The 72,089-nt window shown below is 33.4% G+C and overlaps 4 protein-coding genes across 6 annotated transcripts; 2 read left to right on the top strand and 2 right to left on the bottom strand.

The window, feature by feature from the left end:
- The first annotated feature begins 37,267 nt into the window (after positions 1 to 37,267).
- On the top strand, positions 37,268 to 41,577 carry LOC139866152 (amino acid transporter AVT6A-like). 3 transcript variants are annotated; one of them, XR_011765275.1, is made up of 7 exons: positions 37,268 to 37,393; positions 38,138 to 38,625; positions 38,730 to 38,882; positions 39,254 to 39,457; positions 39,565 to 40,030; positions 41,056 to 41,270; positions 41,438 to 41,577. XR_011765275.1 is itself a non-coding variant. In XM_071854293.1 (6 exons), exons 2-6 carry the CDS (start codon positions 38,187 to 38,189, stop codon positions 41,192 to 41,194), a joined length of 1,401 nt encoding a protein of 466 aa, XP_071710394.1. In that variant the 5' UTR covers positions 37,268 to 37,393; positions 38,138 to 38,186; the 3' UTR covers positions 41,195 to 41,399. The 3 variants fall into 3 exon arrangements, 2 of the variants coding, with proteins under 2 accessions (XP_071710394.1, XP_071710395.1); XM_071854293.1 differs by lacking the exon at positions 41,438 to 41,577 and having other exon boundaries at positions 41,056 to 41,399; XM_071854294.1 differs by lacking the exons at positions 37,268 to 37,393; positions 41,438 to 41,577 and adding an exon at positions 37,466 to 37,575 and having other exon boundaries at positions 41,056 to 41,399.
- Positions 41,578 to 42,162: 585 nt separating this feature from the next.
- Positions 42,163 to 54,053, bottom strand: LOC139865710 (uncharacterized). Its single transcript, XM_071853790.1, has 18 exons — positions 53,974 to 54,053; positions 53,464 to 53,624; positions 52,633 to 52,751; positions 52,252 to 52,297; positions 52,100 to 52,172; positions 51,955 to 52,012; positions 51,246 to 51,459; positions 50,892 to 51,158; positions 50,700 to 50,801; positions 49,931 to 50,288; positions 49,736 to 49,849; positions 48,815 to 49,428; positions 48,516 to 48,712; positions 48,208 to 48,427; positions 48,000 to 48,119; positions 46,781 to 47,554; positions 45,612 to 45,995; positions 42,163 to 45,043 (listed from the first exon to the last, which is right to left on the bottom strand). Exons 2-18 carry the CDS (start codon positions 53,557 to 53,559, stop codon positions 42,371 to 42,373), a joined length of 6,429 nt encoding a protein of 2,142 aa, XP_071709891.1. The 5' UTR covers positions 53,560 to 53,624; positions 53,974 to 54,053; the 3' UTR covers positions 42,163 to 42,370.
- Positions 54,054 to 55,382: 1,329 nt separating this feature from the next.
- LOC139866625 (biogenesis of lysosome-related organelles complex 1 subunit 2) lies at positions 55,383 to 56,762 on the top strand. Its single transcript, XM_071854916.1, has 3 exons — positions 55,383 to 55,491; positions 55,765 to 55,881; positions 56,231 to 56,762. Exons 2-3 carry the CDS (start codon positions 55,777 to 55,779, stop codon positions 56,501 to 56,503), a joined length of 378 nt encoding a protein of 125 aa, XP_071711017.1. The 5' UTR covers positions 55,383 to 55,491; positions 55,765 to 55,776; the 3' UTR covers positions 56,504 to 56,762.
- LOC139866624 (DNA-directed RNA polymerase 2, chloroplastic/mitochondrial-like) lies at positions 56,730 to 64,188 on the bottom strand. Its single transcript, XM_071854915.1, has 19 exons — positions 63,288 to 64,188; positions 62,990 to 63,205; positions 62,736 to 62,872; positions 61,960 to 62,026; positions 61,723 to 61,781; positions 61,269 to 61,386; positions 60,887 to 61,000; positions 60,654 to 60,785; positions 60,151 to 60,567; positions 59,531 to 59,581; positions 59,369 to 59,439; positions 59,181 to 59,265; positions 58,189 to 58,341; positions 57,955 to 58,029; positions 57,646 to 57,735; positions 57,497 to 57,544; positions 57,307 to 57,421; positions 57,135 to 57,238; positions 56,730 to 57,040 (listed from the first exon to the last, which is right to left on the bottom strand). Exons 1-19 carry the CDS (start codon positions 64,086 to 64,088, stop codon positions 56,930 to 56,932), a joined length of 2,964 nt encoding a protein of 987 aa, XP_071711016.1. The 5' UTR covers positions 64,089 to 64,188; the 3' UTR covers positions 56,730 to 56,929.
- Positions 64,189 to 72,089: the final 7,901 nt, after the last annotated feature.

The raw sequence follows: 72,089 nt of genomic DNA, 5'->3' as shown, positions 1-72,089 counted from the left end.
TTCCAATTATTGATAAGAAACGTCTCGAAATTACAAGAGTACAAGATTCAAAACGCAAAGTACAAGATATTAAATTGTACGCAAGGACGTTCGAAAATTCGGAACCGGGACCAGAGTCAACTCTCAACGCTCGACGAAACGGACTAAAAATTACAAGTCAACTATGCACATAAATATAATATAATATTTAAATAATTCTTATAATTATTTATATATTATATTTATTTAATTAAAACGTCGACAAACAAGAAAACAAGAATTTTGAGCTGTCACCTACCACCATGCGATCGCATGGCCTGGAGGCACAAAAGCCATGCGATCGCATGGCCAACTTTTTTAGTTCACAAGGCCTATAAAACACGAGCTCTGGTGTATCATATATCCATATCTTTCTCTCTATCTCGTAAACATATATATATATATATATATATATATATATATATATATATATTATAATTTTAATTTTAATTTTAATTCTAATAATAAGGGTATGTTAACGAATGTTGTAAGGGTGTAAGTCGAAATTCTGTCCGTGTAACGCTACGCTATTTTTAATCATTGTAAGTTATGTTCAACCTTTTTAATTTAATGTCTCGTAGCTAAGTTATTATTATGCTTATTTAATCCGAAGTAATCATGATGTTGGGCTAAAAATATTAAAATTGGGTAATTGGGCTTTGTACCATAATTGGGGTTTGGACAAAAGAACGACACTTGTGGAAATTAGACTATGGGTTATTAATGGGCTTTATATTTGTTTAACTAAATGATAATTTGTTAATTTTAATATAAAGATTTACAATTGGACGTCCCTATAAATAACCATATACACTCGATCGGACACGATGGGCGGGGTATTTATATGTACGAATAATCGTTCATTTAACCGGACACGGGAATGGATTAATAGTCACTAGAATTATTAAAACAGGGGTGAAATTATGTACAAGGACACTTGGCATAATTGATAACAAAGTATTAAAACCTTGGGTTACACGCAGTCGATAACCTGGTGTAATTATTAAACAAAGTATTAAAATCTTGTTACAGTTAAATTCCCCAATTAGTTGGAATATTTAACTTCGGGTATAAGGATAATTTGATGAGGACACTCGCACTTTATATTTTTGACTGATGGACTGTTATGGACAAAAACCAGACGGACATATTAAATAATCCAGGACAAAGGACAATTAACCCATGGGCATAAAACTAAAATCAACACGTCAAACATCATGATTACGGAAGTTTAAATAAGCATAATTCTTTTATTTCATATTTAATTTCCTTTGTTTTATATTTAATTGCACTTCTAATTATCGTACTTTTATTTATTGTTATTGTATTTAATTGCACTTTTAATTATCGTACTTTTTAATTATCGCAATTTTATTTATTGCAATTTCATTATCGTTATTTATTTTACGCTTTAAATTAAGTCTTGTATTTATTTTTAATATTTTACATTTGGTTTTAACTGCGACTTAAGTTTTTAAAATCGACAAACCGGTCATTAAACGGTAAAAACCCTCCTTTATAATAATAATATTACTTATATATATATTTGTATTTTTATAAAATAAAACTAATATAGCGTTAAGCTTTGTTTAAAGATTTTTCCCTGTGGAACGAACCGGACTTACTAAAAACTACACTACTGTACGATTAGGTACACTGCCTATAAGTGTTGTAGCAAGGTTTAAGTATATCCATTCTATAAATAAATAAATATCTTGTGTAAAATTGTATCGTATTTAATAGTTTTTCATAGTAAAATATAAGCTATTTTATATACACCTCGCATAACATCAAGGCGGCTATGCGATCGCAGGGCAAAAGCACTTAAAACTCATGCGATCGCATGGGGACCAAATTCAGGAAATGTGCCTATAAAAGCCAGCCTTGTTCTGACGAATGAAACACACTAGAGATTCAATCTCTTTCGATCTATTTATAGTTATATTTATATTATAATTTTAATTTAAGTTTAATAATAAAGTATATACGAGGGTGTTTTAATTCGGGTTTCAAACCGTTTTAAGCTAAGGAAATATTGGGTATTATTCGGGGTATTGTTCTTGAATCCAAGGCCAACCATACAGTCGTCTACTATCATTACGTCTACGCAATTTGCCTACAATATTGAATCTCAATATTGAACCGTGAGTTTATAGATCCTTTTTTAAATACTTTAAATATTTTTGGGCTGAGAATACATGCAATTTATTTTATACGCAATAAGACACAAGTACATACTAAATTCTACACTGAGTTAAACCAAAAATCCCTTAGCTTTGGTAACTAGTAGCTGCCAGTACATAGGATACGAACTGGTGGGCGCGAATAATTGTATATGGATCCATAGGGCTTGACATCCCCGTCCGAGCTAGAGCGCTAGCCTTTTAACGGACGTATGTTATTTGAGTTTATGACACGTTGGTTTGCGTGTATTAAAATAAATGGGGTAATTATCATTATAACGTTAAAGTTTAGTTACCAGGGTGCTCTGTTACGTAGAATCTATTGATAAACTTTTGATGAAATCTTGTGGTCTATCTCTATATACTTATGACTCGAGCAATTAAACCTATAACTCACTGATGTCAAAGCAGAGGGGTATAAAATACTATTAATTTTTACAAGGAAATACTATTAAATACGATACAATTTTACACAAGATATTTATTTATTTATAGAATGGATATACTTAAACCTTGCTACAACACTTATAGGCAGTGTACCTAATCGTACAGTAGTGTAGTTTTTAGTAAGTCCGGTTCGTTCCACAGGGAAATCTTTAAACAAAGCTCAACGCTATATTAGTTTACTTTTATAAAAATACAAACATATATATAAGTAATATTATTATTATAAAGGGGGGTTTTTACCGTTTAATGACCGGTTTGTCGATTTTAAGACTTTAGTCGCAGTTAAAACCTAATGTAAAATATAAAATAAATACAAGACTTTAAATTAAAGCGTAAAGTAAATAACGATAATGAAATTGCGAATAATAAAAGTGCGATAAAATAAAATTGCGATAATTAAAAAGTACGATAATTAAAAGTGCGATTAAATATAAAATAAAGGAAATTAAATATGAAATAAAAGAATTATGCTTATTTAAACTTCCGTAATCATGATGTTTGACGTGTTGATTTTAGTTTTATGCCCATGGGTTAATTGTCCTTTGTCCTGGATTATTTAATATGTCCGTCTGGTTTTTGTCCATAACAGTCCATCAGTCATAAATATAAATTGCAAGTGTCCTTGTCAAATTATTATTATACCCGAAGATAAATATTCCAACTAATTGGGGATTCGAATTGTAACAAGGTTTTAATACTTTGTTTAATGAATACACCAGGTTATCGACTGCGTGTAAACCAAGGTTTTACTACTTTGTTAACAATTACACCAATTACCCTTGAATGTAATTTCACCCCTGTTTTAATTATTCTAGTGGCTATTAATCCATTCCCGTTTCCGGTTAAATGAACGATTATTCGTACATATAAATACCCCGCCCATCGTGTCCGATCGAGTGTATATGGTAATTTATAGGGACGCCCAATTGTAAATCTTTATATTAACATTAACAAACTTTCATTTAGTTAAACAAATATAAAGCCCATTAATAGCCCATAGTCTAATTTCCACAAGTGTCGTTCTTTTGTCCAAACCCCAATTATGGTACAAAGCCCAATTACCCAATTTTAGTAATTAGCCCAACATCATGATTACTTCGTTTTAAATAAGCATAATAATAACTTAGCTACGAGACATTAATATAAAAAGGTTGAACATAACTTACAATGATTAAAAATAGCGTAGCGTTACACGGACAGAATTTCGACTTACACCCTTACAACATTCGCTAACATACCCTTATTATTAGGATTTAAAATTAAAATTAAAATTAAAATATAAATTATATATATATATTACGTATATATTGAGAGAGAGATAGATATAGAATGTTTAAAACTCGGCAGAAAACTGGCTTTATATAGGACCTGACCAGCATTTTCACTCCATGCGACTCGCATGGATTTTGTGCCTCTGGCCATGCGAGTCGCATGGCCACCCTGGATCCAGCCAAATTGGTTTGTTTTCTTCTTGCCGACGTAATATAATAATAATATATAATATAATATATAATTATATATAATTATATATATATTATATTATATTCTTGTGCATAGTAGACTAGATATTTTTGGTCCGTTGCGTCGGGCGTTTCTTCTTAGCTCAGGTCCCGGTTCCGGATTTTCGGACGTCTTCGCGTATTATTTTATATCGTGTACTTTGCGTCTTGTAACTTGTACTCTTGTCATTTTGAGACGTTCCTCATCAATATTTTGAACCTTTTTGATTGTCTTTTGTACTTTTGAGCTTTTTGGTCGTTTGCGTCTTCAATTCGTCGAATCTGTCTTTTGTCTTCACCTTTTATTATTTAAACCAATATCTCTTGTAGATAGAACAATTGCAACTAAAAGCTTGTCTTTCTTGAGGAATAATGCTATGAAATATATGTTCGTTTTTAGCATTATCAAATATTCCCACACTTGAGCGTTGCTTGTCCTCAAGCAATATCGTCTTGAAATACTAGAATCACTTCTTTATTCTTCATACTTTGTACATCAGTGATTTCTATACGGCGGTATAAACAATGGTAGTAACGATATGGTTTACAGTCCCACATGACTATAAAAATTTAGATCCATTAAGGAAATTGGATCTTTATGAAAACATTTGATCTTTCGAAATCTAGTTTTTACCCTAGATAAGTTTTCCGGAATAACCCTTTACCGGTGTTTGCACAATATTTTTGTGGGTTTGGTGGGTTTCAGATTTGAAAATTTTAGCTCAAAACTTGCGGTTTTGTGTCACCCACTTGCTAACTTTGTATTTGGAAAGCAACACGTCCAGTTTACTTGTTCCGTATATTACCTTTCGGCAAACTACCGTCCGGTTGTAAAGGAAAGCGTTTGAACAAGCAACTGTTAAGGCAATGTCCCGTGACATGCTTTTGATTATGGTCTATAACGTGTCGGACGCAATTACTATCCTTGGTAGGAGCAATAGTAAAGCTCACCCTTATAATTTTTCGGTCTGGCACAAGTCTTCGACCACTATGCAACCACCGTTCTTACGGTTGACACCCGATTTGGTTTAGGTGACCTAATGAATTCCAGGTGAATTCCTAGGATTTTACGTTCAATGGTAATGAACGCATTGAAAATAGGGTTTTCAGAAAACAAATCGGTTTATAATTTTGATCAAAATATTTTCTCGTTTAAGCTCGAGCTTAGATATCATCGAATTCCATGAGTTTGTAATTCTCAATCTTTAAGGTCAATCTCTAGGATTGAGTAATATCAGTCTTAAAAGCTGATTTTTAATCTTTAAGGAGATTATCCTTTCTGGGGATCTGATTCATTAGTCTTATCCAGCTAATTTGCATGGTGCCCCCCCCATTGTACGAGATAAATCCTTCTCATGGTTAGGATAAATCTGACCACTTGGCGACCCTGTTTAATGATGAGGTCCGTGGATTTCCTGCTGATTTTAGTGATGACTTTTCTAGATTTTTCGTCAACCTACAGCTGGTCTGGACGACAACTTCATGACCTAAATCAAGAAGCGCGTTTCTTTTTCGGAAGACTTTACTTCCTTTTAATGATGGAATTGATTCATCGTGTAGATCCATCTCTTCTTTTCTTTCATCGGGTAAAACAGTTTAGTTTAGTCCAAAGCAAAAGTATTTTCAGTTATTTGTTACAGATATATGTGACATATGTTTAAAATAACTTGGTAAATTTTCCCACACTTGGCTTTTATTTTCTTTTTTATCGTCCTCTATTCTATTTTAAATGAATTTTAACATTTTAGTTTGTTTCTCAATTTATGTCCTTTCCGAGGTAACAATAATTTCGGTGTTAAAACCTAGTTTTATCGTTCATAAATATGTATAAACATGATTTTGAATTCATTTAATTGAAAATCATTAAAAATTTTACTAGAATTGGGTAGTCAGTATATAAGACTAGGGCTGTTCTTTTTTATCAGAGAGCACTAGATTCTAATACAACTACTGCTTTACTAGTATTTTTAATGGTAACCAAGTGTTTAATATAAAAATTTTAAAATCCGAAAGAATTTAATCCCTTCCCACACTTAAGATCTTGCAATGCCCTCATTTGCAAGAAATCAGTAACAATTTAAATTATTGAGGGTGATTTGTGTGAAAATGATTAAATTTTTACCAAAGTTTCCAAATATATTGGCGTTTGTTTGCTGAATGATAAATGGTGCACATCATTTGTTCATTCCGTCTTGTTGTTATTTCACATATATTTTGCATCTTGTCGTCAAAATTAGTTGCTTTTGCTGAACTTAATGCCAGTCTTTGAAAATGCGTTGTTTTACCCTGTTGTGTACATAAGATAAACTGCAAACATATATACATATTTTTGAAGTTTGGTATATTACCCCACATTCAAAAATTATTAAAATCTAAGAATAAAAGTTAGATAATTATAAAAATGATTACAATATTAACTAAAATATTAAATGTATCAATAATTACAAATTACAAAATAAAAAAAATAATAATAAGTAAACTAAGGATGATATTGGTACCAATAGGGGTTCCAGGCATAACCATAAGTGCTATAGAATGCTTCGGCAGGGTCATACGTAGGATATGGTGGCTGCATCTCTATAGACCAAGGAGGGAAGACGGGTTTCGGTGTAGGAATATAGTTTCTACCTATGTGTTGGCAATGAGCTATGATCTGGTTCTGATGAACTTGCCAATCTTCAAATGCTCTCTGTCTAGCATTTTCGTATTCCTGAGAAGCTATAAACCTATGCATCTCTTGCATCTCATTCCCCCCTCCTACATTACCTTGTTGCTGGTTTCTCTCCACCTGTGGATGTCTACCATGGTATCGTACTGCGGCGTTATTTCGCCTCTTCAAAACTTTCTCACCATGGTATACATTTAAACCTATAGTATCGCGGGGTTCCGGCTCTTCTACTAATAATCCCCCCCGACTTATATCCACACCGAGATATTCACCAATCAAAGTAATAAAAATACCACCTCCTATTATGCTATGTGGTCGCATCCCCCGAACCATAGCTGATAAATAATAACCCACACAATATGGTATACTTACAGCGCTTTGTGGGTCTCGAATACACATATGGTAAAACAAATCTTGTTCATTTACTTTTTCTTTGTTCTTACCCCTTTGTGTAATCGAATTAGCTAAAAACCTATGTATCACTCTTAATTCGGCTCTATCTATATCCAAATAAGAGTAGTTTCCCCCTTTGAAACGGTGATGGCTTGTCATTTGACTCCACACACCGTGTGTATCAAAATTCTCATCTATCTTTCTACCGTTTAGTATCAATCCTCTACAATCGGCAGACGCTAACTCCTCAGGCGTATATATACGTAAAGCCTGAGCCATGTCCAGTAAAGACATGTGGCGCATCGAACCGCCTAACAAAAATCTAATAAAAGAACGATCGGTTAAACTAGCTACCCGATCATTCAACTCTATACTACATAACAACTCTTCACACCATACTTTATATACAGGTCTACGTATGGTGAATAAACATATCCAGTCATTAAAAGAAGAACTACCATACCTCTGTACAAGTAATTCCCTAATTGGCCCGGCCAATTCTACAGCTTCTAAGGGTCCCCATTCTATGACCCTCGGTACCTCAACAACCTTGGAATGAAGAGTATGCAAACCCCGTTGATATTTTGGATAATCTATCCAAAGTCTGTCAAATCTCAGGTTCGGGTGCAACTCTTCCAAATGCATATCGGAAAAGGTCATGACTGGATGAGGTACATCCTGCTTGTAGTAGTTATCCACCTCCTGTTGTTCCAAATTCTCAGCAGGAGCATTGCGGGCTTGGGATGAAGATTCACCCCTTTCATTCTGCAAAACACATCAAACACAAATTTTGTGCATCCAAATATGCATTAGTGTCAGCAAAATCATCAATCAAAATAATTACAATGACATTATCAATTTATATCAAACTTAAGCTTATTTTCACATTTTTATCAAATCTACACTTTTTCAAATAAGCATATACGAAAATTTTCACCAAGTTCATAAGCATTCAACTCAAATAACATGTCAAAATAATCATTACTAGCAATCAAACAAGTCTCAAATGGCATTATCTTTCAAAAATCAAGTTCATGAATTTTAGACTTGAAAAAGTCCACTTTAATTCTCAAAATCATGTTTAGGCTCAAAGTTTGGATCATTTAACTACCTAGACATGTTACACTACTCAATTTAGCAACAATTCATGACAAAAATCGGCCATAACCTGTTTATATCAAAAAGCCCCAAATTTGCTCAAGAACACAAACCCTAGATTATTCAAAATTTGAAGTTTAAGGCTTCTAATCATGTTAAACAGCATCAATCTAGGTTATACAAGCATAATACATAAACAATTTAAGTCTAATTACACTAAAAAGCATCAAAATCAAATTGGGGAAAAAATAGCTCAAGAACACCTAATTTCGAATTAAATGGTGTTTAGGTGTAGAAATTTACCGTTTTTCTTGAGTAATTCTTAGATAGCATCCTTCTCAACATGATTTTAGCAAAAAATTTGGTGATTAACGGTTAAAAATTGGGATTTTTGGGGGTTATTTTCGGGTTTTTTCGGGTGCAGTTTCGCTGTTATTTTGGGGTGTTTTTGTGTTTTTGACTGATCAGTTCGGGTGTTTGTTATTTTTTTTTCTGGGTTTTGATCCCTCCGCGAGTCGCGGAGAATTCCCTTTCAAACTCCGCGAGTCGCGGAGTTTGCTCTCTTTTTTTTTTTTTTTTTAATCTTTAACTTATAAAAACAATTAAGAAATTAATTTTAAAATTTTGTTTCCCTTGTTATTTAGGACGAGGTCGTTTCGGATCGATGTCCTAGTCCGTCCTTCGACAAAATTTTAAAATTTGTCTTTTTGTAGCGATTGTTTTAAAAGCTAAGATTTTTGGGTTTTTTTTTAATGTTTTTGGCATACTTTAAATTAATAAGATTAAAAATAATGATAATAAAAGTTCTCGTCCCTCCCTTGGGTAAAGCAATTTCGGTTCAAAGACCTAGTCTTCAACTTACGACGAATTTTAAAAATCATATTCTTAACTTAATGAGATAAAGTAAATTTTTGTTTTTAAATTCACACAACTTAAATATGAAATTCAAAATTAATATTAAAAATTCACACCAAACTTAAAATTTGAAATGCATAAAATTAAAAATTAATATTTTAAAAATTAAAAATTCATACCAAACTTAATTTAAAAATTTATAAATTCATATCAAACTTATATTATTTTTTTCAAATATTTACAATTTTAAATATATTGTTTTTATAAAGTTTACAATATTAATTTAAGATTTAAATATTAAGATTAAAAATATGGTAAAAATAAAATTAAAAAAATTTTTTTTTTGTCTTTTTATCTCACTTTAATCAATCAAATATTATCAAAAATATGCGTCCCTCTTTTCGGTAAAGTAATTTCGGTTCCAAGACCTAATTTAACTCATGACGAATTTTTGAAATATTTTGGGTTGATTGATTAAAGATATTTATACCTTAAGAATAAACGTTAAATTTCGCAGTGATGTAATAAATTTTTGAATGATATCAATAATTTCGGTCGCCAAACCTAATTTTATTCAATACCAATTTAATACTTTTTAGCGAACAAATTAGCGTTTATTATCAAAAGGTTAAAAATAAAAATAAAAATAAAAACTGTACAGACATACCTGTGAAATAGATCTTAGTTATATGATCTATTCCATTCATAAGATAGTCGGTTTAATTGGTTTTCCATGGCTCCAAAGGCGTAACCTCGAGCATTCAGTGTCTTTTCTTCTAAACATATGAACGGTCCGTCTCTGCATAAAGTAACAAATTCGGTATTTGAATAGGTTTGATTATTTGAACATTTACCTCCATGTGACCATTTTCCGCATTTGTGACATCGTTCTAGGTGTCGTGCTCTTCTTTTCGCTGCGAATTTTGATTTTCCTTTACCAAATTGTAACTTATTATCTTCGCATCTGGATTCTTTTCTAACTCCGTCCATTCTTTCTCTGATTACTGATACTATTTCACTCGGTAGTATGTCATTATTACGTTTAGTGATCAAAGCGTGTAGCATTAGACCATGGTTTAGTTCACAGGCAGTCTTCATTTTGTAAAAACCTAAAAAAAATAAAAATAAGAATGGGGGGAGAAGACTAGTTCTTTAGGGTCTGCTAGGGAAAGACCATACGTGTTCCATTTTCGAAAACTACACGAAAACAGACAATCTAACTCTAACAGAAATATATATTATCCTTTAAAGACTTGATTCTCCCCACACTTAGTTAGCTGTGGTGTCGAAATTGTGATTAACTTCGTTGTCGACTTCCATCGGACCATGTATGTAATGTTTAACTCTGTGACTATTGACTTTAAATTCAATCCCATTTGAATTTATTAATTCTATCGTTCCGTATGGGAAAACTCTTTTGACTATGAATGGTCAAGACCATCTTGATTTCAATTTTTCAGGAAATAGCTTGAATCGTGAATTGAAAAGAAGAACTCTGTCTCCTTCTTTAAATTCTTTTGAACTTCTGATTCTTTTATCATGCCATTTCTTCGTTCTTTCTTTATAGATTAACGAATTTTCGTATGCTTCATGTCTTAATTCTTCTAATTCGTTTAGTTGACTTAATCGTAGACGTCCAGCTTCATGTAAATCAAGATTACATGTCTTCAAAGCCCAAAATGCTTTGTGTTCAATTTCTACTGGAAGATGACATGCTTTTCCATAAATAAGTCTAAAAGGTGTGGTTCCAATTGGAGTTTTGTAGGCTGTTCTAAAAGCCCAGAGTGCATCCTCCAATTTAATGGACCATTCCTTCGAATTTGATCCTACGGTTTTCTCTAGAATACGTTTTAATGCTCGATTGGTATTTTCAACTTGTCCACTTGTTTGTGGATGATATGCGGTGGAGATTTTATGAGTTACTCCATATCTTTTAAGAACTTTCTCAAGTTGATTATTACAGAAATGAGTACCCCGATCACTTATTAAAGCTTTCGGTGTTCCAAACCTTGCAAAAAGACGTTTTAAAAAGTTGACTACAACTCGTGCATCGTTAGTTGGGAGAGCTTGTGCTTCCGCCCATTTAGATACATAATCAATGGCTACGAGTATATATAGATTATTATGAGATTTTGGAAATGGACCCATAAAGTCAATGCCCCAAATGTCAAATACTTCACATACTTGGATGACATTTTGTGGCATTTCATCACGTTGACTTATTTTTCCGGCCCTTTGACATGCATCACAGGATTTGCAAAGAAGGTGTGCGTCTTTGTAAATTGTAGGCCAATAGAATCCAGCTTCATAAACTTTTCTTGCTGTTAGTTGAGGCCCATAATGCCCTCCTGTTGGTCCTGTGTGACAATGGTTTAATATTTTACTAGCTTCATCTCCAAATACACATCGACGTATTATTCCATCGGGACAACTTTTAAACAGATGTGGATCTTCCCAGAAATAGTGTTTTATATCATTGAAGAATTTCTTTCGTCTTTGGTACGATAATCCTTTTTCAAGGAATCCACAAACTAAGTAGTTTGCATAGTCTGCAAACCATGGGATTTCTTTATAATCTATCTTCAATAGATATTCATCAGGAAAGTTGTCTTGTATGGCTGATTCATTCAGAACTTCTAATTCGGGATTTTCAAGACAAGAAAGATGATCAGCGGCGAGATTTTCTGCTCCTCTTTTATCTCGGATTTCAATATCAAACTCTTGTAAGAGTAAGATCCAACGGATTAATCTTGGTTTAGCATCTTGTTTTGAAAATAGGTATCTAAGAGCAGAATGGTCGGTATAGACCACCGTTTTTGCTAGAACGAGATATGATCGAAATTTGTCAAAAGCAAAGACAATAGCAAGGAGTTCTTTTTCAGTAGTTGTATAGTTCGTTTGTGCTCCTTGTAACGTCTTACTAGCATAATATATAGGTTGAAATCGTTTTTCAATCCTTTGTCCTAAAACGGCTCCCATTGCAAAATCACTTGCATCGCACATTAGCTCAAATGGTAGATTCCAATTTGGTGTTATCATGATCGGCGCATTAGTGAGTTTTTCTTTAAGAATATTAAAAGATTTGATACACTCATCTGAAAAGATGAATGGCGCATCCTTTTCTAGGAGTTTATTCATAGGAGTGGCAATTTTAGAAAAATCTTTTATGAAACGTCGGTAAAAACCGGCATGCCCTAGAAAACTCCTAACTCCTCTAACATTTGTGGGATGTGGAAGTTTAGCAATTACATCTACTTTAGCTCTATCCACTTCAATCCCTTCTTTTGAAATTTTATGTCCAAGAACGATGCCTTCTTTAACCATGAAATGGCATTTCTCCCAATTAAGTACTAGATTTGATTTTTCGCATCTAATTAGCATTCGTTCCAGATTAACTAGACATGATTTAAATGTATCACCGAAGACTGAAAAGTCATCCATGAAAACTTCCATGCATTCTTCTATCATGTCATGAAAAATCGCCATCATACACCTTTGAAAGGTTGCAGGGGCGTTGCAAAGTCCAAATGGCATTCTTTTGTAAGCAAAAGTACCATAAGGGCACGTGAATGTGGTTTTCTCTTGATCTTCGGGTGCTATTGGAATTTGAAAATATCCGGAAAATCCATCTAGAAAACAATAGTAACTATTTCCGGCTAATCTTTCCAACATTTGATCTATAAAAGGTAAGGGAAAGTGATCTTTTCTGGTGGCGTCATTTAATTTTCTATAATCAATACATACACGCCATCCTGTTACAGTCCTAGTAGGAATAAGCTCGTTTTTCTCATTTGTAATGACAGTCATGCCACCCTTCTTAGGTACGCATTGAACTGGGCTTACCCATGGACTATCAGAGATTGGATATATTAAACCTGCATCTAGCAGTTTAATAATCTCTTTCTTAACTACATCTTGCATATTAGGATTTAGTCTTCGTTGGCGTTGCACATACGTTTTATGACCCTCTTCCATAAGGATTTTATGTGTGCAATACGAAGGAATTATTCCTTTAATATCATGAATCTTCCATGCAATGGCTGGTTTATGAGCTTTCAACACAGAAATGAGTTGTGATTTCTCATTTTCAGTAAGAGAAGACGATATTATTACAGGTAATTCAGATTCACCATGTAAATAAGCGTATTCCAAATGGTTTGGAAGTGGCTTTAACTCTAATTTCGGAGGTTCTTCTATCGATGATTTATATCGATATCTGTCTTCTTCTTTTAGCATTTGAATTTCTTCTGTTGTTGGTTCATATCCATTAGCTATAAGTGTAGCTAACATTTCAGCTTCATCAATTGGTTCATTACCTTCTCCTAAAGAACATTCTCTTGTTCCTTGTAATTCTGGAAATTCTTCTAATAATTCTGCATGTGCATCTATAGTTTGAATATAATAACATGTATCATCTGCAGATTGTGGTTGTTGCATTGCTCTATCAACTGAAAAGGTAACACTCTCAACCTCTATACTTAGGGTCAGTTTCTTACCGAACACGTCTATCATTGCTTTAGCCGTGTTTAAAAATGGTCTTCCTAATATGAGAGGAACTTGAGAATCTTCTTCCATGTCCAAAACAACAAAATCTACTGGAAATACTAAAGTACCAACTTTAACTAGCATGTTCTCCATTATCCCTCTAGGATATTTTACTGATCGGTCGGCTAGTTGTATACTTATTCTTGTTGGTTTCAATTCTCCAAGGTCTAGTTTAGCGTATAGTGAATACGGCATTAGATTTATACTAGCACCTAAGTCTGCCAATGCTTCTATTGAACTAAGACTACCCAGAAAACATGGAATTGTGAAACTTCCTGGATCAGATAATTTTTCTGGTATCTTATTCAACAGCACTGCTGAACAATTTGCATTCATAGTGACAGCCGAGAGTTCTTCCATTTTCTTTCTATTTGAGATTAGATCTTTCAAGAATTTAGCATATCTTGGCATTCCTGAAATCACATCAATGAAAGGAAGATTTACATTTATCTGTTTAAACATATCCAAGAATTTGGATTGCTCGGCTTCAAGTTTTTCTTTCTTCATTTTACTCGGATAAGGAAGTGGTGGTTGGTATGGTTTAACATAAGGTTTATCCTTAACTGTGTTATCTTCATTAACCTTTTCAACTACCGGTTCTTTTTCCTCATCTTGATCAGGTTGTGGTTCTTGTGGAGTAGGAATAGTTTCATCAGAAGTTACAGGTATTTCAGGTGATTTAAGTGTTGTACCACTTCTTGTGGTAATAGCTTTAGCTGTTTCATTCCGGGGGTTAGCATTTGTATCGCTTGGTAGACTTCCCGGTTTTCTTTCACCTATCAACCTTGCTAGGTTACTCACTTCTTGTTCCAGATTTTGAATAGAAGCTTGTTGATTTCTAAATGCTTGAGCATTTTGTTCATTGGTTTGTTTTTGAGATGTGAAAAACTGTGTTTGAGTTTCAACTAGCTTCGTCATCATATCTTCTAAATTCGGCTTTTTATCATCGGTTTGTTGTGGTGGTTTGTTTTGAAAATTCGGTCTTTGCTGGTTGTAAGTATTATTGGATACTTGTTGATTGCTAGGACCTTGTTGGTTGTTGTATGGAATATTTCGGTTATAATTCTGGTTTTGATTGTAAATCGGTCTTGGCGGTTGATAATTATTCTGATAATTATTTCCAGGCCTTTGGTTTATGTATGAAATATTCTCTCTTTGTTCCATTGTTAATTCAATACTGAGACAATCTTTTGTCAAATGTGGTCCTCCACACTGCTCACAACTAATTCGTATTGAGTGAATATCTTTAGTCATCTTTTCCATTCGTCTCTCCACAGCATCTATCTTTGCGGAAATAGAATCTAAGTCATGGCTAGAATCGGCTCTAGCTGCTTTAGATGATCTAATGATATCTTTTTCTTGGTGCCACTCATGTGAGTGGGAAGCAGTATTATCAATAATTTTGTAAGCATCAGTTTCGGTTTTCTTCATAATAGAACCACCAGCTGCTATATCTATGTCTTTTCTTGTAGTGATGTCGCATCCTCGGTAGAATATTTGTACTATTTGACAGGTGTCTAAACCATGTTGTGGACATCCTCTTAATAACTTTTCATATCTTGTCCACGCCTCATATAGAGTTTCATTTGGCTTTTGTGTGAACGTAACAATTTCTGCTTGAAGTCTTACGGCTTTAGATGCAGGAAAGAATTGTTTAAGAAATTTGTCAATTAAAACGTCCCATGTATCGATCGCCCCTTCAGGTAACGATTCCAACCAATCTTTGGCTTCTCCCTTTAAAGTCCAGGGAAATAACATGAGATATATCTGTTCATCCTCCACTTCTCGGATTTTAAATAGTGTGCAGATCCTATTAAAGGTACGTAGATGTTCATTTGGATCTTCCTTCGGCGCACCACTAAATTGGCATTGATTAGTCACCATGTGTAGAATTTGTCCTTTGATTTCATAATCTGGCGCATTAATGTCTGGATGAGTAATTGCGTGACCTTGGCCAGTGCGTTTAGCTCTCATTCGGTCTTCCATACTTAGAGGTTCTAGATTCTCCATAATTGAATTTGTTGAATCGGTATCACTAGATGATTCTGTTTTAATGGTTCGTTCCTCAACAATCTCTGTTTGAATGATTGGTGGTTCCGGAGGAAAGTTTAATGGTTCAGGATCTATGAACCGTTCCTGAATATTCTCTGGATTCTCAATTGTGAGGTTGGGTTCAAAAAATGGATTATCGGAAATTTGAACTGAAGTACTTGGTCGACTGGATGACGATTCTAAAGAAAAATCAACGGCGGTTATATTTGTTAAACGATGTCTTGATCGAGTTACAGGTGGTGAACGTACAAAAGGTGATGAACGTCTTGCTCGGTGCATTCACTGAATATCCTATTAGTTTTTAAAAGGAAAGAAAAATTATAATAAGTTATCCAATCAATAGACTTTTCTGATTTTGCCCACGTTTCGAATAGCCAAAAGATGCAGCAGAGGGGCAGGATTCGTTTGGTCTCAATATAATTGAGGACTGTTTGGCTCCAATAACCCGGTCCACGTACAAATCCAACTATTACTACGAACCAGAAAATTTTGATGTCTATTAATTTAACCACTTAAAATAAATTTTCGTAATTTTAAGAAATTTAGATAAGAAGTAGAAAAAATTCTAAGTCCTAAAAACTAGAATAGCGAGAAATAAGAAAGAAAAAGAGTTCGTCGAAAAAGGTCAAAAAAAGAAAAAATGATTGAAAAATAAAAGGTGACGGAAAAATAAAAGAAACTTATCAAAACTTAAAAATACTTAACTAACCTAACCTTATTACTACAACTAACTTAAAATTATAATCGCAAATTGAAATTACTAATTGGAATGATAATTGGTACATAGTAAAAGGTGTCTAAAAATATTAAAGCTTACAGGAAAAACTAAATCCCAAATGGAAATAACTTAAAAAGAAACTAAAGCTTAAAAAGGCGTCGCAAAATTCTAAAGCACCTAAATCTTAGTCTAAAGAAAAAGCACTTAAGGAATTCTACGGCAAAGCCTAAAAATCTAGGAGTAAAAATAACTATAGCAAAAACTAAGTTTAAAATTAAATATGAGCTAAAAATATAAATATTACGCTACAACGATTAAAAAGGTACAAAATATAAAAGTTATAAAAAGTTATAAAAATATTAGATTTTATAAAAATATTTTTTTTATATATTTTTTTTTTATATTATAGTATTAAGTAAATAAATAATAAAACTAAACAAAAGTAAAAATAACTAAATAAATTAAAAACTTAATTATAATAATAATAATAGTTTTAGGGTTTAGAATAATAATAATTAAATAATATCCGTAATTAATACGGAATTAGGGTTCGTTTGTGGTCTTGTCAGACCCCTCATGCGAGTCGCATGGAATAAGGGGGTGGGTCATGCGAGTCGCATGAACACCCTGAACTGGTTCAATTGGACTGGTTCAAATGACAGGTCACGTAATTTTTTAAAATTTATTTTATATTTTCTGTTTTATATATAATATGAGATATAAATATATAATTTAAATAAAAACTTAATAAAATACTAAAATAAAATACAAATACTTTAATATTTTGTAAATAATAAAGAAAAACTTAAAATACACTTTAAAATATGTTTTTTTTTTTATATTAGCGTTGCGCTTCCGGCGTTTAAGAGTGTTCCCCGGCAGCGGCGCCAAAAATACTTGATGTCAAAGCAGAGGGGTATAAAATACTATTAATTTTTACAAGGAAATACTATTAAATACGATACAATTTTACACAAGATATTTATTTATTTATAGAATGGATATACTTAAACCTTGCTACAACACTTATAGGCAGTGTACCTAATCGTACAGTAGTGTAGTTTTTAGTAAGTCCGGTTCGTTCCACAGGGAAATCTTTAAACAAAGCTCAACGCTATATTAGTTTACTTTTATAAAAATACAAACATATATATAAGTAATATTATTATTATAAAGGGGGGGTTTTACCGTTTAATGACCGGTTTGTCGATTTTAAGACTTTAGTCGCAGTTAAAACCTAATGTAAAATATAAAATAAATACAAGACTTTAAATTAAAGCGTAAAGTAAATAACGATAATGAAATTGCGAATAATAAAAGTGCGATAAAATAAAATTGCGATAATTAAAAAGTACGATAATTAAAAGTGCGATTAAATATAAAATAAAGGAAATTAAATATGAAATAAAAGAATTATGCTTATTTAAACTTCCGTAATCATGATGTTTGACGTGTTAATTTTAGTTTTATGCCCATGGGTTAATTGTCCTTTGTCCTGGATTATTTAATATGTCCGTCTGGTTTTTGTCCATAACAGTCCATCAGTCATAAATATAAATTGCAAGTGTCCTTGTCAAATTATTATTATACCCGAAGATAAATATTCCAACTAATTGGGGATTCGAATTGTAACAAGGTTTTAATACTTTGTTTAATGAATACACCAGGTTATCGACTGCGTGTAAACCAAGGTTTTACTACTTTGTTAACAATTACACCAATTACCCTTGAATGTAATTTCACCCCTGTTTTAATTATTCTAGTGGCTATTAATCCATTCCCGTTTCCGGTTAAATGAACGATTATTCGTACATATAAATACCCCGCCCATCGTGTCCGATCGAGTGTATATGGTAATTTATAGGGACGCCCAATTGTAAATCTTTATATTAACATTAACAAACTTTCATTTAGTTAAACAAATATAAAGCCCATTAATAGCCCATAGTCTAATTTCCACAAGTGTCGTTCTTTTGTCCAAACCCCAATTATGGTACAAAGCCCAATTACCCAATTTTAGTAATTAGCCCAACATCATGATTACTTCGTTTTAAATAAGCATAATAATAACTTAGCTACGAGACATTAATATAAAAAGGTTGAACATAACTTACAATGATTAAAAATAGCGTAGCGTTACACGGACAGAATTTCGACTTACACCCTTACAACATTCGCTAACATACCCTTATTATTAGGATTTAAAATTAAAATTAAAATTAAAATATAAATTATATATATATATTACGTATATATTGAGAGAGAGATAGATATAGAATGTTTAAAACTCGGCAGAAAACTGGCTTTATATAGGACCTGACCAGCATTTTCACTCCATGCGACTCGCATGGATTTTGTGCCTCTGGCCATGCGAGTCGCATGGCCACCCTGGATCCAGCCAAATTGGTTTGTTTTCTTCTTGCTGACGTAATATAATAATAATATATAATATAATATATAATTATATATAATTATATATATATTATATTATATTCTTGTGCATAGTAGACTAGATATTTTTGGTCCGTTGCGTCGGGCGTTTCTTCTTGGCTCAGGTCCCGGTTCCGGATTTTCGGACGTCTTCGCGTATTATTTTATATCGTGTACTTTGCGTCTTGTAACTTGTACTCTTGTCATTTTGAGACGTTCCTCATCAATATTTTGAACCTTTTTGATTGTCTTTTGTACTTTTGAGCTTTTTGGTCGTTTGCGTCTTCAATTCGTCGAATCTGTCTTTTGTCTTCACCTTTTATTATTTAAACGAATATCTCTTGTAGATAGAACAATTGCAACTAAAAGCTTGTCTTTCTTGAGGAATAATGCTATGAAATATATGTTCGTTTTTAGCATTATCACTCACCAACATTCGTGTTGACTTTTTTTAGCATGTTTTATTCTCAGGTCCTTAGACTGCTTCCGCTGTGATGTGCTTGTTGCCTGCATGGAGTCTCTCATGGTTTGTATAAAGTTTATTGCATTCGAAACAAAACTACGTTGTGTAATAAATAATTGGACTGTGATGTCAACATGTAAAATAAAAACTTATGTATTTTGGGAATTTGCTTATACCTAAGCACTCGCCCACATGCTTATAACTTTCTATGTTTAGAAAGTCACTTAATTTAATGAATGCAATATTTTATCAAAACGTATCATATAGAGGTCAAAACCTCACTGTGAAATCAATGATTAACGTGTCGCGTCAATAGCGATTTTGACGGGTCGTTACACCACCACTCTAACGGATCGATTTATACACGAATGTGAGTGTGTCGACAATATATTCCATTAGACAGAAAAAATAATAATAATAAAAATAAATATGATATCGATCTATAACTGATTTTGGCCGTAGATTGACATCCACACTTTTTGACCAATTGTCACCAACTTAATAATAAAAAATAAATGTTATTGAAGTGGAGTTGTTATCCTTTAATTTTATTAATTCTAAAAAAATAATAATCAAACGTAAATGACGGAAGTGATACAATCACAATATATTTGATTCACACATCAACTTACATATCAAATTTGTGTCACATATAAATTTTATCTATTAACGATTTCATTTAGATTATTATAACATATATAATTTAAAATGATTTCGTCCTCGAAATTGATAAGTTAATATTACGTTTAATATATTAGTATTTTTTCTCGGTCATTACAACATATCCCACTAAAATTGATTTTATCCCCGAAATTAATAATTTTAAATAAAGTTTTAGTTTTATAAATTCCAAGTTGTTATAACTTATCACACTAAAAAGTTATTTCGTCCCGAAATAAACGAGACTCAAAATTCAACCATCACATATAGTTTCAAGTTATAATATACATACATATCTATTTACAAATAGTTATTCGTGAATCATCGGGAATGGTCACGGGGTAATTTAATATATGAAAATAGTTCAAAATTTTTGGACTCAACATTACATATTTTGCTTATCGGGTCAAAAATATTACATCATATAAAGAATTGATATAAAATTAATCGAAATTTTCAGGGGTCATTACATCTTGTGTAGTTAATCTTTCATGAATAGCAAGCCAACTGATGAAAGCATGTTTTGAGGTAATTTGAGGATGCCATATAACATTACACCAATCCACCTTAGGTCCAATACATTCTAAATCTTTCCAAACCTGATTTGTTGTATACTTTTTATGTGTATTGTCCCTTAAAATCCACCAACATTCACCATCTGGTCAATAAAAACATGAGGTTCATTCTGTCTCTTAATGCTAGTAGTTTCCTCCACCCCCAAATATCATTGGACTCGTACTGAATTCTCAAAAATTCCTTTCTTTTAACATCACAACATTAATTCATTGCCACCAAATAGACTCACTTTTACACAGAATTTTTGTAGACCACAAGAGCCATGTGTCTTTCAGTATCCTAAAAACTCTATATATATATATATATATATATATATATATGTATATATATATATATGTATATATATATATATATATATATATATATGTATATGGGAATGATCCAGCGCTAAGGAGCTTTTTTTGGGATAAGGGGATAAGTGATTTTGTGATTTTTATATCTTTAGTTCTACATCTCCGATTTAAAAAAAAAAAATTGCTGGTATCTATTTTCATTGAGTAGATTCAGAAAAAAATATTTTTTTTAACTAGAGCGTTAAGATGCATATGATGCATGTTATCCGCTGTTTGATGCATGTTTAACTTTGGTCCATTGGTTGAGGATTTTCTTTTATTTGAACGATTTTCTGTGGTTCCTACTATTCCCCCCTCCGGAACCTCTTCTTCTTCCGGTTCCTCTTCTTCTGGTTCCTCTTCTTCCGGTTCCTCTTCTTCCGGTTCTTCGAGAACTTGTGAATCTTGTCAATATATATTCGACTCTTCGTTATTATTAGGTGAGTCAATGGGATTTGTGCTAGAGGTAGACATCTATCACACAATATCAAACATGTTAAGAGATTAATATATCACATAATATTTACATGTTAATAATATATAGTTTCCAACAAAAATGTTAAGCAATCATTTTTAAAGAAAACACGGTCGAAGTCCAGACTCACTAATGCATCCTAACAAACTCGATAAGACACACTAATGCAAATTTTCCGGTTCTCTAAGACCAACGCTCGGATACCAACTGAAATACAGTTGGGGACAACCACCATCCCACCCAGTGCCTTCCCAGCTAACCGCCTGGTGACCACTGAGTGTACCTCAGATACTGATTTTAGGGCCTGCCTCTCGGCAATTGCCAACTCTCGTAAGGGATCGCAAGGAGTAAGAGCCAATGCTTCGTCACAGGTAACACTGTGAGAACCTTCTTTACGACTAACCCGCCACACATGGACTGCGTTATACCAGCTCTGATACCAACTGAAATGTCCCGTTCATATTGATTATAAACGTTCCATATTAATTGATTTCGTTGCGAGGTTTTGACCTCTATATGAGACGTTTTTCAAAGACTGCATTCATTTTTAAAACAATCATAACCTTTATTTTATCAATAAAGGTTTTAAAAACATTACGTAGATTATCAAATAATGATAATCTAAAATATACTGTTTACACTCGACCATTACATAATGGTTTACAACAGAAATATATTACATCAACATATGTTTCTTGAATGCAGTTTTTATACAATATCATACAAATATGGACTCCAAATCTTGTCCTTATTTTAGTATGCAATAGCGGAAGCTCTTAGTATTCACCTGAGAATAAACATGCTTTAAACGTCAACAAAAATGTTGGTGAGTTATAGGTTTAACCTATATATATCAAATCGTAACAATAGACCACAAGATTTCATATTTCAATACACATCCCATACATAGAGATAAAAATCATTCATATGGTGAACACCTGGTAACCGACATTAACAAGATGCATATATAAGAATATCCCCATCATTCCGGGACACCCTTCGGATATGATATAAATTTCGAAGTACTAAAGCATCCGGTACTTTAGATGGGGTTTGTTAGGCCCAATAGATCTATCTTTAGAATTCGCGCCAATTAGGGTGTCTGTTCCCTAATTCTTAGATTACCAGACTTAATAAAAAGGGGCATATTCGATTTCAATAATTCAACCATAGAATGTAGTTTCACGTACTTGTGTCTATTTTGTAAATCATTTATAAAACCTGCATGTATTCTCATCCCAAAAATATTAAATTTTAAAAGTGGGACTATAACTCACTTTCACGGATATTTCCTTCCTCGAAAATAAGACTTGGCTACGGATCGATTCACGAACCTATACAAATATGTACATATATATCAAAGTATGATCAAAATATAATTACAACCATTTTTATTATGTTTTAAAGATTTGAGTGTATTAAGTCAGTTGTCCTCGTTAGTAACCTACAACTAGTTGTCCACAGTTAGATGTACAGAAATAAATCGATATATATTATCTTGAATCAATCCACGACCCAGTGTATACACGTCTCAGGCTAAATCACAACTCAAAGTATATATATTTTTGGAATCAACCTCAACCCTGTATAGCTAACTCCAACATTACTGCATATAGAGTGTCTATGGTTGTTCCAAATAATATATAAGCATGGGTCGATATGATATGTCAAAATATTTGCATACGTGTCTATGGTATCCCAAGATTACATAATATATTAGAATACATGTATAATACAATATAAGTTAGCTAGGATATGATTTGTATAGATTTGTTAAACATTTCCCGTAGCTAAAAAGATCAAAAATATCCAATCTTGTTTTACCCATAACCTCTTCATTTTAAATCCGTTTTCAGTGAATCAAATTGCTATGGTTTCATATTGAACTCTAATTTAAGAATCCAAACAGAAAAAGTATAGGTTTATAGTCAAAAATTTAAGTTACATGTCAATTACTAAAGAGGTAGTCATTTCCGTCGAAAGAACGACATCTTGATGACCATTTTGAAAAACATACTTTCACTTTGAGTTTAACCAAGATTTTTGGATATAGTTTCATGTTCATATGAAAAATAATTTTCCCAAAAGAACAACTTTTAAATCAAAGTTTATCATAGTTTTTAATTATTCAAACCAAAACAGCCCCCGGTTTCACTACGACGGCGTATATCCGATTTTATGGTGTTCATCGTGTTTCAAGGTTTTAAATCATTAAGTTAGCATATCATATAGATATAGAACATGTGTTTAGTTGATTTTAAAAGTCAAGTTAGAAGGATTAACTTTTGTTTGCGAACAAGTTTAGAATTAACTAAACTATGTTCTAGTGATTACAAGTTTAAACCTTCGAATTAGATAGCTTTATATGTATGAATCGAATGATGTTATGAACATCATTACTACCTCAAGTTTTGTGGATAAAACTACTGGAAATGAGAAAAATGGATCTAGCTTCAAAGGATCCTTGGATGGCTTGAAAGTTCTTGAAGCAGAATCATGACACGAAAACAGTTCAAGCAAGATTTTCACTCGAAATAAGATTGTTATAGTTGTAGAAATTGAATCAAAGTTTGAATATGAATATTACCTTGAATTAAAAAGATAACCTACTGTAAATAACAAAGGTTCCTTGATCTTAGATGATTACTTGGAATGGATTAGAAAGCTTGGAAGTAGACTTGCAAACTTGGAAGTATTCTTGATTTTTATGAAACTATACTTATGAAATTTATGAAGAACACTTGAAACTTGAAGATGGAACTTGAGAGAGATCAATTAGATGAAGAAAATTGAAGAATAAAAGTATTTGTAGGTGTTTTTGGTCGTTGGTATATAGATTAGATATAAAGGATATGTAATTTTGTTTTTATGTAAATAAGTCATGAATGATTACTAATATTTTTGTAATTTTATGAGATATTTCATGCTAGTTGCCAAATGATGGTTCGCACATGTGTTAGGTGACTCACATGGGCTGCTAAGAGCTGATCATTGGAGTGTATATACCAATAGCACATACATCTAAAAGCTGTGTATTGTACGAGTACGAATACGGGTGCATACGAGTAGAATTGTTGATGAAACTGAACGAGGATGTAATTGTAAGCATTTTTGTTAAGTAGAAGTACTTTGATATGTGTCTTGAAGTCTTTCAAAAGTGTAAGAATACATATCAAAACACAACATGTATATACATTCTAATGGAGTCGTTAAGTCTTCGTTAGTCGTTACATGTAAGTGTTGTTTTGAAACCTTTAAGTTAACGATCTCAATTAATGTTGTTAACCCAATGTTTATTATATCAAATGAGATGTTAAATTATTATATTATCATAATATTATGATGTATGAATATCTCTTAATATGATATATACATTAAAATATCGTTACAACGATAATCGTTACATATAAGTCTCGTTTCGTAATTCTTGAGTTAGTAGTCTTGTTTTTACATATGTAGTTCATTGTTAACACACTTAATGATATATTTAAATATCATTTTATCATGTTAAATATAGTGTATCAATATCTTAATATGATACATATATATTTAGTAGACGTTATCATAACGAGTTTCTTAACTTAGTAATCTCATTTCTTATGTATATCACACATTGTTAATATACTTAGTGAGATACTTACTCATCATAATCTCATGTCAACCATATATATATGTCTATATATACCACAACATGTAGTTTTTACAATTTTGTAACGTTCGTGAATCGCCGGTCAACTTGGGTGATCAATTGTCTATATGAAACTTATTTCATTTAATCAAGTCTTAACAAGTTTGATTGCTTAACACGTTGGAAACATTTAGTCATGTAAATATCAATCTCAATTAATATATATAAACGTGGAAAAGTTCGGGTCACTACAATTTGCATGTAATTTGTTGCATTTAAATGCACAAAAACTATGAAATTAAAAAGTTTTCGCAGTTCTCACCCTCTTTCTTGTTCTCGTTTCAACCTGCCGATATATATATATATATATATATATATATATATATATATATATATATATATATATATATATATATATATATATATATATATATATATATATATATATATATATAGTGGTAGGATTATCGGGGAAGTAACCAATCGGGGGGAAGCAAATTTTTTTTTCTTTTTCATTTTTTGAAAAAACTTTGTTCATGAACATTATAGATTGGATGAAAATATGAACATTTAATAAAGACACTTTGTGATAAATGTTTTTATTTTGGCGGGAAAACGCTCGAAGAATTAATATATAACAATTGTCGTGTTTTTCGAGCGTATGTTGTGGTTTTAGATATTAGGTTTTAGATATTATGGTTTATAGGGTTTAGATATTGGGGTTTAGAAATTTAGGGTTTAGGGTTTAGATTTAGGATTTAGACTGAGTTTTTAACACGAACGATTTAGAGATTAGAGTTTAGGGTTTTGGGTTTAGGGACTAAACCTAAAACACTAAACCCTAAACTCTAAATCGGACTAAATTTTACTTCACAAAACATGAAGGAAAAAAAAACGTTAACATTCTTCACGATCAATATTATCTTGAATGTTATTTTTGTCGATCGTTTTCCCGCCTAATTTTTTTTTTTCGTTTTTTGAAAAAACTTTGTTCACGAACATTATAGATTAGATGAAAATAAAAAAGACACTTTGTGATGAATGTCATTATTTTGGCGGGAAAACGCTTGAAGAAAAAAAATAAAAACATTCAATGCACTGAATGTTTTGCTGCTGAGTTTTTTTTAAAGGGTTAGAAATTAGGGTTTAGAAATTAGGGGGTTATAAATTAGGGTTTAGCCATTAGGGTTTAGAAATTAAGGTTTTGGATTTAGAAATTAGGGTTTAGGATTTAGAACTTAGGATTTAGATTGAATATTTTAACACGAACGGTTTAGAGTTTAAGGTTTAGGGTTTTGGGTTGAGGGTTTACGGAGTAAACCCGAAAACCCTAAACTCTAAATCGGGCTAAATTCGAAAAAAACACACAAGATGAAAACAAAACGATGCAAATAAACTCAGCAGCAAAACATTTAATGCATTGAATATTTTTATTTTTTTTCTTCGAGCGTTTTCCCGCCAAAATAATGACATTCATCACAAAGTGTCTTTTTTAAATTTTCATATTTTCATCTAATCTATAATGTCCGTGAACAAAGTTTTTTCAAAAAACGAAAAAATAAAAAATAATAATTTGATTCTCCTTTCCCCCAAAAAAGTGTTTACCTCTTGATTATGACCATATATATATATATATATATATATATATATATATATATATATATATATATATATATATATATATATATATATATATATATATATATATATATATATAGGGATCAAATGAGAACATTTTAGGAATGAGAACTCTGAGAACTAAGGTAGTCGAGCAAAAAAAGGACGCGGCCGAACAAAAAATCACATATTCGAACAATTTTTTTTGGCGGGCGAACAATTTTCCAGAGGGTCGAACTATTTTGGCTAGATGCAAGTGCTATTTTTGTTCTACATTTTTATGTAGAACATGATGTAGAACACATGTAGAACATGCTGTTCTACACTTGTTTTACATCATTTTTCATCAAATTAAGTTAGGGTTTAGATTTTGGGTTTAGATTTTAGGGTTTAGGATTTAGATTTTAGGGTTTAGGGGTTTAAATTTAGGGTTTAGAATGAGTTTTTTACACGAACGGTTTAGAGTTTAGGATTTAGGATTTAGGGTTTAGGGTTGAGGATTTACGGAGTAAGCCCGGAAACCCTAAACTCTAAATCGGGCTAAATAAAAAAAAAATTGAATTTTGAAAAAAAAAAACAGGTGAAATTCGAACAAAAAAAAGAAATTCGAACCAATTTTCGTTCTACAATTTTGTAGAACCGAACCAAAATTTTGTAGAACCGAACAAAAAATCAGGCGACCGAACAATTTTCCCCAATTCGAACGAATTTTCGTTCTACAATTTTGTAGAACCCAACAGAAAATGTAGAACATGTGATTTTCATGCATCTTAATTTTTGTTCGACTAACCACAAAATTATTCGGCAGCGTCTTTTTTTTGTTCGAATTTGAGTTCTCAGGTTCTCACTCTTAGTGAGTTCTCAGTGGATCCCTCCCCTATATATATATATATATATATATATATATATATATATATATATATATATATATATATATATATAATTGATAAAATAACAATACAAATATTCCTATATTTGGATTCATATTTAAGTTGGAAGTTGGGAAGTTTGTAGGGCGTGTAAACTTGGTCCATATTCAACTATGGTTTCTTTGTTGGACCCAAATTTGTGTTTGGGCTAACTTATTATACACAGGCCCACTCATTTTTTTTTCTATTTCTAATGCAAAACCTGTATGTCCATTTACCAAATAAAACCAGTTGAACGATCCGAATTTAAAAAGAGCCCATACCAACATACCAACACCACAAATAATTTGCTTACATTTTGATTACCGGATAACTCTACTACATATTTTTATACGAAGTTTTAAATTTGTCACTGCGAAATGATCATTCTTTGCTAAATGGATAGATGGATAACGTTTTCCTACTTTAGACTTTTCGGCTGACGAATAATTAGCGGCCAAATCGTATTAACTATCTTAACATTTTTAGTGACCACCCAAAATGCATTGTTTTACTCCGTAAATGATAATGAAACTGAAATATGGACAATACTTGAACAAATAAAAAATACTCCGATAACTAAAGATAAAAGGAGGTGTCTCAAACACTACAGTCATTGACTTTGTCCGTTCTCAAACAAAAATGTCATTGACTTTGTCCCTGATAACGTCATCTACTATTTTCCCGAATAAAACTATTTTCCCGAATAAAAGTACAAATAAATAGATAGAATAATATTATTTCACTTTTAATGACGTCCAACGTGTTGATGATGAATATTCATCGGACGCGTGGAATTTGATTTATTAAGTCGTTTATTTCGGCACCTTTCGCCGCGTAAACACAAAACTCTTACGGCGTCATTGGTGTACCCAAAATTTCGTGGATGGTAAAAATATGGGCCCACGATGGGCCACGCCTCATATAATTCAACTAATTTCTCTCGGTAATGAACTAATGATGATAGTGGTCCCTTTACGAGTAGATTTGCGGTTTCTTTAGAAGGCTGTGAAAGGTTTCGAAGTTTGTCGCGTTGAAGGAAAGCTCATAAATTCCTCGTCCGCCCCGAACCTAGAAAGTATAAAATGAAAAGTAGAAAGATTCACGGTGCTGTGCTAAAGAAATTTAATGTCGATGGCCTTTGAGTTCTTGTTTATAGATTTCCTTTTTGTGTTCTTTTGTTGCTAGTTGGTTTTTGATTTGCTTGTTGCGGTAGATAGTTTTTTAGTTCGTTAGTGTCTTCGGTTGGGTTCTAGTTTGCATTAGATAGTTTTTTAGTTCGTTAGTGTCTTCGGTTGGGTTCTAGTTTGCATGTTGCTTGTTTGTAGTTCGTTGATTTGTGTGGTTGTTTGTGAGCGTTTTCTTGTGATTGATTAGGTATTCGTTATTTTCGCTAGAACAAAAACAAATCTATGTCTCTTACTCTCTTAGTAAAAATTATATAACATAATAATTAATTTTAAATCGAATTCGAATCGATTTTTAGAAGAAAAAGTGAAAAAGTTACATGAATGTTTTTATGATACTAAAATAATTAAATAAACCACCCGAGGTTACCTATTCATTTAATGGGCCTCGGAAGTTGTAGACATCTTGCGTTCAAGCCTCACCCCGGGGGGTTTTTACCACATGCGATGCCTGTATGGATTCGCCGTAGGGGTATTCTTTTGAGTGACGTTAAGACTGTAACGTTCGTCCCAGAAAATGATCGAGTGAATAAGTTCCGATATCGCGTTCGGACTTCCGTGACTCCTAACCGCTGTTCAAATAATAAGCACTTATACCCTAAAACTTGTATGTTGGTGTTTGTAGATCTCCTGGTCAACTCCTTCATAGATCTCCGACTTGTCAATTCTTTCGATGACTTTTGTTCGACCAAAATGTCTAGCCGGGTGACGATGATGTACGGTACCTACAAACACTAGAGATTTCACCTCACATCCACAGCCTCCGCGGTTGAATGTTGGAATTTAAATCGAAGAGGTTCTATCCGCAGCCATGGTGTTTTTCATTGGTTGTAATGTAATTTTTTAGTCTTTCGTTGTGAGATTTATCGCAAGTTCCATTTACATGCTTTTGAATATGAGGTTAAATAAGCTTTAAGAGAGATGGTGAACAGATATATTTTAAAATCTAGATGGAAATATTGTAAGTTCCATGATCTGTTACGATTAAGGACACAACACAATCGTAAGGATGATAAGATTTTTGTGTCGATTGTTTTTTGTAATATGGTGTGATCGATAATGATAAAAATAATAACAAGGCAGGAGCACAACAGAACATATGGGGTGACACTTAAGTTTTGTTTTCTCCCCTTAATTGTTTACAGATGAATAACAATAAAGAGGCAATGGAAAAACACACAAGGTTTTGGGGAATAATAGCTCGATGGCTTTTATTTCTCCCCGATTACATAAAACTAGTAAAAAGAGGCATGTCCCCTCTCTCAATTATATTTACATATTTATAGTTGATAAACATAACGGAGGCAATCTTCATATATATATATATATATATATATATATATATATATATATATATATATATATATATATATATATATATATATATATATATACATATTTATAGTTGATAACCCGTTCTTCGGTGGATTTCGAAATTTTAGTGTAAAAATTTTGAATTTTTCGACTTTGCCACCAGTGGTTTTTTTTTTTTTTTTTTTTTTGCCCCAAAACCTTCAAATTTTGTCCAAAATTCTCCAAATTTTGCCCCAAAACCTTCAAATTTTACCCACAAATCTTCAAATTTTGCCTAAAAACTTTAATTTTTTACCCCAAAACCTCCATATTTTACTCAAAAAAATTGCTATGGTTTTAAAAAAAAATTTCGCCCCCGGTGAAAAAAAATCCTGGATCTACCACTGGGTCGAACTCTTAACCTCCCCTAAAGGAGGCAGACCACCAACCGCTGAACCACATCACAACAGAAATATCTCATCTTTATTTCATTTTTATATTTGAATGGGGAAAATTGAACAGATGGTGATGAGTAGATGAGTGTAGAGTCGGATCCAGAAAATAGTATCACTAGGCTATTAATTTCCTAAACGCCAATGACAAAACAGGTCGAGTTATGTACAAACGAGTCGGGTTATGTCGAACCCTTTCAAATGATGTCTATTATTTAACTTTTATGTATAATAATAAATGTTAAGATAATAAACGATCAAATTGTTCATCTATATATAATATAAAAGTGACTCCTTGAGTCATAAATGAGGGCACTAAAACCTCTTAATTTAATCAATTACAACTAAAAAATTATTTTTCCTTATTTCCTACTTAATTTTATAATAAGGTAATAATTAAAAAAAATAAAAGAATTAGAAAATTCATTAATAATAATATCTAAGTTTTAATCCTTTCATTTTTCATATATTAAATTGATTAATTTCAATCCTTTCATTATTCTTATAATAAATAAATAAGTTTTAACCTTTTCATTTTCCTTATATTAAATAAGTTATTATAATGTTGTCTATAAATACTCATTATTCATTTTCACAATACACATTTTTCATTTCACCACATACATTGCAAATACTAACTAATAATCGATAGAGTTTTATATATGTTTGTTCTTAATCATCATCATCATCAATTTAGTAAGCTTATTTCCTCATGTAATGTTGTATATTCATTTATCACACGAACGTTAGACTTATGCTACGGTATGACTTTATTAACAAGTTATTGGTGTACATGAGTATTTTTCTATTATCATGTGAAATTTATCCGTTTTGATAGTTGTTTAGAGTTCATATATATATATATATATATATATATATATATATATATATATATATATATATATATATATATATATATATATATATATATATATATTAGATTTGTATGTGATTTATATTATTGTTGTATACTATCTTTGGTGTTACTTTTACGTCGATTATAGATCTTCGTCAATAATGTATTTGTTGTGTTTTTAATTATTTATTATTATTATTATTATTATTATTATTATTATTATTATTATTATTATTGTTTAGGTTTCTTTTATTGTTAATATGTAGTGATGTCAACATCTTACTCGGACAAATTTCAGATATTACAACATTAAGGGACAAAGCATTGCAAAGTATTTCCTATTGCGAATATGTACATATATTAGAGAACACAATTTGTTTCATTTTTGTATTGGATTGTAAGTATGATTTATTTAATTTAGCTTTTCTGTTGATGTTCAATATTTCCTTTTAACGTTGTATTATTAAATATTTTCTTTAGCAATTATTTGCATCATATAGTTCTTTGATAATGGATAAAGAAATTATGCCTTCTTTTTATATCATATTTGTTTTGGATGTAGGTTACAAATATTAAAGAATGCAAAAAAATTTTACTATTCTATTGAATTGTATGTACGTTTTGTTTAATTTGACTTTTATCTTGATTCTTAATATTTTTTTATGTTTTATTATTAAACGTAATCTTTTAGCAATCATTTACATCATAGAGTTCTTCGATAGATAATATGATAAAAAAAAATATGCCTTCTATACATGGATAATACTTACTTCATATGATGATGAATAACAATATAACATTATTATTATGATAAATTATAGTAAAATGATTATTAATGTAATTAACGATGGTAAAAAAATTGATGCTTGAATAACAAAGATAATTTAACATGTATTGAATAAGTCAACCATATTATATGTTATGTTTGATCGAGTAGCTATTACGGAGTAGTTTAATTAGCATATAATTGTTACTTTTACTACATCAAGTTTGATATTAACCAGCTTATTATTAAATATTAAGTGAATACTTACAACGTATCAAATATTTGAGTTTTCATGTAACTATAATTACTTAATTATTACTCATAATAGATGTGTTTAAGAAAATAAAAATATAAAGATGGTAAAAATAGTTGATTAATTAATCAGGATAAGACAATTTAGAACTAAAAAATTAATAATAAAATGTTGCGTATAAAGTCTTTCAGTTTGATTATTGATATTAAGTTATTATCATACATTTGATCCTAAATATTTTTAATCATAACTAAAATTGATGCATGTTATGCATAATAACAATAGTTTTAAACTTTTCATTTTTCCTAAACATTCATAATAACTTTATGTTATGTCATAAATAATAACAATAGTTTTAACCTTTTCACTTACCTTATATATAGTACCTAATTAAATTGATAGTCATTGTTGTCTCCAAATACTATTTTTCATATTTCACCTCACTACACTTTCAAATGAAATAATGACACTTTTCAAATGAAACAATTGATAGAGTTATATAAATACACGTTTTTATTATTATTTTTTTAAGATGTTTGATCTTCTATATAGTATTTGGTTGTGATATATATATATATATATATATATATATATATATATATATATATATATATATATATATATATATATATATATATATATATATATTCACAATAGACGACACAAATTGATTTACGTATGCTTATATTCAAATATTCCAGATTCGTATTGTTAACCGTCGACATAAATCGCTTCACGTACCAATATTACAAGTGCGATGCAACAACGCTTACCATATTCGTGCGTTGCACGGGCAATGCACCTAGTTGATTTTAAAAATTTACGTCTACAATATTTATTATACTATGTTGAAATTTCGTATAAGAGAAGAGATTATATTTACTTTTTGGTCACTCCCTCTCGTAACTAAACTATGCATCCTCTTAACTTTTCACATCAGCGTCACATCAACACCAATATCCTGTAACTAACTCATAACTAAACACTCCATATCATTACTAAAACAATACTCCTCTTAATATACAACGTACAAGCAATAAAGCATCAAGTCCAACAATAAAAAGTCATTGGGACCCACAATTCCTATAAGTAACCTAAACACTTCCGTTAAATTGATGGTGATTGCGGGTACTAACGCGGGTAACTAGCTCGTGCCTATAGTTAATTACGGGTAATGACGAGTAATGAGCGAGTAATGAGCTGTAGGGAGTGATCTTACCATCGAATTTTATGCCCATTCTCGTTCAAAAAGAGATTGTATAAAGACTACTCATTCAATTTTTAAGTATTTTATTTCTTTCTTTTTTTATTATCCTTTTTTAACTTTTTTAAACCTACTTATTGACCGAAGGTCTATTCGGAAGTATATCTATAGAAAATTGGGAGAGAGGACTTTCTCTACTCTTGGGATGTATCACTCTGAGTGAAGAAATGACTTCTCTTTGTTGTAGGATAGGGAAATAATTGTCTACATTTTACCTCCCGCATACCTCATTTTGTGGGATTGATTTTGTTGTTGTACAATTATATTTAGTGGTGTCTTGTAAAATTTTTGATGATTGTTTGTAAAAAAGGTTTTCGTGACTAGTGGATTCGCCACTGGTAGAAGTGGTAACAAGTGTGGTGAGGGAGGTGGAGATATATTCTTGATAACAAAGACAAAAGGAAAGAAGGATTGAAAATCGGAATACAAATTTAAAGAGAAAGAGATGAAATGAAAACACAAAAATAGCCTTCATGTGCACAAGGCATGGCAGAGTTAACGAATTTATATAACGATCCTTAGTGACAGAATCACGAACATCATTTATGTAATTACAGTGACCAATTACGTCAAAAAAGTATAGGGACAACGAGGTAAATCAAATGGACCAACAACGTAAATTTTTCTATGATATAATATTCCAATTGTCCACAAGTGTCCACATTACTATTTTGGAATGTATAATTTCAAGTGTTCATTTTTAATTTCAACCAATCAAAACACGTTATTCTGGAGAAAAAAAATTTCTAATTTGTGACGATTGAAGTTGGTGGAATTTTTTTAAAATTGTGTAAAAAAAAGTAGTTAAACACTTGTAATGAGACATAAGTAGCAGTTACTTTGCAAGTAGATAATTATTTATGAGGTAAGGTGGACGATTATTTTTAACACGAATATCGTAATATTTGGATAATGAATTACATTAAAGTTATTAGAACTTTGTATTCTTAATAAATATGGGATTTTTAATATTAAAAAATATATTTAATAAACAACTATTTTTAATTATACACACGGTAAGATTTTAGTACTTATATCACGCATATAAAACTTTTGTACGGCAAATAATCTAAAAAGGTAACGCAAAACATCAAATTTCCCAATAAAGGTAATATCACTTTTACCATTGACCAAAAAGAACTGATTTTAATTTGGTGCGTGGAAAGGATTCGATTTTGAAAAAAGTTACAATCGAGGTGATATGTGTATAAATGTGCAGCCACATAGATTCCACGTCACCATATTCGATGAGGTGGCCTCCACATCATCATCTTCTCCGGTGAAACATTCCGATCAAAATTTTCCAGTGAAATATGTTGCTTAAATTACTGTAACCCATCATTTTAGCATTTAAAAAACTTTGACATATTTGACATTACCTTTCAAATATCAATCGAGAATCCCAATTATGACTCTTACAGTCTTACACTGGTAGTACTCCGTATTATATAAAGATTAAAATATCAATCTGGAATTTAGGTAATAGGTGAAGAGTCATCATTGTTTTCATCACACCTTGTTCCTAAATCCATTCAATCGTTAACTTTTAATTGCAGCAAATGTGTTTCAAAACATGCTCACAGATTAACTTGATCAAAACTAGTTGCAGGTTCTGACCGAAAATCAACAGAAAATGAAACCCAAACTTCAATGGCTTACGCACCTCATGTTAACAAAATCCCTTTTAATCATTGTTAAATTACTTAGGCATCATTTAAGAACCTCCTTAAAGAAACATCTTCATCGCTATTATGTTCTTCAAGATATTTCCTTTTACAAGATACCTCTCATGTTTTATAGTCTGCTATCTCGCTTGATTATCCGTAAGATATACACGTTTAATGTTTTCTTTTTTAATTTTGTTGTATATGTATATAATATAAAAAGATGGCTCATGTTTTACGTTGCTGACCTTTTTTTGTTCGCTTCCCCTATGGATTTGAGATTCAATTTAGTGAACACATACAACTATAAAGAAGAATTAAGGTTAGTCGAAATATTATGTTGGCCGGAATGTTTCACCAATTGAAGATGATGATGTGGCGACCACCTCATCAAATGTGACGAGGTGAAATCTACATGGCTGCATATGTGGGCATATATTACCCCAATTGATATTTTTTTTTTATTTTTTTTTTTTTTAAATAGAGAGTCATTTCTACGCACAAAATTGAAATCAGAGTATTTTTTGGGCAATTGTTAAAGCGATATTCCTTTATTGAGAAATTTGGTCTTTTACGTTACTTTTTTGGGCTATTTGCCCAATTGCTTATCATAATTTTGTGTTTATCATGCAATTGTGTATCATCACAAGGTAGCCCAGTGATTGAAGCCCCAACATCCTTACAATAGGTCGTATTTTCGAATCTTGTAGTGATCATGGAAGGGTTGTAAATAACTAAAGAGTAATCATGATGAGTTGTGTACCGTAGAGTGTGAAGTTGGATTATTCACTTTCTCGGATAAATAGATCAGGAAAAAACCTTAAAAATATCATAATTTTAAGTTTATATCACATATTAAAAAAAGTAATTCTGATATTGAAAAGAATTGCTAATCCAACTACTCTGTACTAATTTTTCTGATTTGTTTTATTTTTTAATTTAATTGACGTGGGGTACTTTGAATTTATTATTCATTAGTGATTAATAGAGAGAAAATAATGACGTGACTATGAAGTGACCATATGTTTTTGATGAAAAACATACGATGGTTGGAAGTGATCTACAAGATCACAAGAGCATACGAAAACATTAGCAAGTGGGTTGTTTTCAAAGCATCAGGTGTGGTCTCCTGGAGTTGGTGGATTTTGGTTTTCGATTCTTGTTCTATTGGTTTAAAATTACTATGTATTTGCAGGTATTTGGTTCTGATAGCATGAATATATGTGGCGTGTTTTAGGTGATTCTTTCAGGATTACTTGTTGCAATTTCTTGATGGGGGGATGGGTGTTGTTCGACTTAACAAATTTAAGGGTTTTGGTTGTTTGGTTAGACTAGCATTTGTTGAAGTTGGTGGTTCAATTGGTCCTCGGGTGCAGTGAAATGTTTTAATGATTATTCGTTGTAACTGTAGTGCAATTAGCAAACCTTTGAGATTTTTATCCCTCGTAATCTTTTAATATTTTTGGATCAATTTAATTAAATTAGATTTTGCTATCGACAATCACCGCGCACTATATAATTCTTTAACTTCCATCATAAAAGTCACATGAAACTGCCGTGTACAATAACTTACTGTTAGTAACAATAGTCCTAAAAATTATCTTTAACAAAATTTAATTTAATTTAATTTTATGTTTTTCCGGGAAAAAAATTGTCTCATTACACGTGAAATCATACAAATATTCCATTCGTAAATCAAGGAAATCATAGCTGTATTTTTAATGTTTTCCAAAAATCACGTGAAAAATGAATTTGGGTTTTGGGGTTTCACCGTTATCATCCTCGGTCACGACAAAACTCACAATCGATAGTGACATCGGTTGACGCCATTATCCCGCTTACGTCAACCATTTTCATAATTCACACCAGTTAATAATTCAACCAATTTTCATTCATAAATCCTTTTTTTTTCTTCTTTGCTTTTGTACTGTTACTTCATTATATTATACTCCGTATTATATTATATCTATATCTATATCTATATATCTATATCTATATATAATATAAATCCACTTCATTTATCGTTTTGAAATAAATCCCAGCCTCCCAAATTTTTATCAATCAATTGGTTATAATCCAATTTGACCTTCAAGGTACCATTTTTGACTTTTTATCTTTAATTCTAATTTTGAAATGGGTTCTTTCTAATTCAAGCAAATGCGTAGGTTTCTTTGTTCTATAGTATCTTTTTGATGATAAAGTTTGAATCTTGAATTCAATTATAGGGTTTTATTGCATACAGGGTTTTTGAAATTCATGCAATTGTGCAATTAATGTGAGTATATATATGTAATATATCTTTATTTAATCATAAAGTTTGTATCTTGGATTATTATAGTTTTTAAATTGCTTAAAGTTGGTGAACTTTTCATCTTATAATATGCACAGGATCTTTATTACATTATAGTTGAAATTTGATGATAAAGTTTTAAACTTGGATTCATTTATAGGGGTTTTATTGCATACGGTTGGTGTTTTGATCCTAAAATTTGTATCTTGGATTCTATCTCCGAGTTTTGATTTCAAAAAGTTGGTATTTTGATTTTAATGTTTGTATATTGGATTTAATCATAAGGTTTTATCGCATGAACTTGGAGTTTGATGCTACATTATACACAATTTTGGGGATTTTTATGCTAAGTTTATATCTCGGATTCAATTATATAGTTTTGATTGCATAAATCATAAAGTTGGTGTTTTGATTCTAAAGTTTGCATCTTGGATTCAAATTTTAGGTCTCTGATTCATAATGTTTGGATTTTGATTCAATTCTTAGATTTATATTGCATATTGTTTGGATTTTGATTATAAAGTTTATATCTTGGATTCAATTTTAGGGATTTGACTGCATAAAGTTGGCATTTTTTCTGAAAAGTTCATCAAAAGATGACAATTGTGAATGGCAAATCGGTGAAAGAACGAAAATCAAGAAATAATAAACAAGAACTTTATGATGAGAAATCACCATTGTTGCCCACCCAAAAAGGTGAAGAAGAAGAAGAAGAAGGTTTTGACGAATTTAATGGGGCTTCGTTTACTGGGGCCGTGTTTAATTTATCAACAACGATTGTTGGTGCCGGAATTATGGCTTTACCCGCAACCATGAAAGTTTTGGGTCTTATACCCGGAATCGCTATAATTATATTTATGGCTTTTATAACAAATGCTTCGATCGATTTGTTACTTCGATTTAGTAGGGCCGGGAAATCGATTTCTTATGGAGGTGTTATGAATGATGCTTTTGGAAGTATTGGTAGAATATTGTTGCAAGCTTGCGTTTTGGTTAATAACATTGGGGTGCTTATTGTCTACATGATTATTATTGGTATAGCTCAACTTCAATTAATATTTTGTATTCGATTTATCATTTATGGTATGTGTCGAGAACTAAAAATCGATATTGGTTTTGATTTTAATTGTGTTATTTAGGTGATGTGCTTTCTGGAACAACTTCAGACGGGGTTCATCATGCGGGTGTATTACAAGGGTGGTTCGGTGTACATTGGTGGAATGGGCGGTTTTTTGTGCTTATTGTTTCTACCCTTGGTGTATTTGCACCGTTGGCAAGTCTTAAGCGCATTGGTTAGTTTTTTGTGTTTATCGGCAATGGTTTTGGACATGGTTGCAAACGGCACCACGGTTGTGGTGGTTTGGTGACTAGCCCGTGCCGTTTCGCCCAAAACTTCTAATTAGTCAGTCAACGCTTAAAAGTCAAGTCAAAGTCGGGGAAAATCGGGTCATAGTCGGTCAACGTTGGTCAAAAGTCGACTTTTTGTCTGGCCTTGTTCTAGTTAAACGAAAATCCCAAGGCCATTTAAAATTTAGCCAGGAAAAACACCGACTTACATAGTATTCTTTTTGGAATTTGTGGCACAATAGCGCCTCTTTTCGCTGCTATTTATTGTTATTTTATTTGTAAAATTTGTTTATCGTAGTGTTCAATTGGTGTGCAGATTCGCTAAGCTACACATCAGCGTTATCTGTAGCGCTTGCAGTCGTATTTCTTGTGATCACTGCAGGAATTACAATTCTTAAATTGGCAACCGGAAGTATTATGATGCCAAAACTGTTTCCCGATATTACGGATCTGACATCAGCGTTTAAACTATTTACCGTTGTCCCTGTTCTTGTAACTGCTTACATTTGCCATTACAATGGTATGCAAACTAAGTTTTATTAACAGTTGGTGATTTGTATTTCTAGATCAAATATTAAAATGCTAAAATAAGTGAATTTAATAAATTTATTGTTATTATTTTTGTAGTTCACACAATTGATAACGAACTTGAAGACAGTACTAAAATTAAAGCGGTTGTTACAACATCACTTATTCTCTGTTCATCTGTATATGTGATGACGAGTATATTCGGTTTTCTACTATTTGGTAACGATACGCTTGATGATGTGCTTGCAAATTTCGACACTAATCTTGGTATCCCGTATAGCTCGTTTCTTAATGATGCTGTTCGTGTTAGTTACGCTGCTCATTTGATGCTCGTTTTTCCTATTGTTTTCTTTCCGTTAAGACTGAATTTGGACGGATTACTCTTTCCTAATAAAGGGCCTTTAGTGTCGGATAATTTGAGGTTTGCATCGATCACGGTTGGTCTGATCGGTGTCATCTTTTTGGGTGCGAATTTCATTCCGAGCATTTGGGATGCGTTTCAGTTTACCGGAGCGACTGCTGCCGTTTGTATCGGTTTCATTTTTCCATCCGCCATCACTCTTGGGTAAGTTGCCTCACTTTTTATTTATTTAAACCACTATTGTAAAAATCCCGATTAATCCCCGATTACTCCTTTCCTTTTAAGAACAAACCGATCTGTTTTCCAAAATCCGTTTTAATTAATTGATAAATGTTAGTTAATGGGTCAAATCAGGTTTGTTGATCAAAGTCGGTCAAAGTCAAAGTTGGTCAACATTTTAATAAGAATTTAAACTAATTTTAGAGATTTTGAGCAAATGAATGATTATGTTATGTTTTTAGACAATTATGTTAAATTTATTTTTGTGTTTATAGTTTTCTTGTATATCTTTACACATAATTTTGAAACTTATCTTTTAAATGTATAATAAGCAGTGTTGTAAAAGTCATCCGACTTGGCCGATGCGTCGGCCGATGCGTCGTTTTTTTGGGTTCTCCGTCTCGTTTTTTCTGAAAACGACTCAAAAGACGGTCAAAGCTAAAAGTTCGGTCAAAGTCTGTCAAAGACGGTCAAAATTGGTCAAAAATGGTCAAAGTCAATCAAATTTTCGTCAAGATCTGATATATTTTAAAATTAGGGTTTGTTTTCATTTTTTGAGCCGCTCTTTTCTCTGTGTCCTTACTAATTATGTGCTCGATATCATTGATTGAGTTTTAAGTTTGATTGTTTTTAAAATTTAAGTTTTTTTTTTAAAGAAATTTATGGCACATAATCAACTAATTTATATATTTATAAATATATATTTAAGAAATTAGTAATAAAGTCAACGTTGGTCAACGACCGATGCGTCCACGACGCGTCCCCCGACTCAGCCGACGCGTCCTTTTTAGGTCTCGACCGATGCGTCCCCGACTCGCGACTTTTACAACTTTGATAATAAGTCAAATCCGATCAATCCCCGAATTTTGCCGATTACTCCCTTTAAAGTCCCTGACTGATTACTCCCCGAGTAGCGAGTTTTGCAATCTTGATATAAACCAACTTTATTATTAAATGGGCCCGTAACAAGAATCTAAGATCTTTAATAAAATTATGGTTTGAAATGTCAGGGATCGTTATGGAATAGCGAGTAAGAAGGACAAGATATTGTGTGTTTTCATGATCGTTCTTGCTGTTTTCTCGAACGTGGTGGCTGTGTATAGTGATGCATTGGCTTTGTTCAAGAAGAATGGATCGTCAAGCGAATGATGCCTGTCACATGGCTTTTTTGATTGATGAAAGCTAATTTCATGGTGATAGAACTCGAAGGATGAGTTGTATAGAGGTGTGCTTGTGTCTTCTATTGTTGTTGTCGTCTTGTTTAATTTGTCTTTGTATTGTGTGTTCGATCGAATACACTTGCATATTATTGTAAATTGATATTGATAATTGATTGATTGATATTATGAACTTTTCTCTATGTTGATAAAGTATTACCCGTGTTACTTTCAGAACACAAACAAGGTTCTTGCTATTCAGATTACTCGAGGCTGTTTCGGCTCTTGGAGCAAGGGGAGAAGGACCGAGTGTCGGTGCATAAGACTAAATTACCTGGATGTCTATGTCCATAAGAAATCACGGAGCGAATATTTTTACTTAGATATAAGCAGCCGGACTTGGAATAAGTGACTGAAATCTTTTATGAGATATTAGGATCTCAACAAATCAATTGCTAGGTTATCGAGGGATGATTACTATCAGAAATGTTTTAAGTACACATCATAAGTGATAGTCTAGGCCTCAATAATTTTAAAAATCCCTCACAGTATATAGATTATGTCATTACAAAAAAAAAAAAGGCAGACAGAAAAGCCAAGGAGTCGAGCTTCACAAAAATAGATCAATCCGAACACAACATGAGCTTGATAAAACCAAGACCTGAGAACAAAATTACCTATGCGAACTAAGATCAACGGCTTTAATATCTTACAAGTATTTTGATATCGAAATTTTTTTGATGCTTTATATAAAAACTGGAGACAGTTAATATTAGTCAATGAAACCGTTAAAATGAAAAAAAAAAAAAAAAAAAAAGGTAGAAACAGTAAGTGGCTATTGCATTTGAAGACTAGATCCCAAGGAGAAAGAATGAGTAAGCACCAATAAAGGAGATAAACAAGGACAAATGTCTTAATTTCTGTCACATACTAAACAAAAACTGATTATTCTAACTTGCATTCAAACACCCCATTATACTAGCAAACATAGCCATTGTTATTCAAAGTAAATAAACTCAACTCTTGCCAATACATTATACATACACATTACACAAAAAAGAAACTGATAAATAATAGCACATTATAAATTACTCACCAGTTCAATTTCAATTATATACAGTATCCAAATCAAATCCACACACCAATGTATATAAAAACTTACAAAGAATTATGGGTTGCCATTGGTGGTTACAAAAGGTACCAGTCTCTTGTAATCTCTTCGTCTCCCAAGGGCACAATTATCAAGAACCCGCCCAAGTATCAAACGGGTATTCTGTGAAGCCAATTCCCTAGGTGGAATACCCGATTCAGACTGATTCGCTTGTGCTGACATCATCGACCCAAACCCTAAACCCATCGCCTGCTGTAAAGGCCCACTTCGAGCCTTAAACGAAGATTGAGGAAACAGTACTTTATCCTCGTTACCACTCGGTCCAGCCTCGTATGATCCCGGCTCGTGACTGTGGGTCCCGGTCAGGGAGCTGCAACTTTGTAGAAGGGCTTCGAGTACGCTAAGTGCTTCCCAACATAACGTGCTTTCGACTAACTGGGAAACAATCGCGTACATATGCGGGCTTTGAGCAGCATCCATTGGCGTATGCTGAAGTAACGCTTTCATCATCAACAGAATCACCCGTTGATACTCAACGGGCCCACGTTCTAGAAGCTTGAGCAGGTGTCCGAACGCCAACGCCGAGCGTTTCGGGAGCCACTCGTAGCATAATAACGGTGATACGCGAGAAAGTAGGTCGTCTATTGCTTTGATTTCACCTTGTGAATAATCCATGAAAACTTTGGCGAGTTCGTCTAAGGACTTTGACCGGCACCAAATGGCTAAGTTTGTTGAAACGTTACAAGCTTTTTGATAATGGTGTAATAAAGGTGAACCGGGGCCCACAACGGCTTCTTGGTTTAGTTGTAAACAAAGCCAGGGAAGTAAACCAATGATATGCATTAAAAGTCTTGTTTCAGGGTCCCCAAATATTGAGTCACATGAGTGGACGGTTATACGCGAAAGAACCTCGATAGACGCACCATGGCTCACGGTTGACATGAGCCCTTTTAGCACAAGCGGTTGCACACCTTCAAAAACCGGAACTTTTTGAGATTTTTCACCCGTGTTTTGCGATTCCATTCTTTGGAATTCGGTTTCGGTAACACTATTATCGAGCTCGTCTCTCGGCATACTCGAAAGGAGGACGTTTTCGGTTGTTCGGTCCCGAAATGATAAACGATCAATAACCCGAGCGAATAGTTCAAGTACTTGACAATAAACATGTACGAAATCGGTGTGCATCATGGCTACACATCCCCAAAAAAGCTGCGGGTAAAGTATCACCTTTTCGGGCTCCATATTTTCGACCATTACTTGCAAAGTTAACAGAATCTCCATAACGAACCCTAAAACCGATGGTACCGGATTTGCTAAACATCTATGAAGGCACCGAAGAAGCGAGACACACGCGTCGTTGGTCACACGTGGTCGTAACGCACGGTAAATCTGGTGGGACCTACATGACAGGTGTCGCGATGTGCACTCCATGGCCCACTTGAGTGCCTCGGCCCCCCACTTTTCTTTAAGGTCACCTTGAAAGAAAATAGCATCGACCATACTTTGCACGAGTGCTGATAAAAGGGCTGCACTCGGGAGCTCAATTTTGACTAGTGTCGGGTCCTCGTTTTCCCACATCATGCTCCCACGTTTCGATTGGACGTATTTAATCAAACTGACAACCTGTTGTTTATTCTCACCGTCACTATTTTCGACGTCGTAAAGTTCCAGATGTCGTCCAGCGAGAGAATATAACAAATTAACGAGCAAATGCTGGCAATGTTCTAGTACAATGTCTTCCGAACTGTCCATCGAAACGAACGTGACGTGAAAAAGTAATGGTAAATGCTCCCGAAAATCTTCATCGTTTTCATACGCGATTTCCGCAAGTAAAATTAACGCTATATCAGCATGTGTTAACGAATGCTGTTGATGTCCTTGTAAAGCTGAGTGAAGCTCTTTAGCGTTTACACCATGGGTCCCACCAGCGGGATGCAAACCGTCGATTTCAGAATTCGGGGTGTCAATTAAATAATCCCCGCTGTCACGCGACACGTGGCGGCTTCTCATACTACCGGTTGAACTCCTAACTCCCATTAAAGGACCTGACATGTTGACTAAAGCCGGAATAAGTTGACCCGAGCGGGCACCCGTTACAGGAACCACATTCATTTCAGGAGCCATTGGAGTTAACGGGCCCGAAGCGCTCCGCCCGCCAACACCCGCGGTTCGCCAGCTTAAACTACCACTCGTATTCCTTAACGGGCCATCGAGGGACCCACGGACGAGTAACGGTGACATATGAGGCTGGTTATCCAAAACCGATGAAATTTGTGCCACTGATGAACTCTGAGAAAATTCTAGAACATAATTACCGTTCGGTTCGGACTTGGTAGCCATTGATCGGAGTGGTTCACAGCTATCTTCAAGCATACGTTGAGCCAGTTGGTAAACCAAGTGGTCTATGGTGCCTTGTGGACAAATTCGGGCTAGATATAAGCTGACCCGTTTAGCAACCGAGAAATATGTAGCGAACGCACCACTTATTTCAGCAGACGCATTCGAATCACAATCTTCAATTCCTTTAGTGATCAAGAAATCCAAAACTGGGCGTATATTACGTGCCTTACTAGCGATGGTACTCCAAAGCTTCTCGATTTCATCGGGAAATTGATCCCCGTGTCGCCACGTCACATAATAAAGACTTTTTAGTAACCGTTCGCTCCATCCTGAATCTTTCAGTTTCCAGAAATTAAGGTTTTCTATCCATGGAGCCATGCATGTTAGGACCTGTCATGTAAAAAATCGTGTTGGAGTGTTTTTTTGCCTTTTTCAAAAAAATAAAATAAAATAAATAATAGGCTCCATGCATGTTAGGACCTGTCATGTAAAAAATCGTGTTGGAGTGTTTTTTTGCCTTTTTCAAAAAAATAAAATAAAATAAATAATAGAGTTTTAATCCGTTGGATCCAACGAATTGCTTGAAATCCAAGGGATCAATCAGAGCGTGACGTGGCACGACGATCACATGTGAGTGAAAAAAAAAAAAATTTCTTTTCAATTTTTTTTTTTTAAATTTAGCCCGATTTAGAGTTTAGGGTCCCAAACCCTAAACCCTAAACTCTAAACCGTTCGTGTTAAAAACTCAATCTAAACCCTAAAACTAAACCCTAAACCCCAATTTCTAAACCCTAATCACATGTGATTGTTGCGCCACATGTCGCGCTCTAATTGATCCCTTGGATCTCAACTTAAAAGTTGGATTCATTTGAATATTCCTCAATAATAATAATAATAATAATAATAATAATAATAATAATAATATTAATAAAAATAAATAAATAAATAAAATTAGGACCTGATGTTGAGCGATTATATCAACTGCATCGAGTTGTCTTTGCATGATTTCTTCACATAAAAGCTGGCTTAATTCAGGATGATCTTTGGCGAGTTTACACGACAGTTTGTATTGGAATTGTTGGTAAGAGTCGGGAAGATTTCCGACAACTGCCGCCCGGTAGCTTCCGGAACCTTCTATTTTATCCTCGGCCCATTCGCGATCGGATAGCGTTTCGAGCATTTGTAGGGCGTCGTCACGAATTTGACGAGATGGGTCGACTACTTTGTAGAGGATTAGACTCAGAAGACGTTGGATTTCGCATTTTGGTATCTCTTGACGCATGTAGACTTCGGCTAATACGCTGAAGTAGCCATCTGCTATTGCAGCATCAGAATAATAGCACTGAAAGATAACAAGATGTGATAGATATAAGATACTAACTCAAGTAAAAGAATACAAGTTATAAAAAAACAAAGAGTTGACAAAATGGGCGGGTTATGTAAAAGGTTGAAATTAGTAATTTTTGGTATCTCCAAAACACTGTTTGTTCAAAGTATTAAAGAATCTGTGTCACGCATGTGCACAACAATTATATGCTTTCAAACTGACCCATTAAAGATGACACAGTCAACCCGACCCATTCAACCCGACCCATCAAAGATGACATAGTCAAACCGACCTTAAAGATGGCATAGTCAACCCGACCCATCAAAGATGACATAGTCAAACCGACCTTAAAGATGGCATAGTCAACCCGACCCATTCAACCCAACCCATCAAATATGACATAGTCAAACCGACACATTCAACCCGACCCATCAAAGATGACATAGTCAAACCAACCCATTAAAGATGGCATAGTCAACCCGACCCATTCAACCCAACCCATCAAATAAGACATAGTCAAACCGAGCCATTAGTGATGACATAGTCAACTCGACCCACTAAACCCTACCCATTCAACCCGGCCCATTAAAGATGACAGTCAAACCGACCCTTTCAGGATATAATATGTCAAGATTGCCACTTAATCTCAAATATTGTCCAGTGATAAGGAGAATTTATGCACCAAATATAGACCGGGTGACAATCAACCCGTTTGACCAAATTGACACCGTTCCTTATAACTATAAACTTTCATTTGAACCGTTTCGCAAAAGATACATGTTCATAAGAAGATATCTGACCTGGTCAATGCAAGCAGGGAATAAGTCCAAATTTGTAAGAAGAAGATTCTTTAAAGCCATTTTAGCAAGCGATACGCGAAGGTGACCACCACGGTTCCTATCACGTCCAGTAGCACCTCGAACACCTTCTCCAGTGTACTTTGTATAAGACGGGGTTCTCGGGTCCACCGGTGAATACCCAAATGGGGCCCGCGGTGCAGGCTCAATGAACAAACTATTGATCCACGATATAACACGACCACTCATTTTTCTCGCATTGTCATCAAAACACGGGCCATACAATAAGGAAGCCATAGCATTCATCGAAGCCCATTGAATGGCTTCAACTTGTTCGGTAACTTCTTTATCGAACGAAATTTTGTCAATTGAATCTTTTGACCGAGAGTGTTGACTAGACTTGTAACGTTCAACTTCGCGTCGATAATCACTTGCACTATCTTGACTCCACGTACTACCCGATTCATCACACCATGATAAAAGAAGATCAAATAAACGTTTTCTTGTTTTAGGATCGAATTTCTCTGATTTTGATTCTACAAATTCGGGAGCTAGTGATCGTAGTACACATGCAAGTGAATAACGAAGAGGTTGCATTTCTTGAAAGCTCTCGAGAGGTGAACTTGAGATTACTCTTGTTGTTTCGTCGATGTATTTCAAATAATGGAGGCGGAAAACGGGCTTACGTCCTAACGTACCGGGCCATATGTTCTCTGCAACAGTTCGGTATATATTTGCAATTCGGATTCGAAGATCCTCACGACGAGGCTTTTGACTCTGTAAACACACATGATAAATACTTTAAACTAAATGAAAATCCACAAGAAAAATAATATCTAATTAAGTATATTAGTCAAGGTGTAAAAGTCAATAGTCGGTCGGGACACTGTAGGGACTAATCGGGTAAGTCGGTCGAGGACTAGTCGGACGTTGACCAACTTTGACTGATATTAGTCGGTCGAGAACTAGTCGGACGTTGACCAACTTTGACTGATATTAGTCAGTCGAAGACTAGTCAAGGTGCAACAATCCTGTTTGGACCTATTTGACCCATTTGACCCATTACCCGTTTCAACCTGTTACCGAAACCGACCCAACCTGACCCGTTTGAACCCGTTTAAAATTTTTACCCGTTTGACCCATGACCCATTTCAACCCAAAACCGATTTGACCCGTTACCCAAACGGACCCGTTTGCCAGGAATACATGATATTACTTATACCTTCCATTTTGGTTTTCCATCTGTTTCCAAAGAGATCTCATCCATAAAAGATGAAAGTTGTGTGAACATCATTTCACAAACTTCCAAATGTGAGTGCCCGAGAGCCATAGTTGCTGCATGCTGAAACCAACAAGAATAATACGAGTAAATTTCCATGACAAAAAAAACATTTAAAATTCTTGTTCGTATGTTGGTGGCTAGTACTTACAACGTGTGCTTCAGAACCAGATTTTAGTGACGGGAAGATAAGCTGGAACAGTTTACGTGTGTCTGCTGCACCGGCTCCTTCTCGTCCAGGTGGACACGAACAAGCAAAGATAGCATACATCAGCCATTGATCTAGTTTACTATCCGCTTCTTGATATTGATGGGCCTTTCCCCCTAATTCGACCGGTGTGATATGTTCAAGACGCTGAATAACCTCCTCTCTACCAATTAAAAAAAAAAAAAATAACTTTTGGGCAAATTTTTTAAAAGTGGAAAAAAAAAAAAAATAAGGTGGGAAAGTTTGTTTACTTTGCTTCCTGAACAGATTGTGGGCATAGGATTGCACCATACTTGACCAGCTCACTAAGACACCGGGCCCACCTGTTCTTATCGGGGCTTTCAAATAATATAGACTGTAATGTTGCATCAGGAGGTACTATATCCGATTCCCGTCTAAGATCGAAAGGACGGCCTGTATCCCAATAGCAACTTTGTACGATGTCATCCTGTTATATTACACGTCAGCTCAATAAAATAAAAATAACTGTAAAAGAAAAACAGAGTAAACAAGGTAAGGAATAGTTATAATAAAAATAAATAATTCGTACCCCGTTTTCTTCTAAGACATCAATCATAAAAATCGGTTCAGCTTCATATTTTATGACATCCGATCTTTCATATAATGAGAGGTTCCGAATATCATAGCGTAGGGCCCGCACGCATCGAAGTAACTCTAAAGCCGTGTGCCTGATTTGACTGTCGGCAGAACTAAGGAAAATAAGACCGACTGCATCGATCTCTGAAGCACGATATTCTATTAGTTCTCTTTGGTTTCGTTTAAACACTTGTTTTTTCTGCGCGTTCTTTGAATCCGAAATATCGTTTTCGCTGATGTCATCGGAGAGACACGCTCTCCAAAAACGAAGGAGGTCCAAAAGGCGTCCGAGTGACGTTTGGATGAGAAGCGGAAACTCGTCAGGCAAACGTAAGATGAAGTTTGCCATACCTTTCATAACTGCAAATCGACGCTGGGGAAGGTATCGTACGATTCGATTTAGTACTTGAACTGCTTCTTCACGAACACCGGGATCGATGCTTATTCCGTGTTGCGGGATTATTTCGGTGATTTTATCAGTTCTACCAACTTCTTCAATCAAGTAAGGTATGCACTTTAAAACCGAGCGAAATAGATATCCTTGTGATTTTTCCTTCGTTACAGCATCTGAGTAAGATAACGTTTGTTAAAAATACAGGTAACGAAACCAAGTTTGCATTAATCGTTACTCGGGGAGTGAGGAGTACTAGGTCGGGACTTTTTAGGGAGTACTCGAATGTTGACCAAGTTTGACTTTCACCGATTTTGACCAAGTTTTGACCTTTTTCCCCGATTAATCCCAAGTTTTGGCCGATTTTCACCGGTTTTCCGAGTAATCCCAAGTTTTGGCTGAGTTTGACCAAGTTTGACCGAGTAATTCTGAGTTCTACAACATTGAATGAAAACTAGAGATCTATGGTTACACAATGATTACCTATAGTTGTCTTGGAAGAAGTGAGAAGAGCCTGACTATAAGCTCGATTGCATGACCTTAAAATAGACTCGATTGCAGTTTTAACTTTTGGAACGTAATGGCCTATGTCATGAGCTGTCAAAAAAGACAAGATCTTTAGATACGATGCAAATTTCACAAACGGCGTTTAAAATGGAAAAGGAAATCGATAAATACCATGAAGTATTTCCAAGCCGACATGTTTGCTTGTGGGGGACATAGCGATAGCAAGTAAAGCACGAAGGCCGATAACTTTAGCCTCACTTGGACTATCTTGTTTTAACAATTCTAAAATTACATGGTTCATAGAGAAATCAAGGTTATGCTCGGCTATAGTAACACAAAACTCAACTACTTTATCGTGTTGCACGTCTTGTGTAAGCATCCCTTTTCTGAGTGTGTTTAGAAGCTGAGCTGTCACACTGTCCAAGTAATCCCATACACGATTTGGTGGTTGCTTATCCCCATAGACACTTAGATAGAATCTCAAAACACGATGAAGACAGTCGAGAGCCATGAAACGGTTATTTTTGTCCTGTAATATAAGCATGAATTATGTAATCTAGCAAAGAAAATGAAGATTGTATGATGTTTGTGGTGTTCAATTGTCTTGGGTGATGTTTGGATGTTGTTATAGTCAAATAATCATAATCGGATAACTAGTTGTAACATAAAATGACTAAAAGGACATTTTGTGAAATCTGAGTAGAAGTCATTCAAGATTGGTTAAAGAAAGGGTGTATAGGTATAATTTTAGCTTACCTTAGGTAATCAGTTTGGTAGCAAATAATTTGGAATTGGTTGTTTGACCTTTAAAAACAAGATATTCAAATGTAGTTGTTTATTAATCGAACATTGTCAACTGATCATCGTGAAGTAATAATCACATAATCAGTTTCAAAACACAAATCCAAACAGCTCTAAAATCAAGTTAAGAAAAAGTTACCTTAAGATGCTTGTACAATTGCTCCATATGAGGGCCAAAATTGTTAAGAAAAACAACAGGATCACCAAGACAGAGAAGCAACGTCACCAACGGATAAGCAACCTAACATTTATAAATAATAATAATAATAATAATTAAAATTAATGTAAGAGGGTAATTATTAATAATAATAACACAAAGTGATCAACTTACAGCTATATGTTTGCTTTGTTTGTCGGTCCAGTGCATAAGTTGCACTCGTATTCGTGCAACGGCTTCATACCAAAGAGTAAGTGCGGGGTCCACACCTTCAGGAGGCCAGTTACCTTTACCGCCATCAGCAAGTGGTGCTAAGATGTTCGACAGCATATTGCAAAGTGCATGGTGAAGTTCACTTTTTCGTTTATGCGGGGCCCGGTTGAGCGGGTTGGCTTTAGCCACAAAAGAAGCCGAAGCATTTAAACCACCCTCCGTTTTCACCTGCAAAAAAGGTAATCGCACTGTAATATTACTACATGCTTCCTTCAACAAGAAAACAACTAATAAAAAAATGTTGTTAGAATGTACCCCAAGCTTTAGGTAGCGCATTCCATTAATGATACTTAGTGTTTCACTTCGAGCACCACTAGTATCAATCCGGCGCGTATTCAGTTCCATGAAAAAACGTTCAGTTACGGAACTGAACCTGATACGTGATAATGCACCGAGAAGTTGTGCAACTAAGTCCAAAAGAAGACCACGCAAATCAACCAATGAAGGATATTCAATCTGACTAACAACCCTGCACATTAGCAAGGTTTCAGCTTTATGTTTTACCCAAAATGACACCATTGTAAATGGGTCATAACCCTTACACCAAGGCCTGTTTACTTTCCACTTAATGATCTATTTCTGTACAGCTCTTAATTCACTAAGTAAAATTGTTGTTTCTTTGTCACTTAATCTGAATTTTGGTCTGTTTCCAGAAGACGTGAAATGAGACAGGCCTCCAGATTAAGAGGCAAATAGAAACAAAGGCAAATTCAGAAGAAAAAAAAAAAAAAAGAGTAAGTTTTATCCATACACCAGTAAATATGTTTTAATGTGTTGTACTGTACAACACCATAATGCATGTATGGACAAAATTAGTGGTGTAAGGATCATTACCCATTGTAAATATGAGACTTGAGATGAAAAAGAATGTATACTGATTACATCAGTCCACAATGATTGTTTGAACACGATGCATTGAGATACATGATAAAAGATACAGATTTAACAGCCAATTGAGTGTTACCTGTCAGCATTTATCAGCCAATCAAACACAAAGTTTTCAAGTCCGATCCAGAGTTTTTCTGCAGTGATTGAACACACATTTCAATATCAGAACGCTTACAAATTACTTTATAGGGACGCTGAATATAACTATTTAAATACTGAACCTGTAAGTCCTTCTTGTGGACAACATTCCACAAATCGAATACATGCTGAGCAAAAAATACACTCCACTGCAAGCTGTTTTGATAGGGATACAGATAAGTTAACGCTCTAACGGGAAGATGACGTTGACAAATGTATATCAAGTCAAACAAACCTTTCTTTGGAATGTAGATGCATCATTTGCACCTTTTGGTGATTCACTGCAAAGAAAGATATGGTCAAACTCCTTACAAATAGACTTAAAAAGTATATTATGATGATGCCAATAAAATGTATGTGGGTCTTCTCTAGCATATAACATGACCTTTAAAAAAAAAACTTTCTTTTAACAAGAATCCGTTAAGGAAGATAAACTTAAGCAAGCTAACTATTGACAAAATCTCAAACGTGAAAACTAATTTAGTAAGTGTGAAGATATTAATCACATTGATTGATCCAAAAGTTCATTCATTGCAAGTTTTTGAATTGTAGTACATGAAACTATCACGTGCAATAAATGTATTTTAAGCTAAAGTCAACGAGTTTAGGGACTCACGTCTCTCTCCATCGAAGAAGCGCTTCAAGAAGAGGCACAGGTGTGTGGCGTGCCACCATGGCTAACGAATCCAATACTTGCTCGTACGCAGGGTCTGATGGCCTAAGGTATTGTCCATCCTGTAATTTTCCAAATGTGATTTAAAAAACATGAGAAATTTTGTTCATAGAAACCAAAGCTTGATTAACAAATAAACAAACTTCACGTGCAAAAGAAGATACTAATAAAAATAAACTAAAAGTTCTTTGTATATCGGGATCCATTAGAAGCTCAGTCTGTAAATTGAGCAAATCTATAGAAATTGACCAGAATAGCAAATCAGTCAAACTCCTAACTACTTGAACAGTCAATACTACGATACTTCAAAAAATAACGTTTTGGCCTTATCTTCCCTAATAAATATCCCCAAATAATACTTTTTGGACAACAAATCATATTATCAACTATAAGTCTTCCTTTCTTTATATTTGTAAACGAAAGAATCAAACTTGTCCCTGTATATGATTATCCAACAACCAAAACCCTATATTTCGTTTCTCCGGTGAACCAGAAAACAACTCATGGCTATGGAGAACTTTAGGGCTAACAAAATAGTTTCAACTTTATTGAACCGATACATTTTCAGCGTATGTCCTCAAAATTACAGACTCTTACCAAAACTTTACCCAAACCCGAAAACCAATTGAAAAAAACATACAGACAAATTTTAAAATATAACTATCTACACAGAAAACCCTATATATATCTTCATCGATATCGGTATCCTCAACTCACAATCCAAAATCAAATATATAAATACAGATGCTAATAACTAAATCAAACAACTTTGACCTGAGCTTGTGCTGTTTCAATTCGACGTCTCGCAAGAGGAAGAAATCTTTGCAACAATGCATCTACAATTAGCTTTGCCGCAGTTCCGGCCTTCATCTTCTTTAACCGACAAAATAAATTATGATTTCAGCTGTTATCACTTCATAACCAAATTTACGATCCTGAAATACATTTAATCATCGTTTAAATTGGTTCAATTTTTTTATTTAAAGGATTTCAAAGAACTAACAGCAAGATACCCTGATCTATTTCTGATTTCAAACTCAAATTAACTACTGCAACTGATCTATTTCTGATTTCAAACTCAAATCAGCTACTGCTAATGTCAAAACACATAACAAAATAATGTGTACTAGAAATCACAAATTACGATATTGATTAACGAAATTGATAGGCTAGTTGTTGCTTACGTAAGAATTGAAAATTGAAACCCTAGAACTCGAACTCGAGTACGCAAGTTAAGAGTACGGTACTTATGCAAGGAACTGAAAATTTGAAACCCTAACTTACTAGCGATTGTTGACTACAAATTGTTTGTACAAAGACTTTTGCTGCAACTACTGCTTCTTCCTTTTTGTCCGTGTGATCTCGAAAACTTAGAATCAAAGATCAAAGATTAAACGTTAAATTAAAGATTAATTTTAATTTAATTACTGTAATAAATAGTGGAGTACAGTATATGATACAGTAATTTTGTAACAGTTTTTACACAATTGATGATTGATGATGTCCGCAGAGCTGTACCGTCATCCATTGCAAATCGTTTTGTGGCTAATTACCGAAATACCCTTAGTGTTTGGGTAATTGTCATTATACCCAAGGTTGCAAAATTCGCTATTCGGGGAATAATCGGTCGGGACTTTTGAAGGAGTAATCGTCAATTCGGAGATTAATCGGATTGTACTTTATACATTTAAATATTATATTTCAAAAATTATATTTGTAAATATAGAAGAAAACAATAAACATAAGCATAAACTTCAACGTAATTGTCTAAAATTGTTCATTTTGTTTAAAAACTATAAAGTTATAGTTTAAATTCATGTTAAAATATTGATCAATGTTGACATTGACCGGCTTTGATTAACAAATTCGATTTTGACCCATCAATTGACGTTGACCGATTAATTAAACGGATTTTGGAAAAACGGAACGGATTGTTCTTAAAAATGATTAATCGAAGATTAATCGGCGAGTAATCGAGTTTTTTTACAACAGTGATTATACCTATATAATAAAAGAGGTGGAAAAATTGGTCGTTTTGACATACTATCTCTTTCCAAACAACAACAACAATAAAAAAAAAAAAAAAAAATATCACCCCCAAAACTTTTGCCCATAATACAACTTATCCCCTAAAATACGAGGGTAAAACATAAAATGATTTTTTAATTAAAAAACTTAAACAAACCCCACCCAAATTTTTAAAGGGTTATAACTTCTCGCTCGCCGCGAGTTAAATTTTTCCGAGGCTACCATTCAACTCGAAATAATTTTACGAACACATCGGAACTAATAATACTCGAAACGGATACTTTTTGAAAAACGATACATATTTCGGGCTATCTTTCATAAATATACATACACATATAATCAACTCGCCGCGAGTTAAATTTCTCCGACACCACCATTTAACTCGAAATAATTCTACGATCACAGCGGAGCTAACTATACACGAAATGGATGTTTCTGAAAAACAATAAATATTTCGCCCTATCTTTCATACATATACATACACATATAATAAATAACCCAACCTAGTTATATGATATCAACGATCTCGTCCCGTTTTTTACTTTACGTTAAAAAATATATATATACAACCCGAAAAGCACCGCCGCATCGCGCGGCCAATTTTTTTTTTTCTAGTTTAAACCATAAAGAACAATAATTGTCATTAATTATAAGTCAAGGGACTACACTTGTACCCCACTTCTAAAAAATCCCTTTAATTATTCCGATGTAACCTTCACGGATATTTACGCCGGCGATTATCTCGGCCAGCAGCTCCGACGTCTTATTCTACTGGTAATAATTCAATTTGCTTTTATATGTTGCAAATAAATTATTAAAATGAAACCAATCAATCATACATCGATAGTGAAAGTTAGATACTCTCATTAGCCAGGGTTTATTCTATCTTGACCTGTTTTCGTTGATTAACTCCACAGCTAGGGTTTATTTGTAACGCTTTAATCTTGTGAAAAATGAAACGTGATACGTTGGCGATTAACATATTTTTTAGATTAATTACATAATATTATGTTACAGCTGATTACTGTCATTACACTGTAATTTTAGGATTTAATTGCAATGGAAGAAAATGTGGTGGTGACACAAGAGCAGCGTGATGAACTCACTGAAGCTTTTAATGATCTTTTTACGAATGTTTCCGCCATGGTCAAAGGCGATCTTCAGGTTCTATTTTAACTTGCTTCTTTAGAAGTTGCAAGATGTAGACTCATATATGATTATGAAATTACATGTTTTAGGAATGATAGTGATTCTTATTTAGGAGGTTTCATGGACCTCTTTTAAATGTAAATTGGTCATATGATAGTCCTCCTCGTGTAATCGAGCTCGTTTAGTAATCGATCCTAAAAACATGTTCAAGCTTGGGCTCGAGCTTGTTTAGGCTCGGCTCGAATCGAGTTTTTAACGAGTCGTGCTCGAGTAGCTTGGCTCATTTACAGCCCTAATTAGAATTAGTATTAAGACGATTTACAGTGGAATTGACAAATTGTGGCTGGTTAATATGTTTCTCTAGGGTACAAATAATGTCCTCAAATTGTTGGAAAGTATGAATCTTAAAGTTGCGGAAGAGTACAATGGCTTTGGTGATGTTGCTGCCGGTTTGAGAGTTTTTGTGGAACGATTGAAGGCGAAAAGTGAGAATTTTGATGAGTATGTTCAGCAAATTGATGCTATAGAACAGCAAGTGACGGATCTAGAAGTTGTAGTTTCAATGCTTGATAAATACGTCTCTACGCTTGAATCTAAAGTTAAGTCTGTTTACCAGATTCCAACTTCGTCTTCATAAACTCCACATTGTTTTGTTGATCTGTTATTCGAAAAAGGTTCAGCAGACAGATGTTTCTTGCTCTGCTACTCGCATGCATAGTTTAGTTCAGTGTACCTGAGTTTTCATGCGTTCTTGTTTTTATTTGTTTTTCTAAGATATAGTCATAACAATGTAAACCTAGTGGGTGACCTAAACGAAATCACTGATATTCAGTTATGCAAATGTTATAATTTTCTTTAAATAATATCAATGACTACCAAAACTATACATTGTAATATACAAATTAAGCAATCTTGAATTAACTTGTGCTACATAATTACATCTCCAATTAACAGAAATGATCAATATTTGTTGGACATTTGTTACATTTGTATAGCAACCGTACAATAGTAGACTCCTCCAAGGCCACAAATGAAAGAATGGTACAACTATTCTGGTCGGTTTTCAATTGAAAAAATATGACGACTCTAGAACATCTGAAAGATCAAAATCTCCCCTATCTGGCAATGGCGGGAATTGCAATGTAGGGAAGGACTGTTCAAAGCTCTCCAATAACTGTCATATCAAAAAACAGTTGAAATGCAAGGTACAAGGTTAATATGCATGTGTATGTATGTATAAACCATTATAAAGAATAAGGATGTCATACATTTTCCAGTATATTTGTTTGGTAAAGTTCGACGAACTTTTCCCGCAAAATTCTGTTCATCTTGTCCACATCACAAGCATGCGTCCAATATGAATCATGAACACCTGTAATTATATACTTTATTAACAGTTTGTCTAACACCAAGTCTCGAAATCAGATTAAAGAGGAGGACCTGCAAAGTTTAAGCCGGCCCGTTTACAGGCAATCGCAGTCATCATCATATGTGAACCATCAAGCGAGTGAACAAAATTTGGTGGGAACGCTGTTCTTTGCCGCCTCACCATCACCTATATAAACAAAATTCCAATAAAAAAAAAAAACAAAGTTAATGTTTTCGTGAGTAAAGTTGATGAAGAAAATACCTTTTCAGTTTCACGCTGCAAGGTCAGTACTTGAAGAGAAGTTGCAACCTGTAGAAAACAACATAATAGTGTTTCGAATATGAAATATATATTGTAATTTCAAATATGACATAATAAAGTTTTATTAGTGTGAAATATTTGATACTTACCATATGTCTTCCATACATGCGATAAGGTTGCACAACGGGAAGACCAAGTGGAGTAGTCCACATCACTGGCTGGTTTTCAGAAGCAATTACCTGTCCACAATTTGCAGCTCATAAGCACCAGTGGGTACAAATTACAAACTACTTATAAAAAATAATGGATTCGTGTATAAGCATTAATAATCAGTACTCAAGTGTCTTTTCAGTTGGGATTCTAATTCTAATTTTGTGATATTTATGGCCAAAAAATAACGGATTGCTTGAAAAGAACTTCACCGAAAACATTCGTGTAAAAAACAAAACAAAACAAACCTTTGCACAGTCTCCGAGCCAGTTCATAATATTACGTGCACCTTCAAACATTTCCCCTAGTGCGGCTAACGTGATCTGTTGAAGCAACGGTAACTCCGTTCACAAACTGAATAATATGTTCGACATAAAAAAAAAAAAAACAAGAAACTGCCTTTTCTTTTAGCACACATACGGGAATATCACTTATTATCAATTACTAAAAGTTTCCTATAATTCATCAACATATGTGCTTACTTTTGCAGCATAACAGGCTGCACGAAAAAGCTCTGCATCATCTGCAATATTACTACGTTCCTGTAACCTCCTCTTTATCTGATCTCGAGCACCAATGTATGTCACACCATAAACCGATGTCATTACTGTCTGCTTCACTAGCTTCCTGTCCACCTGAGTAGATAAAGCAAAATAAGTTGTGGAACTGTTAGGATATTTGGTACTGTAAAGGATGATGTAAATGTATAAATGAAAAGGATGAATGTAACGTGATGAAATTATGATTTATTGATGATGTAAATATAAAGGATAGATCTCAGAGGATAATCACAAAGTATGATTTCTCTCTGCCCAAGCTTTTTAGTCGATTACAACTTAACAGAAAATAAGCATGCATCACAACAACCTGCAATGCTTAATAAATAGGGAATCTTAAATAACAAACTCTTTCAATCTGTGTCCCTACACGTGGCTTTTATTTCTCCTCTCATACACCTTCCAGATTCTAGGATTATTGAATTGTAAGTCCATGGGCTGCTCATTAATGTTGGGCTGAGCAGAATGGCTAGAACTGGGCTGTTCTCTATCAGAAACTTATTCGAGGTTGTAAAAGTCATGAGTCGGGGACGCGTCGGTCGGGACGGGGACGAGTCGGTCAAGTTGGCAACGAATCGGATGTTGACCAACGTTGAGCTTTAATGATAAATAAATCAAACATATATATATTACACGTAACTATATCAAACATAAAACAATAATATTTCAAACATAGAAAAATGGCACAAAATCTAATTTTAAAAATTATAGTAATATTTTTGACCATAATTTGAGTTTGACCGAATTTGATCGACTCAGACCCGACTCAGCCTGACTAAGACCGACTTTGACCGACTTTTTAGGTGTTTTGGGCGACTCGGGATGGGATAGTCCACAAACCGCCAAGTCAACCAACTCGGCTGACTTTTACAACAGTGCTTTAGTGTACATGTAAACGGTGTTTGTTGGCGTCAAACCTGATTGATCAACAACCGTGCATGTTTTGCATCTGGAAACGAAGCAAGATCCAACTCTGCATCTCTCTTCACAGTATCAAGAACTCTGCATTTCAAATTACAATCACCGGTCACAAATAACAAAAGAAATAATTACAGTCACGTGCCATGTCATCAAGCTTTTTGCCATTTAGACACAAGCAACTAACCTCGCAGCAATTTCTGAATACACATCAGCAGGTCGTTCTCCTTCGACCAAATTAACAGCAGATGCTCCTAACTGAATAAACACGTTATAAATAAAACGGTCAAATCCGATTTCCAATATTATATTTATTTATACACATACTAGATATCAAAAGGGATATTACTTTGTCTCTACCAAGCGCAGCATAGTGCTGTAAACCGTTGCAGGAACCATCCTGTCAAGAACAAACCGAGGACTCAGATTTTTTAAAACGCAAAGGGCAATGTGGTCCAGTGTTGTCGGTTTAGTGACTAGCCCGTCCCGTTTCGCCAATGTCTAATTAGCCAGTCAACGCTAAAAAGTCAGGTCAAAAGTCACTCAAAATCTGCCCGAGTCGGGTCCAAGTCGGTCAAAGTCAAGGTTGGTTAGGTCAAAATTTTAAATGGGATTTTGCTAACGATAGCTCTTAAGGCTGTCGTTAACACACTTAGAACACTTGAACAATCCGGAACGACTCCCATAAAGTTAATAATCAACTGCTATATACACAAGTGTATTAAAAATGTTAATGTGGCAAAATCCTATTTATACTAAGATTTTGTGTACTGTACATATGTTTGATATATTTATGTGTAATATAAACAATGTTAAATACATTTATTACTAAAAGTCAACTGTAGTCAACGTCCAACTAGTCCTCGGCTCGACCGATGAGTCGTTTCAAAGTCCCGACCGACTCGTCTTCGTCTCACGACTTTTTCAACCTCGAATGTGGTTACGTGTGGCACGTATTTAATGTTGTACCTGGTGCACCGGAATATATGAAACGACAGTTTCAGGACACGGACTTCGTAAAGCTTCAGCAAGATTTATACAAACAGCCAAACACTGAAATGGATCTTCAGCATTTAACCACCACCGATTACCATCAAGGGGTCGATCAGCAGAATCGAATATATCATCTAAGTGACTTTCGGTAAACGCTATTCTACCCTCGAGAGATAATTTATCAACACCACCAGCAAATAGATTCGCCACGTGTATCTTAAGCCATTTAAGACCCGAACTCCCGAGAGCCCTGCCTTCTGCAAACTCTAATATGCCCCGACAAAGGTCCGAACCGAGATGGTTCAAGTGGGGATGCATAGGGTACGCACGACCCCGAAAATCCAAATTGTGTGGGTAGAAAAAACCTGCTTCGTCTTTCATCTTTCGTGCCACCTGGCCTCCAATAAGAGTACATCATCTTTACAAACTTATTATAATTGTATTGTAAAAAAAAAATTAATGTAAAGATGTGATCTTACGGTAAGTTTGAGTTCGACGTCACACCGTTGGGAATGTCTCTCTCGGTTCTCCTTTTTTACCTTTTTAATTTTCCATTTCCACTTTGTCAGTTGTTCTTCATCTTCAGTATCTGGTTTCTCAGGCAAAGGAATCTGAATATGAAAAAAATATATATATAAAAAAAAATAAAAAAATAATTATCTTTCTGAACTAGTAAAAAAAATATATGTGGTGAAGTTTTAAGGTAACTCACATCATGACGGCTAACCAGACCAGCAAGGCCGCCACCACTATACCATATTCGGTCAACCACGGCTAGAACTTTCTTATTCACCCTCCATTTAGTATTTCCAAGGGTGTCCAACGCCTGACCCACGCAAGAAATAGATGTTCAGCGTCAACACATAAGTCACTTGATTAAAGACAAAAAAGGTCAGTAACTTTGCACTTTTTGTCAACAATCAACTTTCTAAGAGGTGCGGGATCGTAACCGTAATTACATCTAACAAAAACACTTTAAAATTACTATTGTGACTTCAGTCTATGTGCACATCCAAACATCAAATACATGAAAATAGAAACAAAAGGAGGAATTTTTTTTTTTTTTTTTTTTTGAGCAATGGATTGATGATAACCTCAAAAACTGGCTGCAAATTCTCGTTAGGGGTCCTTTTAAGCACTTCACGCTGTTGCTTAGCTCCATGAATGCGCATTACAAAGGATGGTAAGAAAAGGTAAGCTCCTTTGTCATAACTGGAGACCATAAAAAAGACACAATTTAAAGGAATAATATTTGAAGTGTAAAATGCAGTCAATTAATCTTCGAACCATGAAAAATTATAACTTATCATCGGTCTTGAACTTTATAAAAGAGTTTTTGACTATTACAGATAAGCGTTAGACCGTTCAATAAAGACAAAATAGGGTCTTTTGGAGGACCCTAATCAAGACCCATCTGTCTTTGTAAGAACTAAAGTATGTAGTTTAATATCAAAAGCTTGAGTATTAAAGTCACGCGGGAATTTTCATGGGATACGCTTAAAAAAAATAAAAGAATAAAAAATTTGTTCAAGAACTTAAAATACATACCCAGTCCACTTGACAGGAGGTATCAACATCGGCATATAAGGCATAATCACATGCTTGGACTGTATCAGCATATAAGATAAAATAAAAATTGTTAGCCAGTCTGAACTAGATGCATTATATCACAAGATAAAAATGTGAACTTTATAAAAATATAAAAATTTCCATTCGCATGTAACTTCACTATAACAGTTAGCTAAAAAACGAAATTTTTGAAATGGAAGATATATGCATGCGTACCGCTCGCTCTAATCCTTTGCGAACTGATGGGTCACACTCGATAACACCATATCTTCTTCCGGTCTTACTGTTCATTAAGAAAACATTATTTAAAAAAAAAACATATAACCATTCGTGTAAAAAGGTCACAACTTGGGTTATAAATAAATGATGACGAGTAATCCACATATAAGTAAACAAATTCGCTGAAAAATGGAACAATTTAAACTAGTCAAGTTATTTATAAGCCACCCAAAGTATGCTCTGATGTGTTCACAATCCTATAAGTTTCTTATTCAAAAAAGGAACATCTCTAATTTAACTACAGTTGTGACCATATTTAAAATATAAATTATTATTTATAAATTCATAAATTAACAAAAAAAATTGCACAAAAAAATGTTGATAATACCTGTTGTAAACTTTACTCAGACCGACCCACTACCTAGAGGTGGCAATAGAGACCTGCGTATCTAAATGCGCTGATTTGGGTTACATTCTATCTCTAGCAGATGAATTAGATATGTGACACGACTTACTATAATTAAAATAGGCCCAGATGGGTTTAAGTAGTGAAGAGCCATACAAAATGTAATCAGATGTATCAAATTTTATACATCACATATCTTGTACTAACTTAGTTTATGTAACGACATTTTGGCACATCATGTATTAATCAAATTAAGTGAATGTGGACGATTAGGTCGACCCAACTAGACCATCCTTACCCTACCCATTTGCCACCTTTACCATTACTCAACCACCCATTTTATAACCTACAGAGAACGAACACTTACTGTCCTTCTTTCACTGATGTTTTTAACGTATGAACAAATGCAGGTCTAATCTCAGGTGGCATATCACCACCCAATTGATCAGGTGGTGGCTGTATATAAGCAGACTGCAACAACAATTCAATTAAACGACTTCCAACCTGAAAAAAAAAAAAAAAAAAAAAAATAAGAAAGACGCCTCAACATATATCAGTATTATTACTGTATGCATATGCAATATATGTATATATGACCAGTTAAAATATTTCAATATGAACCTGAGCTTTAATAGGTTGTGTCCATGGTTTTGAATCGTCGTGTCCTTTCACGATGTTCCCTACAACCTGCAACTTCTGTTTTTTCATCAAGTTTGTAACTTTCTTATGTAATCCCTTTTGTTCCTTACTAACAATCTCATCAACGTTTTCTTCAACATTCGCACCTTTCGTTGCTTTTTTCCTCTTTGTTTTCTCCAAGAATTTATGTATCCTAATCTAATACATACCAAACTACAACATCAAAAGCCAAAACTAAAAAAAAATCAAAACTTTAAAGAATTTATAGACGTATTCGCACCTCTTGTTCAATTGCTTCACCAACACTACAAGAAGCCGATACGACTCTCGCACAACCGTTTTCACCCCCAATCATAATCAAACCCATAATCTTATGCATTGTTATAACCGCCATTTTATCAGCCGGAAGTAAATTAAAATAAGGTGCATAAGGAGCCCTATGGTTCCCCTGTTTACACAATTCTTGATCTTGAGTGATCCGTTTACATAACGGTTCAAACCACCCAAGAAACAATGACTTCATATAAGGCAAATTAGGTGCTAATTTCTGTTCACACATATCATTCAAAAGTTCCCTATACTCTTTAGCAGCTTGTTCCCATGCTTCTGTTTCAATCTTAACTTGCCTACGTTTAAGTTTCGTATAATTCCAATTAGTACCCATTTTCTCCCTTTTCGAACGCCACCACCCCCGAATCGCCTGTTTTCGTTCTTGTTTTGTCATTTCATTCAGCAGTTGTTCAACCTCATCACCACCATTAATTTCATCAGATGATGATGATGTTGATGGTAATGGGGAAAAAACAACAGCTTCAGTAACACTAGCAAATCTTTTTACATTAAACCCTACATGATTTTTAGAACCAAAGCCTAAATCTTTTTGACCAAGTTGACTAATTTCGAACAAATTTCTTTCTGGGTATGATTGAATTGAAGAAAAACAATCGAATTCTATACACCCAAATAGTCTTTTCCCAGAAATACTTAAAGGCCCAGAACATCCCCGAACATTGGGATGAAAAGATTGTAACTTTAAGGATGATATACTTACTGGGATTCTTGAATATAACCTTTTCCACATAATATTTGGTGAATTTGAGTTGAATTTATGTGTGGGGTTTGAAATATTAGTTTGGGGCAAATGGGGTTTAGTGATTAAAGAACTGATTGGAGTATGGATTTGGGTATTAAACATTAAATTAAAGATGATTTTGTGAAGAATTATTGAAGAAAAGAGTAACTTAAAAGGAAATTAGTATTATAGTTTTTCATAATAATATGACTGAACTATTGAAGAACACCGCTGTGTGTGTGTGTGTGTGTTTTTGGAAGACGACTGACGAGGGTTAAAACCCTGCATAAACCTTGTAAGCGCCGTGCTAGTTTTGAGCCGACCCTTTTTTTCTAAGTTCGATCATTGGTAAAAGAAAGATTAATATTTCTTATTTTTAAGACTATTTCTCTTTTTCTTATAAAAACTTATAAATTAAGATAGGGTTTGGTTATATACTTTTTCTTTTTCCCAATTAGGCTATATACCCTAAAAATAACTAATGTATGTCATAAATTTTGAAAAAATGTGTTAATGTAAACCAATGTAACTTCTTGACCTGCTTCTGTGTTGATAACTTGCACCTCCTTCTGCATCGTTCGAAAAATTGATGCAATTAAGACTCAAAAACGAGCATAAATCCTTCCTTATGCAGCGATTTAGGTTTTTTTTATGATGAATTTGGATCTGATACATCTTCAAAGAATCAAAATCAAAGAAGAACATTAGCAAACTTTTTGAACTTCAAACTCAAATTGATCTTGCGATTTAGGAACTTTCAGGACTTGATTTCTTCAAGAAGATACATAAAAACAATAACCTAATACTCGAGAATCATCAAAATAACCTGAATCAAAACAAATAACTCGAATTCGATCCAAGGTAGTTCGTTTGACTTTTTCTCCTCTGAAACTTTGACTTCGAAATTTGGATTCATTTCTTCGATTTAAGATCTGTAAATTTACAGATAGTTTCACGAAGAGATTTCGATCACATCTGTATTTTTACATTTCGCTATAACCTCTCAGATGAAGATGAAGATGAAGATGAAGATGACCGGTTTAGTAGGTAACCAGTAACCTTTTGTTTACATTAGCACACTTTTTCAAAGTTTATGACTTACATTAATATTTTTTAGGGTATATGGCCTACTTTGAGAAAAAACAGAAAGTATATAACCAATTCATAGCATTAACCCATTAAGATAAAATTTATTGATTTTAATATACAATGAAATGGGCAAACAAGAAAAAACATACTTCCATTTTGTCATAATACAGTCAAGATTAAAGATATGCATTGTAAGCAAGTAAAACATACTTCAACATTTACGATTAAGATTAAAACATACTTCAACATCAATTTTGAAAAACTTTGTTCTGCATATGTTACATTGACTAGTATGGTTAGCAAAATCTTGTAAGCAAGTAAAACATTTAAAACATATCCGTCTTCTTCGTAAACTCGATTATTTGAATAGACGTCCACAGTCCTTCTCCCTCATATGCTACATTCCATAACATGCTCTGTATAAACAAGTTATTTCCATCAATATCAGAATCTTTGACACATCAACACATATTGCGAGTCATTTTTCTTTGTAACTTACATCACGGGTGCAATCAAGAATTACTAAAAAATAATTTGCTTCTTTAATTTTTTTTTTCCTTCATATATTGCACTTTTTATCTCGGATGCTAACATTACAATTAATTCATTTTTAATTTTATGACTAAGATAATGATAATGAGTTTCTTTGTTTTTAGTTCTACCAAAATGTTGTTTCATTACACGATCAAACTCCGCAATCATTTGAACTATTCCTAAAGAGATTCAATTACTATTTTCATACAGATTTTCACTTGTACCACGAAATGGCAAATTATATTGAGCTACACATTTAACGGTAACAATTATTCTAACTAAAACTATTTTTCAATGTTTGATATCTCTTTTAATAAGTTCGTGTAACTCTTTATCAATTGTTTGATTCATGTCAAATCTCAACTGAAACTCAAACCAACTTCTTAACTTAAGCATATGTTTAGAACCATTTTCATGCTTCTTTAAAATTTCACTAAGATGTCTACAATTATTTAATCCTTTATTTCTAATTAACTTTTAGATATAACAGGTTTGAGTAACTTACAACAAAAACAAAATACTTTATCATGCTCTTTCGTATAAACTAATCATTTTCTATCAATAGTATCATTCTTTCATAGCCTACGTACATAATATGAATTAGAGAAGTGTCTATCTATTAATACTCTATATACTAAAAGACATGGCATTTTTAGTCGTTTTAGCCTCTTTAGGCTTTCCAAACGACAACCAACAACAAAGTTTCAAAACCACCTTTTAAACAATGTGAAATTTGCCAAAAATCAGGGGTAAAAAGTATAAGTTCATTATTTTATTCAAAAAACTTAAACATACTCCACCCAAATTTTTAAAGACCCGTATCTTCCCGCTCGCCCCACGTTAAATTTTTCCGACACCACCGTTCAACTTGAAATAATTTTACGAACATAATGCAACTGACTATACGCGAAACGGACGCTTTTTAAAAATCACTATATATTTTGGGCTATCTTTCATACATATACATATATGTATAATTAACAACCCAAATTACGCGATTTTCCTGGCGTTAAAAATGCGCACGCCATTACGTATACTAGATACTAACCACGTGTACCCATACACATCCGCCGCAACGCATTTTTAATTTTATAAATACAAACCGCTACATTAAATATGAATATTCAACTCGAAAGGCCCGCAGCATCGCGCGGGCCGATCCGGATCTAGTTTTATCTATTGGGTAAGTTAAATTATTTAATCCTTTACTTTCTTTGAGACTCTTCTCCAGATTTTTGATGAGCATTTGATTATGTTCCCGGTTCCTGTATCGTTGATTGTTACTATTGTGATGACCCGTCCAAATCCATTTAGACGAATACATCATTCATTGATTTCATAGTGAGGTTTTGACCTCTATATGATACGTTTTGTAAACATTGCATTCTTTTGAAAAGGTACACCATAAATGAATATATAAATCCAAGGTTTTCGACGTCTGATGATTTCTACGTATAGACAATCATCGTATATAATAGTTTCTAACAATACATCCGTTGACAATACAGTCAAATAAGATACATGGTGATGATTTTGTGAATGCAAAGTTTTCTCGAATAAAGCATGTATGACTCCATGCACATAGCTTGTATAACGTATAAGCAAACAGCGGAAGACTTCTAGGAACCTGAGAATAAACATGCTTAAAAGTGTCAACACAAAGGTTGGTGAGTTCATAGTTTTAATGTTGCGCATAATTTGTATATAAAGGTGGATCACAAAATTTCAGTTGTTTCATCTGAAACGTTTATCAAATTATTCTACAAGATTGAGCACCCTGGTAACTAAACTTTAACGTTATAATAAGTACCCATGTTTTAACATACATGTAACCAACATGTACAATACACGCAATCCAACTTGTATTAACTCAAATAGCATACGTATATTTTATAGTTCAGGCTAGGGTTTCTATACCTGGAACAGACGGGGATGTCAAGCCCTATGGATCCATATATAACTACTCGCGCCCACCAGTTCTTATAACCGACAGTTACTAGTTACCAAAGCTAAGGGAATTTCGGTTCAAACTCGGTGTAGAATTTAGTATGTACTTGTATCCATTGCGTTTAAAGTAAAGTGCATGTATTCTCAGCCCAAAAATATATATTGCAAAAGCAATTAAAAAGGGATCAAATGAAACTCACCTTAGCAGCACATAAGGTCATTCACCGAAATGTGACCGAAACTCGGAATGCAAAATAACCGTAGATCTCAACCTAGAGAACATATGTTGGTCAATACATGTTTAACAAGCTAGGTCAGGTCATAGTGTATCACAATCCTAATGCTCGAGACCGACATGCAAAAGTTAACAAAAGTCATCTCAAAAGTCAACCTGACCCAATATGATCTTTAAATCTATACATGTTTATTAACATAATATAAGTCTTGATAATTGAACGAATTTATGGTTTATCAAACTTAAAATATTATTTATTTCAGGAGCTATATTATATTTGAATTATCATGACAATCGAACATATTTTATTATTTCACATAGTTTTTCCAATACTTGTAAAATTAGATTATAGTGTTTATAAAGCTTTAAAACCTGATAAGACAATCAATTTTGACAATTGTTTACCAAAACGAGACGTGCCTTATATAGAAATTCATTTACTCGATTAGTAATATCTAAAAATCCAATTTATCAATCTCATAGACAATTTGTTTAAATATTAATTTACAGTTTCAAACTCAATTTCAATTAACATCAAACATAATTCAGTTGACCATATCTTTTAATCCGTTCATCGAAATCACGCGATTTCTAAATGAAAAGTTAATAATTTTTCGCCAGCTTTCCAAAAACATGCATATCATATACTTTATATCAGTAGCATATGTATCAATTTCGTGATTCATCATAAACTATCTAACTACAAAATTAAAGCATACAAGCATGCATAAACATATATACTCGAGCACTAGACATGGATACACTATTAATATATAAAAGATAAGATATGAATGCTCACGTATCAATATTGTGATTCAATATTGTAGGAAAGTACGTAGACATAACGGAGATGATAAACACTAAGTTTGACTTGCGAACAATACCCACGAACATTACCCATAACCTCCATAGCTATAACCCATAGTTTCCTTAGCTTAAACCCGTTTGAAAACTCGTTTTGAAATCGTTCGAGCATACTCCCGTCGTAATATTTTATGTATAATACTACTAATAATAATACCAATAATAAGATTAATAATAATATTAATCCTAATAATAATAATAATAATAATAATAATAATAATAATAATAATAATAATAATAATAATATAAATAATAAAATAAATAAATAATTACGGAGTATATCAGTAAGATAGAGAGATAGAGTATGAAGAACTGCGCGAGAATTCGATCAATTTATAGACATTTTCTGATCCCAAGCCCCATGCGATCGCATGGGTTGCATGCCCATTTGCCATGCGATAGCATGGCCAGCTGGTACGCACCCAATATGTTTTGTTTTCTTGTTTGTCGACATATTTTTCACTGTAGCAAATAGTGTTACTGCAACAAATAGTGTTTTACTGTAGCAAAGTCATTTTTACTGTAGCAAATATTGATGTTCGAAAACACTGTAGCAAAATGATTTTTACTGTAGCAAATAGTGATTTTCGAAAACACTGTAGCTTTTCGGGTACTGTAGCAATTCGAAAATACTGTAGTAAATTAGTGTTTTACTTGTTCATCTTAAACGTTTTAGTTAACTTATCTAAATATCAATCGAATCAATAAACGAATGTTACTATCGTTTACTAAATAACTTGAAATTATATATATGTATATCTTTATTTAATATACATAAATCAGTTTTTAAATACACATTGCAAGTTATTTATGAATAATTAATATTCCAACTTATTGTGTATATATATATATATATATATATATATATATATATATATATATATATATATATATATATATATATTTATTTACAAATAGATGTTAGTGAATCGTCGGTCAATAGTCAAAAGGTAACTAAATATATAACATTAGTTCAAAAAGTTTGAGAATCAATATTACAGACTTTGCTTATCTTGTTGAAATCATATAAAGATTAAGTTTAAATTTGGTCGGAAATTTCCGGGTTGTCACAGTACCTACCCATTAAAGAAATTTCGTCCCGAAATTTGATTGAGATGGTCATGGCTACAATAAGTATGTTTTCATGACTCATATGAGTTGAAAATTAGAGTTTTATCATCATTGAGTAATATGGATAAAACAATTCGTTTATGTGAAGAGTACGAGTGAAACTATTGCAAAAGAGTGAAATGAGAAAATAAAGTTTCGTCATATCTTTTGACGTAGATAGGGTTGATTTCCGGAGTTCAAGGGATTTAGAGAAAATCTTCGTAATAAGATTTGATTCTTCGATAATTAAGGAAATTAGAATCCTCTTTGGTTAAATGAGATGATCTGTCTCGATTGCTCTGTCTGATACTTCACTATAAATCCACCCTTATTGTTTCCTTATTTTCACAACTCACACCTTCTATTCTTTCTCCCTCAATTCATACTTTAAAGCATTTGTCACTCTGCTCCATCCAATTCTGATTCTTGATATACTCCTAACTTTCATATCCGTCATCCTTCTTTTTCATCTGCCGACGGAAGAATCTATTCACTTCTACTATACTCTTGGTTTTATAGTGTTTATAGTTCTCCCGTGTCTTTATGTTGCTATACGAATCGATATATATGGTTTGTAATTTTTGGATTGTTGTTGAGTTTTATATTTTTCCTTATATTTCGATGTCTCTGCTTCTGTCTTTCTATAATCATTGACATCCACAGTTAATGCTCTTTCCTATTTACTGCGATTTATACTCCCATTTCTATTTCAGAGCTTCATGCTTTTGTTTTCTTCTTCCCGACTTCAAGTCAAGCGAATAATGATCCAGAATTCGTAGGTATTGTGTTTCGAATGATCATAATATACAAAGCACAAAGGAAAGGTAATAGCACGATTTGATTTGTCAAATTACCAGAATATCCGGAAAAGACCGAATCATCAAGAAAAATATTTTCTTGATATGTTTAGAGGTTAAATAGAATGAAAGAGTTATGTAACGTGGTTCATGATGAGGATATGATCTGTGAACCTTTATCACGTTCCATTAGAAACTCAGCATGACTTATTGTAATATAATCACGTTGATCAAGTGTCATTATATTATACTAACTCATGCTTCAGTTCTCAACACTACTTCAAAAATATTCATAATTTAAACTCGAAGGTTTACAAAATATAGAAACTAAATAGTTTCCTTTATGATGTAATACAGATAACGCGAGGAGATAAATGATTTCAGATAAGAATAGTTATGAAAATATCTTCAGAAATATCGAGGATATTTATAATGAATGATACGATGATATCTTAGAATTTCTAATATCGAAAGATGATAAAGAAGATTTGTCCGTAAAGGTTTAGAGTCAGGAGTAATGTATTCGCTAAAGACTTCAGCAGACACTGAATCATTTGGATTCTTTGAAGGCAGGTTTAGTCTTTGTGATTTGTCTACAGCCTCCTTCAGGGTTTGCTCAATCCATTTTTCAGTACCAAATCTTCTCTTTTTCTGAGCTTTGCCAACACACTATTCTTTATCATCAAACTTTTGGCTGTTAAGGTCATTTACAGTTTTTGCTGCTTCATCAGCATTTTTTAAAATTTCGAGAACTAGTTCGCAATTCAGGGTGTTTTTCAGAAACTTCACATTCGAAGTATGTAAGTCTTGGAGGTAGACGTTATATGTATATATATAACTGTTGGCGTAGAATTGCTGCGAGATTCGAGAATAATGATTCAAGCTTTTTGGTATGGTAACTACCAATACAAGATGCAGATGAGTACATGATAGGGTTTCAATGAATAAGTATAGTGATTTTTCGGAGAGGCTTAAAGATCAATGAAATTATTGGTAAGTTTACTGCTAATGTGGCGAGATATAAAGGGTTCCCCAGTAACAATGATGAAGGGGTAATCGTTATAATAAGGCTTATTAGAATGAACAATTGAAGTTGATTTGTTGGAGCTGTGACAAAACTGTCTACCTTAAAAAGGGATTGAAAATTTATTTTTGCTAATAAATACCAAAGGATCTGACACGGATACGTGTTAAACTATGACTTTGGTTTTGAGAGTTTTTTAGGTGCAAGACTGTGGGTAATATGTGGTTGGATCATCATCTCGATTGCTCATTATTTGAAGTGTCTTTAGGAATTTCGAAGGGTTTGAACACAGATTGTAATTGTCAATATACATATAATGTTCTAGAATTTTGAATGATACGAATATTTTTCTGGGTAGAAGTGATGTTCTATTACAGTTTTAAAGTCAAAGTATAGCTTTGAAAGATGTA

This window comes from Rutidosis leptorrhynchoides, chromosome 9 (genome assembly GCF_046630445.1).
Source record: "Rutidosis leptorrhynchoides isolate AG116_Rl617_1_P2 chromosome 9, CSIRO_AGI_Rlap_v1, whole genome shotgun sequence".
NCBI classification, from domain to species: Eukaryota; Viridiplantae; Streptophyta; class Magnoliopsida; order Asterales; family Asteraceae; genus Rutidosis; species Rutidosis leptorrhynchoides.
This window is presented reverse-complemented; position numbering and strand designations above follow the sequence as displayed.

Excerpts from the sequence above, each read along its gene's own strand:
- LOC139866152 (XM_071854293.1), top strand. The coding sequence starts at position 38,187 with ATGACAATTGTGAATGGCAAATCGGTGAAAGAACGAAAATCAAGAAAT. Across the intron at positions 38,883-39,253 it reads GGCAAGTCTTAAGCGCATTG|ATTCGCTAAGCTACACATCA; the intron begins GTTAGTTTTTTG and ends ATTGGTGTGCAG. Across the intron at positions 40,031-41,055 it reads CCATCCGCCATCACTCTTGG|GGATCGTTATGGAATAGCGA; the intron begins GTAAGTTGCCTC and ends TTGAAATGTCAG.
- LOC139865710 (XM_071853790.1), bottom strand. The coding sequence starts at position 53,559 with ATGAAGGCCGGAACTGCGGCAAAGCTAATTGTAGATGCATTGTTGCAA. Across the intron at positions 51,159-51,245 it reads TGCGCTACCTAAAGCTTGGG|GTGAAAACGGAGGGTGGTTT; the intron begins GTACATTCTAAC and ends CCTTTTTTGCAG. Across the intron at positions 45,044-45,611 it reads ATATAATCGCTCAACATCAG|GTCCTAACATGCATGGCTCC; the intron begins GTCCTAATTTTA and ends TTTACATGACAG.
- LOC139866625 (XM_071854916.1), top strand. The coding sequence starts at position 55,777 with ATGGAAGAAAATGTGGTGGTGACACAAGAGCAGCGTGATGAACTCACT. Across the intron at positions 55,882-56,230 it reads TGGTCAAAGGCGATCTTCAG|GGTACAAATAATGTCCTCAA; the intron begins GTTCTATTTTAA and ends ATGTTTCTCTAG.
- LOC139866624 (XM_071854915.1), bottom strand. The coding sequence starts at position 64,088 with ATGTGGAAAAGGTTATATTCAAGAATCCCAGTAAGTATATCATCCTTA. Across the intron at positions 57,422-57,496 it reads TGCAGCGTGAAACTGAAAAG|GTGATGGTGAGGCGGCAAAG; the intron begins GTATTTTCTTCA and ends TTGTTTATATAG. Across the intron at positions 57,041-57,134 it reads AAACAAATATACTGGAAAAT|TTATTGGAGAGCTTTGAACA; the intron begins GTATGACATCCT and ends TTGATATGACAG.